Source organism: Oncorhynchus mykiss, chromosome 7 (assembly GCF_057628025.1).
Source record: "Oncorhynchus mykiss isolate SJ-2025 chromosome 7, ASM5762802v1, whole genome shotgun sequence".
Lineage (NCBI taxonomy): Eukaryota > Metazoa > Chordata > Actinopteri > Salmoniformes > Salmonidae > Oncorhynchus > Oncorhynchus mykiss.
In genome coordinates this window covers 38,625,213-38,697,301 of record NC_143028.1, presented here as the reverse complement: position 1 = coordinate 38,697,301, position 72,089 = coordinate 38,625,213, and the positions used below count along the sequence as shown (strand labels likewise).

General features: G+C 42.2%; 3 protein-coding genes across 8 annotated transcripts in view; 1 reads left to right on the top strand and 2 right to left on the bottom strand.

The window, feature by feature from the left end:
* The window catches only part of slc45a1 (solute carrier family 45 member 1), a 13,302-nt gene extending 3,302 nt beyond the window's left edge, over positions 1 to 10,000 (bottom strand). For 2 of the 5 annotated variants that reach the window (XM_090240907.1, XM_090240906.1), the window contains exons 1-6: positions 3,239 to 3,433; positions 2,028 to 2,495; positions 1,764 to 1,856; positions 1,430 to 1,654; positions 327 to 1,198; positions 81 to 234 (exon numbers count right to left, since the gene is read on the bottom strand). In XM_090240907.1, the coding sequence (XP_090097033.1) occupies positions 81 to 234; positions 327 to 1,198; positions 1,430 to 1,654; positions 1,764 to 1,856; positions 2,028 to 2,463 (1,780 nt within the window). In that variant the 5' untranslated portion in view covers positions 2,464 to 2,495; positions 3,239 to 3,433. Of the gene's footprint in view, positions 1 to 80; positions 235 to 326; positions 1,199 to 1,429; positions 1,655 to 1,763; positions 1,857 to 2,027; positions 2,496 to 3,238; positions 3,454 to 9,749; positions 9,839 to 9,914 lie in introns of those variants that run through there. The other 3 variants (XM_021609394.3, XM_021609392.3, XM_090240908.1) reach the window with 3 other exon arrangements.
* Positions 10,001 to 16,473: 6,473 nt separating this feature from the next.
* On the top strand, positions 16,474 to 25,300 carry prxl2b (peroxiredoxin like 2B). The gene is made up of 7 exons (XM_021609388.3): positions 16,474 to 17,851; positions 19,031 to 19,235; positions 19,789 to 19,840; positions 19,955 to 20,018; positions 20,180 to 20,255; positions 21,132 to 21,250; positions 24,766 to 25,300. The coding sequence occupies exons 1-7, from the start codon at positions 17,792 to 17,794 to the stop codon at positions 24,790 to 24,792; spliced, it is 603 nt and encodes a 200-aa protein (XP_021465063.1). The 5' UTR covers positions 16,474 to 17,791; the 3' UTR covers positions 24,793 to 25,300.
* A 354-nt stretch (positions 25,301 to 25,654) lies between these two features.
* mmel1 (membrane metalloendopeptidase like 1) lies at positions 25,655 to 70,123 on the bottom strand. Of its 2 annotated transcripts, none has more exons than XM_090240905.1 (24): positions 69,732 to 70,123; positions 61,769 to 61,993; positions 61,216 to 61,260; positions 57,517 to 57,576; positions 57,193 to 57,354; positions 56,521 to 56,601; positions 56,261 to 56,356; positions 54,151 to 54,269; positions 53,971 to 54,036; positions 53,750 to 53,884; positions 53,399 to 53,488; positions 49,186 to 49,322; positions 48,860 to 48,953; positions 48,624 to 48,752; positions 48,350 to 48,448; positions 48,163 to 48,246; positions 47,950 to 48,053; positions 47,780 to 47,838; positions 31,367 to 31,486; positions 31,087 to 31,220; positions 30,264 to 30,329; positions 30,027 to 30,122; positions 29,033 to 29,109; positions 25,655 to 28,937 (listed from the first exon to the last, which is right to left on the bottom strand). In XM_090240905.1, the coding sequence occupies exons 1-24, from the start codon at positions 70,015 to 70,017 to the stop codon at positions 28,838 to 28,840; spliced, it is 2,664 nt and encodes an 887-aa protein (XP_090097031.1). In that variant the 5' UTR covers positions 70,018 to 70,123; the 3' UTR covers positions 25,655 to 28,837. The 2 variants fall into 2 exon arrangements, with proteins under 2 accessions (XP_090097031.1, XP_021465062.1); XM_021609387.3 differs by having other exon boundaries at positions 61,769 to 62,058; positions 69,732 to 69,912.
* Between the last annotated feature and the right edge of the window lie 1,966 nt (positions 70,124 to 72,089).

Genomic DNA, 72,089 nt, shown 5'->3' with positions numbered 1-72,089 from the left:
ATCATCAGTGATGATGTCACCGCAACCTTAGTGGGCGTACAGACAATAAAACACAAGCACATGAGTGACAAGACTCTCACCCAAGAAATGGTTAGTGCATAGGCTGCGCAGTGACGGAGGCATCCTGTAGATGGCGATACACAGTAGCCTCATTGACATCTGTGAATCTGCTGTCTCCACATTTTCACTCAGGTCACTCTCATAGCGCACCCCATTCAGCAGAATGTTTGCCACCTTTATTACAGGAGGAAGAAGAATCAGAAACATTAATTATCTCAACATGATGATTTGTTAAACTAATCAGAGGAATTAAACTCCAGGCTGACCTGCTGACTGAAGGTCACGGTTCTTCTGCGGCCATTTTCCAGCCCTTCACTCTGGATCACCATTGGCTCCTCCACAAGCGCAAGGCTCTGAGGGCGCTTCAGGATACCAGCGGACGAACCTCGATGGGACCCTGCCTCCATCTGAGCCTCCCCGGCCTGAGCCCCGGCCTGGGATCCTGCCCCAGCCAGGGCTGCTGTCCCAGCCACGGTTAGTGCTCCAGCCTGGGCTACTGCTCCAGACTGTGACCCAGTTCCAGGTTGAGATCCCTGGGGAGGTGGGGTGTCCCCTGGAGGCAGTGGTCGGGCTGCAGTGTCCTGGTCAAGGGGCTGTGGAGATGGCTGTCCGGTGTAGCAGTCGATGAGCACACTGTCTATATAGGAGGTTCCCAGGGATGAGGCGAACTCATTGATGCCAGTGAGAGAGTTATCCCGACTGATAAAGCTGCCATATTTAGGAGTAAGGGGGCTGAGGGGGGAGATGGGGCTGGTGAGGCCGGCACAGAGGCGTGCATTGGCACTACAGGAGTGTGCCATGGGGTTAGGGTTTGAGGGGCAGGGTTCAGAGAACTGGTAGCTATAAAGCCTCTCCTCTGCCTCTTCCTCCTCCAATCCCAGGCTTGCCCCCGGAGGGACGGGGGGAGAGGGAGGCAGAGGGAGGATGGGGCTCTTTAGAGAGTTTTTAGAGTTCTTCTGAGGCTGTGTCTTTGGCAGGGGCCGCTCGGGGATGCTGTTGAGGGTCATGCACGTGGCAATGACTAATGTGACACTGGTGAACATGTAGATGACTCGAAGTTGACCTCCCATTGACCTCCCAAACTCAGTGTGGTCCCAGTTAATTCCACCCACGATGTACCCGAATCCACCACCCAGGCCTGCATAGATTGAGTGGGACATAATCATCATAGAACTGGTCATCATATCAGTGACATTGATTATGCTATCACATCTTAAACTTATTTTATATGTTATGTTTAACTCTACATTGTCAGAAGTGTTTTATATGTACATTTTACTGTCTCACCTACCAGTGGTGAGTGTTATAGCCAGCCAGTAGTGTATAGCGTTCTAGTGACCAGTAGTTAGTGCATACAGTGCTCTCTAACCTGCCAGCAGTGCGTGAATATTGAGGCCACGGTCCTGGTCCTCTGGCAGGCACACGTCCATCATGTAGGCGTGGCTGGGATTATCTGCCGAGTCCGCACAGAAGTCCATCAGAACCACTCCACAAATAGTTAGTATGATGCCCCACTTGTGATTGGTTGCTGTGTCTGCCACCGCAGCTCCAATGTCTCGCCCATTCAGCACCATTGTCAAACCAAGCAGAGCTCCTATAAAGTTAAAACAGAGAACTCCACTTCAGGACTACAATATTAGTTAAAAACAGGAACAGAGTTTCACCAGAGGAGGGAGAGCCTTGCAATACAGAATATTCCTTACCAATAGCCAAGGCTAAAATAAACGGTCTCCGACGGCCAAAGTGGGATGTACAACGATCACTCCAAGCTCCTAGGAGAGGCTGGACCAGGAATCCTAAAAACCATGAGGAGAAATTAGAAGGATTTAGTGGCACTCAAATGGGCAATGCTGATGGGAACAGCAATATAATCTAACTCTACTATTCAAAGCACAGTTATGCATTATCTTTATCTAATCAAACAGGACTTTCTGTATCTACTTCATCTCTCCCTGCCACTTCATTACCCAATATAGGACTGATGAACCACACCAGGCTGTAGAACTCTTCGGGCAGACCCATCTGTAGCAGGACAGGGGTGACATAGGCCGTCTCCATGGCGTAGCTGAACTCAATGCCAAACAGGACACAGCCGTTGAAGAGCAGCTCAGGGAAGGTGCGGCGAGGGGGCATCTCACTGAGGTCCAGCTGATCTAGGGGGCAGGGGGTGTTGGGCGGGGGGGGTGGGGACGGTCTTATAAGCTTCCGCCGCTTCGGGTGTCTCTGGAAGTTGTTGGCACGGTGACTCAGGAGGCGTGTGGTAGACGATGGGAAGCTGACAGTCTTGGGCATGGAGCTCCTCCAGAGGCCATCATTTGTGGCACCCAATGACCTCTCTGATGACCTCCCTCCTGGGCTGGCCAACAGGGGGTCACTGGGGGTGCCCATTCCTGGAGATGACATCACTCTGCTGGGCCCAGTTTACTCTGGACACACTAGGAGATTCTCATTCATAGATCAAAATGCAATCACATTAAAGTCCAAAAGATAAATGTACCATTGTATGAGGAGGAAGACTTTACTGGAAGGATGTAAGGAGGCAAATCAATAACAGAATTGCAGTAATTACATCCATAAAGTATTAGTAGCTTGGCAAGCTACTTTTAGAGGACACTCAAGGTAACATCTGCTCATATGGCTAGTACTGTAAAACAGGAGAGGAATAGTAGACACCAAGGTAACCGGCGGTAAGGCCACTGCCAGCCTATGATGGCACTATACTCCTCATGGGCAAGACGCACTGCAACAAATGTGCATGTTGATGGTGATGTGCACAAAACCCATGTGCTCTAGTACAGCAGTGTGGTATGCGGCATCGTCTCTTTTTCCGTTTAGATTTTTTTTATGGGTGTATTTTGCCCATGTTACAAGCTAATCGGATGCGTAGGTGCTATAAAAAGCCATTGGCACAAATCGTCTCAAATAATACGTTTTAACATGCAAGGCTACACATTATTTATTTGTGAAACACACGTCCTTAAACATTAAACATGTTTGGCATGTGACTACGGCTTGATAGGTCTGGTTTGTCATCATTTATTTTCCAATTGTCATCGACGTTATGCTCGTTGACTTGAAAACATTTTTGTTCTCGAGTCAAGGTGAAGATTATACAATCGAATTAACACATGGTCTTAGACGGGGCAGAGCGTGCAAATTGAAACGTTAAAGAAATTACCTTATCACCGTTTCTCTGTCATTTATTTCAGTTTTCTCTGTTGGTAAACAAGTCAATCATATTTATGATTTAGAATATTTACGTTGGATGAGAGAAATGTGTTTGTTTTTTCCTTAGATGCAGTCATCTCCCTTCTTTATCCTCCGTCCCTTTTCCTTCCCGTCCCTCAACCGTGACGTCACCATCACCCCTCCTGTTCCCTGCGCTTGGTTCTTGGTAGACCTGCAGCCTCAGCACCAATACATATGAAGTTAGCGTCATCCATATTTAAAGGCCCAGTGCAGTCAAAAACATGACTGTGTTAAATATATCCACACTATGAGGTTGGAAGAATGGCACTGGAGGGGATGGATGCCGTTTTATGGCCTACTAAGCAATTGTGCTATTTTGTGTGTTTTTCCGTGTTGTTTGTAGCTTATTTTGTACATCATGTTTATGCTACCGTCTCTTATGACCAAAAAGAGCTTCTGGATAGCAGAAGAGCGATTACTCACCTCGAAAGGGACAAATATTTTTTCTTTAATGAGTCTGACCCAAAGGATATAATGTTGCTCCCGGACAAAGGCCAAATCCTCATCATTCGCATGAAGAAAATAAGTAAATACAGGGGCCTCAGGTCAGGGTGCCTTGTGAGAATTTGTCAGTGAGTGGGTAACCCGCTTCTACCATCATTCTATTGGCCAATGTGCAATCACTGGAGAATAAACTGGATGAGCTCGGTTCGAGACTATCCTACCAACGGGACATTAAAAACTGTAATATCTTGTATTTTACAGAGTGGTTGCTGAACGACAACACGGATAATATACAGTTGTCTGGTTTTTCCGTGCATCTGCAAGACAGAACAGCTACGTTCGGTAAGACAAGGTGTGGGGGTGTGTGTTTATTTGTCAATAACAGCTGGTGCGCGATGTTTAATATTAAGGTAGTCTCGAGGTATTTCTTGCCTGAGGTAGAGTACCTCATGATAAGCTGTAGACCACACAATATACCAAGAGAGTTTTATATTTTTCGTAGCTGTCTATTTACCTCCACAAACCGACGCTTGCACAAAGACCGCACTCAACAAGCTTTTAAAGCCATAAGCAAACAAGAAAATGCTCATCCAGAAGCAGTGCTCCTAGTGACCGGGGACATTATAATGCAGGGAAAATGAAATCCACTTTACCTAATTTCTACCAGAATGTCACATGTGCAACCAGAGGAGGAGAAAAATAAACAAAAAACTCTAGATCACCTTTACTCCACACACAGATGCGTACAACGCTATCCATCACCCCCCATTTGGCAAATCTGACCTTAATTCTATCCTCCTGATTCCTGCTTACAAGCAAAAACTAAAGCAGGTGACTCAGTGACACACTTAATACGGAAGCGGTTAGATGACGCGGATGCTATGCTACAGGACTGTTTTGCTAGCACAGACTGGAATATGTGCCGAGATTCATCCAATGGCATTGAGGAACAGTGGCGTAAAGTTCTTAAGTAAAAATACTTTAAAGTACTACTTAAGTCGGGTTTTTTTGGTATCTGTACTTTGCTATTTATATTTTTGGCAACTTTTACTAAACTACATTCCTAAAGAAATAATGCACTTTCTACTCCATACATTTTCCCTCACACCCAAAAGTACTCATTACATTTTGATAGGAAAGTGGTCCAATTCACACACTTATCAAGAGAACATCCCTGGTCATCCCTACAGCCTCTGATCTGGCGGACTCACTAAACACAAATGCTTCGATTGTAAATTAGTGTTGGAGTGTTCCCCTGGATATCCCTCAATAAAAATTGTGCTCTCTGGTTTGCTTAATATAAGGGGAGTTGAAATGATTTATACTTTTGATACTTAAGTACATTTTAGCAATTTTATTTACTTTGATACTTAAGTATATTTAAAACCCGAATACATAGACTTTTACTCAAGTAATATTTTACTACTTTACTACTATTGCGTGACTTTTACTTGAGTCATTTTCTATTAAGGTATCGTTACTTTTACTCAAGTATGACTATTGAGTACTTTTTCCCACCACAGTTGGAGTATTTTATTTTATCTTTAATTAACTAGGCAGGTCAGTTAAGAACTAATTCTTATTTTCAATGACGGCCTAGGAACATTGCGTTAATTGCCTTGTTCAGGGGCAGAACAACAGATTTTTACCTTGTCAGCTCGGGGATTCGATCTTGCAACCTTTCAGTTACTAGTCCAACACTAACCACTAGGCTACCTGCCGCCCCTTGAGGAGTATACCACCTCAGCTTCATCAATAAGTTAATTGATGACATCGTCCCCACAGTGACCATACGTACATATCCCAACCAGAAGTCATGGATCACAGGCAACACCAACACCGAGCTAAAGGCTAGAGCTGCCTCTTTCAAAGAGCGGGACACTAATCCGGACGCTTATAAGAAGTCCCGCTATGCCCTCAGATGAACCATCAAACAGGAAAAGTGTCAATACAGGACTAACATTGAATCATACTATACTGGCTCTGACACTCGTCGGATATGGCAGAGCTCGCAAACTATTACGGACTACAAAGGAAAATCCAGCCACCTGCTGCCCAGTGATGCGAGTCTACCAGATGGGCTAATTGCCTTTTATGCTCAAGTGAGAGCACCAGCTGTTCCGGATGACTGTGCGATCACGCTGTCTGTAGCCGATGGGAGCAAGGCCTTTAAACAGGTCAACATTCACAAGGCTGCGGAGTCAGACAGATTAACAGGACGTGTACTCAGAGCATGCGCGGACCAATTGGCAAGTGTCTACACTGACATTTTCAACCTCTCGAATGACCGAGTCTGTAATACCTACATGTTTCAAGCAGACCACCATAGTCCCTGTGCCCAAGAAATCGACGGTAACCTGCCTAAATGATTACCGCCCCGTCGCACTCACGTCAGTAGCCATGAAGTGCTTTGAAAGGCTGGTCATGGCTCACAACAGCCTCCTCCCGGACACCCTAGACCCACTCCAATTCGCATACCACCCCAACAGATGACACAATCTCAAATTGCACGACCCTATCCCACCTGGACAAAAGGAACACCTATGTGAGAATGCTGTTCATTGACTACAGCTCAGTGTTCAACACCATAATGCCCACAAAGCTCATCACTACTCCAACAAGCCTGGGACTTAACACCTCCCTCTACAACTGGATCCTGACGGGCCACCCCCAGGTGGTAAGGATAGGCAACAACACATCTGCCACACTGATCCTCAACACGGGGGCCCCCTCCTGTACTCCCTGTTCGCCCACAACTGCGTGGCCACACACAACAACATCATTAAGTTTGCTGACGACAACGGTGGTAGGCCTGATCACCAACAACGATGAGACAGCCTATTGGGATGAGATCAGAGACCTGGCATCGTGGTACAAGGACAACAATCTCTCAATGTGAGCAAGACAAATTAGATGATCGTGGACTACAGGAAAAGGAGGGCCCGAACAAGCCCCCTATTCACATCGACAGGGCTGTTGTGGAGCGGGTCGAGATTTTCAAGTTCCTTGGTGTCCACATCACCAACAAACTATCATGGTCCAAACACACCAAGACAGTTGTGAAGAGGGCACGACAACACCTTATCCCCCTCAGGAGACTGAAAATATTTGGCATTGGTCCCCAGATCCTCAAAAAGTTCTACAGCTGCACCATCGAGAGCACCCTGACCAGTTACATAACCGCCTGTTATGGCAACTGCTCAGCGTCTGACCATAAGGAGCTACAGAGGGTAGTGCGTACAGCCCAGTACATCACTGGGGCCAAGCTTCCTGCCCTCCAGGACCTTTATACTAGGTGATATCAGAGGAAGGCTCCAAAAATGGTCAAGGACTCCAGTCACAGACTCCAGTCATAGACTGTTCTCTCTGCTACTGCACGGCAAGCGGTACCAGAGCACCAAGTCTTGGTCCAAAAGGCTCCTTAACAGCTTCTACCCCCAAGCCATGAGACTGCGGAACAATTAATCAAATGGCCACCTGGACCATTTGCATTGCCCCCCTCCCCCTTTGTTTTTACACTGCTGCTACTTGCAGTTTATTATCTATACATAGCCACTTTACCCCTACCTACACTACTGTTCAAAGGTTTGGGGTCACTTAGAAATGTCCTTGTTTCTGAAAGAAAAAAACTATTTGTTTGTCTATTAAAATAACATCAAATTGATCAGAAATACAGTGTAGACATTGTTAATGTTGTAAATGACTATTGTAGCTGGAAATGGCTGATTTTGAATGGAATATCTACATAGGCGTACAGAGGCCCATTATCAGCAACTATCACTCCTGTGTTCCAATGGCACGTTGTGTTAACTAATCCAAGTTTATCATTTTAAAAAAGGCTAATTGATCATTAGAAAACCCTTTTGCAATTATGTTAGCACAGCTGAAAACTGTTGTCCTGATTAAAGAAGTAATAAAACTGACCTTCTTTAGACTAGTTGAGTATCTGGAGCGATTACAGGCTCAAAATGGCCAGAAACAAAGAACTTTCTTCTGAAACTCGTCACTCTATTCTTGTTCTAAGAAATTAAGGCTATTCCATGCACGAAATTGCCAAGAATCTGAAGATCTCGTAGAACGCTGTGTACTACTCCCTTCACAGAACAGCACAAACTGTCTCTAACCAGAATAGAAAGGTGTGGGAGGTCCCGGTGCACAACTGAGCAAGAGGACAAGTACATTAGAGTGTCTAGTTTGAGAAACAGATGCCTCACAAGTCCTCAACTTGGTGTTTTGCTGGCCAGTCTAGTTCATAGTTCTGTCCTTCACGCTCATACCATTCCCCGACAGTCCTAGCAAAATTATTGCTTGAGAAATTGCTCTTTGCTGTGCTATTGTCGTTTCTTTTGTGTAATATTTCAATTGAAAACAATAGCAGTAAGGTACTTAACTGTTACCCAGAAATTATTTTATATTGAGATAAAAACAGCTGCATTGGACCTTTAAAATTATTGCCAACAATAACTAATAGTTAAAAGCAGTACCGCTATGTCGACCATTTACCATACAAATAAGCCTGGGCTCAGACTACCTAGACAAACCTCTGCATTTGGTTTTTGTGGTGTCCAGACAGTTTTAGCCCAATACGCAAGGGAGTTTCATAGAAATGCTCTCTGGTAGAAGTACAGTAGCCTAGTAGTATAGTAACCATAATGAGCAACATGAAAGCTGATGCCAATACTGTCTCCTCCTGTTAATCTTTGATCTCACCAACATTTCATAATAGAACACTTGCCACACCTTTGTTAACTTATGCAACTTGTAAACCCCAGCCCCTATCGAAGCACAAGGTCTCATAACACCAGGCTCAGAGTTTCTATCTACAAGCCATCAGACTGCTGAACACTTGAACTGGACTGACAACCTGCTCTGATTCTCAGCAAATTAGCACACATGCACTCAACTCACACTACCACCCACCACAGACATGCACTACATCCACGCACACACATCTGCTGCTACCAAACTCTTATTGAGTACCACAGTATGAGTCATAATACCCATAAAACCTAGCGGTAAAACCCAGAAATGGTTCCAATCATTTTTCCACCATTCATTTTTCCATAGGGGATTTTAGAACTACTGCATTTAAGGTCTGTGTTTCGTGTAGGCTTACTCTGGCTTGATGTTTTGATAACCATGCAAACTCTCTCGGGCAAGGAAACTTTTAACAATACATTTGCCTGTAATTGCCCCCCCCCCAAAAAAAGTAATACTAATTAGCCGCTAATGTAGCTATCATACAGAACTACACATCCTGTCCCAAGCTTTGATGTAATCACTCAAGGTGCAGGGTGGGGAAAAAAACTCCACATTTCTCCATGCAAACTCTCATCGACAAGCTTTAAGTAACCTAACAAGTAAATGATAGCCTTTGTTTGTGTAAATAATTGATAGGGATACAGCTAGCTAAATATCGCCTGGTGGGCTAGCAAGTTAGGTACCTTGGTTGGCTAGTTGGCTACATTAGCTAATGTTGTACTCTATCTCACCATGGGGTAGTCGGACTTTCCCAATAGGCATATTCGATAGCATGTTAGCGCTAACGTTAAATATTCCTGCCCTGGTGGACTAGTTAGCATGTCACCATCCGTGGTGTCTGGGGGAAACTTTGACTACACGAATGATGAGCTAATGTAACTACCTAGCTAAACATTACCTAAATATTCCTGCCCTGGTGGGCTAACATTAGCTAGCATGTTACCACATGGCAAAGTTTGACTACACGAAAGGTGAGCAAAAGTTAACTGGCTAGCTCACAAAGGACTTGTGGGCTCAATGGTTTCCCATTCAAAACAAATGCCTTTGTTCCAGGAGTGCATCTGTTGTACATGGCTAATATGTGTGAAGTCAGTTATGCATGTCAGCAGGGATGGAAATCAGGCTAGTACTTTTCAGACTGGAATAGGAGACAATGTGCCAAATTAGCCTGACACAGCAGTGAAATTTTGCATTTCTAAACATTGCATGCCACAGATTTAGGACCTGAATGTTACCGGGGCTGGAGGAAATCGTAGTCTGCTGGCCAGTACATCTCAGGCTTTTTCAGAGGATCCCCTATTGCTGTTGGTCCTTCTCAGTGACCTCATGGTTAAGGGTTGTAACTTTCCTCTTTAGAATCAGAAGTACAACCATATACTGTAGCTAATTGCAATACTTACCCTAGACTGATCATTTTTCCATTCCAGCAGAAATGTCCCAGCCACATAGTTGTCATGTCTACTCCCACTCCTCCTCGTTGTTGCCAGTTGTCTCATCATTGCGTACACCTGACACCATCGTTACGCGCACCTGCGCCTCATGACACTCACCTGGACTCTATCACCTTCCTGATTACCTCCCCTATATCAGACCAGCCTTTGTGATTGAACTTATGTTAACTGCATTACTTCAGTTGGCTGCTTTGAGTGAAACCTCAAGGTAACATAATCTATTCTAGGAGCCTGTTTGTGTATGGTCTTTATTAATTGTTCACTTGTTTTTCAACCATGTCAGCTACAGGCAGGGATGACTGGGGCCTTCAGCAAGTGAAACAGGGGTTAAGAAATAATTGAAACCTCACAGCTACTCTAACTGAAGCCCATGGGGAAAGTTAAGTAAATTACCCTTATTTAGGGTTGCACATTTTGGGGAATATTCAGAGGTGGAAACTTTCCATGGGAATTAATGGAAATATATGGGAATTAATATGAATACCATTTTAAATGTTTATTTTTGCATTGGATATTTTATATGGAGACAGAAACATAGACCTTAACATAAGTAGACATAATTGCAAATGATTAAATCCTTCCAATAGAGAAATTAATGTGGTGTTACAAAATGAACTTTAAATTAGTTGACTCTTCACATGATGATTTCACTGAACAACAAAAGGGAATATTGACTGTCCCGTGTATGCTGTGACGTGCATGGTTCTTCATGCTTCTTTATGTATGTCAGGACTGCAGTTTGTTCTGCTTGAAGCAACAGTGAAGTGGGCAGGGCAGTACGGATTTCTTCTTACACCTGCAAGCAGCATCTGAACATCAGACAGTATGGCATTGTCTCCCTCAAGCTGTGCAATGGCTACTGCTATAGGTTTCAGGCTGCTTACCACTCTCTCCCAAAATGCTTCAACCAGAAGGATCCTCTTGATGGGGCTGTCCATATCGGCAGACTGTGACGTGGCCATTTCTTGGCGAGACTCCTTCCCCTCCAGGTGACTGTCAAACTTGACAACACAACCCCAAAGGGTGTTTATGGACAACTTCAATATGGTGCTCTTATTCTTCTCACTTTGCTTGGTGAGGTAGGTTGCTGCTATAACTTGATGACCCATCACATACCTAACCAATTCCTTGGTTCTCTTGTAGAGTTTCCTTTCAGTGCCATGATGTCCTTGAGGAACAGATTCAATGCATGAGCAGCACAGCCAATGGTTGATGTGAGGGTTGGACTCCACTTTAGACCAAGCAGCCTTCACGTTCGCAGCATTGTCGGTCATCAGTACAAATACCTTCTGTGGTCCTAGGTCATTTGATTGCCTTCAGTTCATCTGCAATGTAGAGACCGGTGTGTCTGTTCTCTTATAGAATACTGGTTGAGGGGTGGCGATGTAGTTAATTATTCCTTTCCCACAAACATTCGATCACCCATCAGATGATTGCAATAGTCTGCTTTCTGATATGCTTGACCTTCACTTGAACTCTATTGAACTCTGCATCCAGCAAATGAGTAGATAAAGCAAGTCTGATTGGAGGGGTGTATGCTGGGCAAAGAACATTCAGAAATCTCTTCCAATACACATTGCCTGTGAGCATCAGAGGTGTATCAGTTATGTACACAGATCGAGCAAAACATTATCAGCATTTCTGACTAGGTTCCTCCATTTGAGTTTTAAAAAATTGGATTCTAGGAGGACCATGAGCTGTTTCTATCGAATAGAAGTAGAGGGACTTTTGTCAGAGGCTGCTTGTTGTGAGCGCTGAGGGAATTTTATGCACTTGGCCAAATTCTGCGTCTTTGTTGCGTTCTTCACATATTTGGCACAGTATTTGCAAATGTACACAGCTTTTCCTTCTATATTAGCTGCAATGAAATGTCTCCACGCATCAGATAGTGCCCGTGGCATTTTCCTGTAAAGATTAGAAAAAAAGGTGTAAAAACACAATTAGTTAAGCAGATAGATTAAACAACTCCTTTGTAAGATAAATGTTTTAAAATGAAACATGTATGTTAACAGGTTTATTAACACGCAGTTAGCAGGCTCAAGCAAACTAAAACCCACATGGTAGCAAAAACAAACTAGAAGAAATTGTTAACAAGTTAGAAATGATTAAAATACACTTTGGTGGAGGCTACTATTTACTAGTTAACAAAAAAATAATGTATGTCATAAAATACATTCACCCCACCCAGTATTGTAATCAAAACTTACCAGAAACCATGCAGTCCTTGGCTCAGACAGTGTAGTAGTATGGGCTCGATAGCATCTCATTAGTGCAAGTTCTTGATAATCAGCTGTATGTGAGGGAAGAATGCACTGTACATGCAGAGGGTTGCAATTGGGGATAGTTTAACCAAAATATGCCCAAAGACCTAGATGTGGCTTGTGTATCCAACAAAGGTCCACTGTCAAGTAACTTTTGTGGCGATTTTTAAGCAAAATTCCCAGTCTTCCCATGGAAATGTTTGCAACCCTACTTGTATGTAATATAACCTTTTCTGGGAAGTGTGTGTGCACGTATGAACTGTGGAATATTTGTGGACCATTGCCTTCCCTGAAAACAGGTCCTGACAGGAGGAGGAGCAAAATGAGTGGCAGAGGTTGTCATGCTGGATGTTGCTGGAGGCTTTGGTTGTCCACACAGCGAAGACGCATGTGCTGACCTTGGTGCCAGTAAAGATGGTTTTCACGGAGGCTATAAAACCCTCTGTCCTTGCTAGAGAAATCCTTCTACTTCACTGCCTCTTCAATGGTAAGGTCCCTTGCACCGTAGGTACACTTGACCTCCAGCACTGCTGTGGTGCCCACCAGACCATCCAGTGAGGCACCCAGGATCCCAGACCTGTGACCCCAAGCCCTGACTCCTGCACATCCATCCCTGTAGCCAGGGATGAATGCCTTGATTCCCTCTTTGTAATCTGTGCCCCAATTTACAGACCACACCCCATCCATTGATTGTGATGAGGACCCTTTTTAGCAGTGAGGGGAGTAACCACTGCTCCATATTTGCTGGCCGTCAACCTCCCTCATGATGTGCCAGTTGGGGTTGGTGCGCTGTCCAACTGTTGCCTGCCGCACAGCCTCCTGCTGCTCCACTGATAGCACCATGCCAGCCAGAATGCCTGCATGCCCCAGGTGCCCCTTTTTTTTTTTTTTTAACAACACCTGGGTACTGATGGAGGATAGCGTTTTTGTTCTGGCGCAGGTTCAAGGAGACACGCCATTCCACTGAACGTGCCCCGGAGATGGTTTCTTAGCCACTGAAGATCCTCCTCTGTGGGCTCTCGGGACAGAGGGCTGTGTACAGGGCCTCTACTGACTGCACCTGCTTGGGCACAGCTGGCTTCCTCCACTTGGATTCCACATCTGCAAGGTCAACATTGTGAACCGCCAAGATAAGCTGCATGGCTACACTTACAAGCTCCACGGAGTCATTCACATGTGGTAGAGGGAATCCCCTGGCAGGATGTTAAGTGCCACATGCCTTTCAATGCAAGAAATGTGCTATATACTGAATTGATGTAAAATATATCACTAGCCACTTTAAACAATGCTACTTAATATAATGTTTACATACCCTACATTACTCATCTCATATGTATATACTGTACTCTATACCATTTACTGCATCTTGCCTATGCTGTTCTGTACCATCACTCATTCATATAGCTTTATGTACATATTCTTTATCCCTTTACACACGTGTGTGTGTGTGTGTATAAGGTAGTAGTTTTGGAATTGTTATTACTCGTTGGTTAGTACTGCATTATCGGAACTAGAGGCACAAGCATTTCGCTACACTCGCATTAACATCTGCTAACCATGTGTATGTGACAAATACATTTGCTTCGGTTTGAATATTTAGCTTTATGACATTGCACCTGTAGAATACTTAAGCTGTCATTTTCACATGCAGTTTTTCCATAAACTTTTAATTGTTAACTTGGGATTTTACCACTTGACATATCAATCATATATTGGGAAGGATCCTATAAATCAAGACTGAATGCATGTACCACTGAATAAATACTGTGCTTTTCAATATTTGTCTCTGGTCATGAAACTACAATACAGGCTGGATGTCTAAACAAAGTCAATTCTGAATGTCAATAGACTTTGATTAATTCTCATTAATGACAACATTCTAGAACTGAGTTCTTGCAATATAATCTGGTTAGTGATTATATAATTAAGTGGTTCTTTCCCTGAATGTTAGCAGCTATACAGAACACATTGTATTGCTAAGATGCTTTAACTTAACTGCTACACAACTCAATGGCATTGTGATTAGTTTTGGCCCTGAGAATGGAAGGTTGTGAGTTCAATCCCTGGCTGAGTCATCCCAAAGACTAAAAATGGGACATGATGCATCTCTGCTTGGCACTCCGCATTAAGGAGACAGATTGGAGATAAGGCTCTGCGATAGACGACGGTCATATCCAGTGGGTGTACTTGTACATCAAGCTACAGAAACAGGAGATGGGCTCCTGCCCTATGAGCCAATGCTACTTCACTCACCAACCCAAATGTTATCCCTCACAATTCTCCACATGGACAGATTTAGGGGTCCTCTCCCCTTTCAATGCTCTTATGCTCATCCTTAAATTCCATAAGGTCTGAAATGGACATAAGTCGACATACTGTACAATTATCTAGGCTAAGTAACACAATCTACTATAACTAGTTACTAGTTAAAGTGTACTTAGTAGCTAGCTGATACGGAAGAAGTAAAACCCTTTAATTTCCCTGGGACGGAACACCTCCCTCTGCAACTGGATCCTGGATGTCCTGACAGGCCGCCCCCAAGTGGTAAGGGTCGGTAACAACACATCCGCCACGGGGGCCCCTCAGGGGTGCGTGTTCAGTCGCCTCCTGTACTCCCTGTTCACTCATGACTGCAAAGCAAGACTCCAACACCAAGTTTGCTGACGACAACAGTGGTAGGCATGACCAACGACAACGATGAGACATCCTATAGGGAAGAGGTCAGAGACCTGACCGTGTGGTGCAAAGACAACAACCTCTCCCTCAACGTGAGCAAGACACAGGAGATTGTGGACTACAGGAAAAGGAGGACCGAGCACGCCCCCATTCTCATCGACAGGGCTGTAGTGGAGCAGGTTGAGAGCTTCAAGTTCCTTGACGTCCACATCACCAACAGACTATCATGGTCCAAACACACCAAGATAGTCGTGAAGAGGGCACGACAACACCTTTTCCCCCTCAGGAGACTGAAAAGATTTGGCATGGGTCCTCAGATCCTGTACATAGTCCATCTGTAAATAGCCCACCCAATCTACCTACCTCATCCCCATACTGTTTTTATTTACTTTTCTGCTCTTTTGCACACCAGTATCTCTACTTGCACATAATCTGCTCATTTATCACTCCAGTGTTAATCTGCTAAATTGTAATTCTTTGCTACTATGGCCTATTTATTTCCTACCTCCTCGTGCCTTTTGCACACACTGTATATATACTTTTTTCCCCTACTGTGTCATTGACTTGTTTATTGTGTTATTGGCTTGTTTATTGTTTATTCCATGTTACTTCATGTGTAACTCTGTGTTGTCTGTATCACACTGCTTTGCTTTATCTTGGCCAGGTCGCAGTGGTAAATGAGAACTTGTTCTCAACTAGGCTACCTGGTGAAATAAAAAAAAATAAAAAAAATCCTTAAAAGGTTCTACAGCTGCACCATCGGGAGCATCCTGACGGGTTGCATCACTGCCTGGTATGGCAACTGCTTGGCCTCCGACCGCAAGGCACTACAGAGGGTAGTGCGTACGGCCCAGTACATCACCGGGCCAAGCTTCTGCCAATCCAGGACCTCTATACCAGGCGGTGTCAGAGGAAGGCCTTAAAAATGGTAAAATACTCCCGCCACCCTAGCCATACTGTTTTCTCTGCTACTGCACTGCAAGCGGTACTGGAGCGCCAAGTCTACCCGCTTCTAAACAGCGTCTACCCGCCAAGCCATAAGACTCCTGAACAGCTAATCAAATGGCTACTCAGACTATTTGTATTGCCCCCCCCCCCCCCCCACGCTGCTGCTACTCTGTTATTATCTATGCATAGCCACTTTAATAACTCCACCTACATGTACATAATTACCTCGACAACAGTGCCCCCTGCACATTGACACATTGACTCTGTACCGGTACCCCCTGTATATTTACTGCTGCTCTTTAATTGTTTGTTATTCTTATCTCTTACTTTTGTAAGGATTTTCTTAAAACTGCATTGTTGGTTAAGGGCTTGTAAGTAAGAATGTCACTGTTATTTCACTGTTTTGTATTCGGTGCATGTAACAAATACATTTGATTTGATTTTCATTTGGCACATGGATTAGTCATGAATTGGGCACAGGTCTCTGATCGCGCTGGTGAACGGTAGCTGACAATGTTGACTGATAATGACAAGCAGGAGCTTCCTGCAGGAATTTGTAGTCTTGCTGAGTGAGCTCTTCTCTGTAGCTAATTAGCGTTTCAATTTTTTTTTGTAAATTCGAGGTGAATATATCGAGAATACTCACCGTGTCCATGAGAAAATTACATGGTAATCAAAACATCACGCTGAGGTAGGCCTACACCAAACACATACTTATTTTGAAGTGTTTGTAAAATTCACAAAGTGAAACATTAATGCTGAAAAAACGATTGGAACCATTTCGGTGTTTGACCGCTAGGTTCTATGGGTGTTATGACCTGTCTACTGTGCAGGACTATTACGATTGCTAAATATTGCACAATTTGAATACTTGCCCACCAATCCCACCTTCCCCAAATACGTGTAAATATTGGACAAAAAATGGTGGCTCCTGTATTAGATTTATGCTAAAATATGTATTATATTCTACAGGGCCATTTACTTTTTGTTCGTATTCTTATCTTTTATTATTTCTAGTTGTTGCATTGTTCGAGAAGGAAACCTGCATTCTACCTGTATGCAACCTGGACTCAGGGGTAGACATAACATAATACATGTAAACACGTGATATTTTAATTAGTATGATATGTTTAATTTCATATGGTATGTATTATTTTGTGGATGTCCATCATCCATTTCATATGAACTACTACCAATTACAATGTGTATGGTATGCTACGAATTAGAATTACTACTATATGTTACAAATTCCAATTTGTTGTAGCTAACGTAAACCTTAGCTAGATGGCTAAAATTAGCTAGGCTAGTGGTTAGGTGTTAGGGTTGACTAACATGCTAAGTAGTTGCAAAGTAGCAAGTACCTAAAGTTGTCTGTAATGAGATTCAAACACGCAAACATTGGGTTGCTAGACGTTCACATTATACACCTACCTACTGTCTGCCTTAAGTAACCTTCTGTCTTACGTAACCAAAGATCATATCATACTAATTTGAGAGTTCCGGATTTAAATTGACTGTGTTACGTCTAGTTTATGAGACCAGGCTGGTGTAAACCCGTACATATAGTAATAATACTTGAAACTTGAAAATATGTCTGTTTTGTGCTTCAAAAGCTGCGTGAAATTATACCATCTTTGAATACATAGCTATATATAATCCCAGCTATTCACTTTACTCAACAATACTGGAAATTAGAATATAGGCGACTTTGTATCTGCTCATAAAAATGTATACTTTATGTTATCAAACCCGCCCACGTGCGTTCATCGCGCCAGGGTGCTGTTCTCGATTGTGATTGGATATCAATATGGAAATAGGCGTGGTCGTTGTACATTCGCTTAGCCGGCTCGTTGTGCAACTAGCGTGTCTACTATAGTCTGTTGTGTAAGTCGTTTTTACTCACGTATTTTGTCTCTAGCCAATTCAATACATTCTGTGGAAATGGCCAAGATTGAACTAAAGCCAGTTGGAACGAACTTGTTGAAGAGTGTTTCTGGAGAGGTACGTATGTGTTGAAACGTCAATTGTGTGTGTGAGATAATGGTGGGTTTAGGCTCCTAGCTAGTGTAAGCTAGCTGATTTGGAAGATGTAACGATCCTGGGTTTATAAGCGAGGATATCGACTCTGCCGCACCAGCATGGTTTTGCGACACAGTCGATAGCGCGCTGGACTTTGGGATAGAAGGTAGAGGGTTCGAGACCTACTCCCTCCTTGTGTAATTTACAATAATAAGTAGATATAGACCCAGGTTTTTACTGGTTTGAACAGATCTGTTTTCTCTTTATCAGGTTGTGCCAGGGTTAGAAAGGTCGTGAACGGCTTTCCTAGCCAGCTAACTTGCTACTTTGCGAGACACAAGCAGCACTTTAATGATTGATATAATCCCTCCATTGCTGAAATCACAACCTTATCATTACCTCTTCATCCATATTATTATTGCAGCAAATTGTAAATGGCATCCCCTAGGTATGGGTCAAAATGATCAATACAATTCAGTAGAGGGAGCATAAACATTGATCTTCCCCATCTCAACCACTCCCTATCTATCACCTCCCTCAACGTTTCATACCTCCCGCTCTCCCTTGCTGACTTCTATCCTGCCTCCCTCCTCACTCTCTCAATGTTTCATACCTCCCACTCTCCCTTGCTGACTTCTATCCTGCCTCCCTCCTCACTCCTTCAATGTTTCATACCTCCCGCTCTCCCTTGCTGACTTCTATCCTGCCTCCCTCCTCACTCCTTCAATGTTTCATACCTCCCGCTCTCCCTTGCTGACTTCTATCCTGCCTCCCTCCTCATGCTCTCAATGTTCATATCTCCCGCTCTCCCTTGCTGACTTCTATCCTGCCTCCCTCCCCACTCCGTCAATGTTTCATACCTCCCACTCTCCCTTGCTGACTTCTATCCTGCCTCCCTCCTCACTCTCTCAATGTTTCATACCTCCCACTCCCTTGCTGACTTCTATCCTGCCTCCCTCCTCACTCCTTCAATGTTTCATAACATGAAAGTGTTACTTTGTTCTGACTGACTTTTTTACATTGATTATTCACTCAGCCATTGTTTGTGAGCCACTAAATGTACTTCATTCAATTTAAACAGATACAGATAACTATTCAGGGAGGTAACCTCCCTCCCTCAATATTTCATAACATGTCATTTTTCTCTGTCATTTGTTGCAGAGTGTGGAGCTCCAGTCTTTATGGAGTGACAAGCCTGTGGTGCTGTTCTTCCTGCGCAGGTTTGGCTGCCAGGTGTGCCGCTGGACAGCTGCAGAGATCAGTAAACTGGAACCAGACCTGACAGCCCACGGCATCGCCCTGGTGGGCATTGGACCTGAGGAGACAGGCCTGGAGGAGTTTAAGGAGGGGGGATTCTTCAAAGGAGGTTAGAAAAACCATTGCTGCTTTGCAAAAAAACACATTCTCGATTGGGGGCACAGAGTCAGTTGTCCAAAGTCACATTACAGTTGGCTGTAAGTGTCAATACACTAATGATGTCTACAACCCAGCCTTTTTGAATTCTCATGCAACCACAAATGTATTCAAGCACAAATGACTTGAAAAAAAAAAGTTAAATACACTTTTTTTTTTAAGCAAATAAAATATTTACTTAAATAGTATATATATATATATATTTTTTAAGTATATAAAAATATATTGATCTTTGAATACCATTTTACATTTTAATGACAGTTTGTCATTTAGAATCAATAGAAGCTTTGTCACCCTTACACAACATATGTAGCTTCCTTTTGTAACACTCAGTGCAAGCGGGAGTGTCCTAAGTAGCCATCGTTACATAGTTATGGCCATTTACTAGGAAAGCAATAAACTTGCCTCCTGATGGATTCCACAGCCGACCATAAAGGCCCTGCCATAGTAAGACTTTTGAGAATTTGTTGATCGTATCATTATCCTCCTGTTGTCTTCTGTGGCAGACCTTTACATTGACGAGAAAAAGCAATGCTACAAGGACCTGGGCTTCAAAAGGTAAGCTGGGTCGTCTGAGTACTATTTACTTCCCTAGGTGTACTACTTGGAGTGCCAAGATGAAAAATAGCTCTTGAAAATAACTTACATTTGTAATTTTACATTTGTTAACAGGTACACGGCTCTGAGTGTGGTTCCTGCAGCACTGGGGAAGAAAGTACGAGAGGTTACGACAAAGGTAACGCTTGTGATTTCACTTTGTCCAATAGCATTTCTGTATTCATGGTTGACACGGGAGGGGGGTTGTTCAGTTGATACTGCATGTATATGTCCTCGTCTGTCTGTCTGAGTGGAATTGGAAGGTGTTTTACATGATTTGACCTCTGCTCTGTCCTCCAGGCCAAAGCTCAAGGGATCCAGGGGAACTTCACTGGGGACCTCCTACAGAGTGGAGGCATGCTCATCGTGGCCAAAGGTAGGTCCATACACAGACATGGGGAGAAAAGGTTGAAGTACATTCCAGATAATCGCCATACGGAACCATATATAGGTCAGAAATACAGCTTTCAGGGGTTGACCTGTCTGGAAAAACCTATCAAAGCTGTTGTGATTAGAATTGATTGCTGGAAAGATACGTTTTTCAAATATTAGTTAAATACATAAAAAATAACCATGTGTGATAAAAAGTTTCATAAGTTAAGATCCTCATGGGATTTTTTTCATAAATAGATGTAATGCTGTGGCCACTTTTTGTGTACTGTACCAAAGATTTTTTAGAACTAACCGAAGATGCACTATAGCATGCCGTTGCCAATGGAGCAAATGAAGCATAGTAGGCAGAACAAGCAAGGAGGTGGGCAAAACCAAGCACGCGCTAGCGAGATCCAATTGGTTCGTTCTACCATGCGTTTGCATATTTCCAATAGTGAATGCCTATGAAGTACGCGTGTGCAATGACTCAATTCGCCCTTGCAGTCTTTCTAAACAACGCAATTATTAGGGTAAAGTCTATAACACATAATCATTTTTTGGTCATCAGAAAATTGTATTGAGATCAAATGTTTCATAGATGAGAAAATTAGCAGAATGTCGGCCCAGTCTCGCTCCATTTTCTCCCACTCCTGGCCACTGGGCTTCCTCTCATCACAATATTTGGTGGTGAGTGGAAATTCCAACCACATGCTTCAGATTTATACTTCTGCCTAAACATCCTTCTCCTTGTTCTATCTGTGACTGTACTATACTCTCCACCAGAGGGCAGTGTGATAACATCAGTTCACACTAGACTGGTATTTGAGGTTGTTGGTATGCATCTCAGGCCTGTCCATGCTGTGTTTTGTGTACTATAAAGGTGGAGAAAAAGTACTGCTACACTTTGTCCAGGATTCACCCGGAGACTATGTACCATTGGAGGACATTTCCAAGGCTCTTGACATCTCAGCCAATGTACAAGCAGGGGAGAGACCACAGGTAATTTGGCAACCAACCAATGACTGGCAAGACAAGAACATTCTTGAGAGAGACCATGTTCTGGAATAATTTATATTATCATGATTTAGTGATTACTGCTGTTGTGAATGAGCTCAGAGTAGAACATTTTTAGATCTGATCATGTCACTCTGAGATAAAGAGCTGAGTTTTTCCAGGCTGCGGACAAGTTCCTTATGGTGATTTTCCCACTGATGCTGTGTGCAGACACAGCCACACATATATCAGAGAATACTCCTTATTGACAATGCCACACACATTCTGCCTGCACTCCATGATCCAGATCTCTTCTTCAATTTTAGATAGGCAGCCTGTATTATCACTCTTAATTCTCCAAAGTCCTTTGAACCTTGACAATGGTCTTTTTGGCTGGTGTAATAGTTTTTCAGCATATCCCTACAGTGTGAGATTTTGAAATAGCTCCCATGAGAACCTGATGATTTCTCAGTGCTCCTATGGAATCAGGAAGAGAACAGATAGACCAAGAATACCATAGCTGCTGTTTCATCTCCTGAGGATGTTCCCGTGAATAGGTTGAGCTGTTGATAATTTGTTGTAGGGAGAGGTCAGACTGGCAGGGTTTATATTTTTAACCTGTAGAAAATCTTCAGACTCTCCATTTACCCTTTCTTGGTGATTTAATAGATAATGTGTTATAATCTGTCTAAATCATGCGTTATCTTAAACCACCATTCAGATAAACACAAATTGGAGCTTTAACGATGAGTGCCCGGTCTGGCCACCTTGAACCTATGTGGACGTGAATAGATTACATAGGAAACGACAGACATCTTGAACGCATTCTCCAGTTCTTATTTTACCTCCGTGGTCAGTGTGTGAATGGGCGCAGTTTGACTATGCTACTGATATTCCCTGGGGTTGACTTGTAAATTACTTGTAGATCTATGAATGTCAACACAGTTATATGCTTAGTTCGACACTGAAGGATAAGTTGTCACAAAAGATGAGGTATTTTTGGAAGGTAGAACTTAGTATGAGCAAAACATTTGAGGAAATCGACAATTCGGAATGTTTTAAATGGATTTTCTGACTGACGCATGCTACATTTGGATCAGTTTGGGGAATGTGGATTGATGCAGTCGTATCTTCAACATTTTGAATCAGGGACCGATGCGTGTCGGTGAATCATTACATCCCTAATAGTCACGTTTACGTCCACCCACCCATCGTTTGTCATTCAACAACACAATAGGGGTTTTGTAAGCACATGCCTCGAGAAATAAACAGAGTCATACTTCCAGACGACTGAGTGGCTGGTGACCCGGTGATTGTTAGTGATGTCTGCAGGCCTAAGAGGCTCAGCATGTGGGACACAACTGCAGGCTGCCCTCAGGCAGGCCGATGTTCTGCTAACACTTCAGTGCCAGGCCTAGAGCCAGCAAGGCATGGGTGTTTCCCCGTGACTGCTAAGGACAAGCAGATGTCCTCTCACCAGCTCGGGAACACAGCAACCTTTATGCTTTCTTTATAAGGGTGAAGAGGTGGGTGAAATAAGCCTTTAGGCTCCAACGCCTATATTGCAGTGCCGCGGTCTGTAAGCCCGGAAGGCGATGCATTTCATGGATAGCCATTTTATCACGGTTATCATGAGCTAAACATGACAGCATTAGTTAAAAAGGCATGTGGCTGTTTGATAATCACAGGAGAACAAGTTTCAACTTAATCTGTCCATGGTGAGAAATGACCCCAGCTCACCCAGTGTGGGTGGGTTAATATGCCCACATAGGTCCTCTGGCCTGTCTGGTAGTAAACACAGTGTCACTCACAGGCTGCTATCTGTGTCTGAATCAGAGCTGGAAATGCTCCATTTCTCCCAGGGGAATCACTTCAGTCCCCTGCATTTTATTTTACCTTTACTTAACTAGGCAAGTCAGTTAAGAACAAAAATCTTATTTACCATGGCAGCCTACACTGGCCAAACCCGGATGATGCTGGGCCAATTGTGCGCCACCCTATGGGACTCCCAATCACAGCCAGATGTGATGCAGCCTGGATTCGAACCAGGTACTATAGTGATGCCTCTTGCACTGGGATGCAGTGCCGTAGACCACTGCACCACCCAGGAGCCCCTGTGCCCTACCGCATCTCCAGCTCTGCCCCTGGCCAGGGGCACCAGGGACATTACTCCACCCTCTCCCTCAGGAGGCCAGGCGATTTCCCCTGGACAGGGCTTGGTGCGCAGGGCATTGCGAGGTGGATCCTAAATTCTACACTACAGGCCAGCTTCTGTGAGGTGTGCTGCACGGCAAATAAGCTATGTTTTGTTATTGGTGGACTGAATTAAGTTAATGTCATTGAACCTTTTATGAGACCTAATGTCAGTTGTACGTCTATGGCAGGAGAGTGTTCCTGTGGCTGAAGGCCAAGTCCTGTTCTCAATGACGATTTAAAATGTATGTTTGAGCCAACACTTAGCTGTCCTAGTTGGCTGTAAATCCAGCCATTGTAGCATTTCATTTGACAGCAAAATGGATTAAATCTCATCCCTTCTCTAGAATGGACTAAAAGCTCTCCATTCCTGACTTACCACATCTCTGAGAGAGTGGCAGTCCGAAAGAAGGAAAATATTTGGGTCGCATAAATCAAACTACAGAACCTTTATCTACAGCATAAATTAATCAAGCCCAAGGACCAGTAACTCCTCATCAATGCAGCCCACATAACTCAAAAGGCACAAAGTAAAAGCAAATGAAAATACTGTCTTTAAAACAAAACAGTAGCTACGACGAAGTCCAAAACATATGGTGTATATATAGTAGTACTAGCTATGGAAAAACGTGACGTGTCTTCCCCTGGCTTTGCACCTACAGGCACGCAGACTGCCTACAGTGTGGGCCGCAATAACATCTCCAATTTCCTCTCGACGACTACTGTAGGCAGCAGAATATCCGAGAAATCTTACTACTGTAACCTTGGAGCAGTGTGCTTATTATGTCACTCACAGTTGACTTACCTGTCTGAGTACATGTACAGCAGGGGTAGGACACCCCGATCTTTGAGAGCTGTAGTCACTTCATGTTTTGGATTTAACTGACGGGGAAGACCAGATGTGTTGAATTTAGGCAATCACTGAACTGATCAATTAGCTCAGGTGTGGTGCCTAGTTGGAACAAAATCCTGCAGTACCTCCGGCACTCCAGGAACAGGGTTTCCTACCCCATGTATTTCCATTATCCTCATCCCCCTGAGTTGTTTTTGAACTATTGTTTTGGCTTTATGAGTATATCTATGAAAGAGTACCCATTTTTCGGCCTTTCACCATGTAATAACATGCAGAATCTACTGCACACACAGCTGATTAGTGAAGGTGCTGGAGGCAAAAGTCTTTGCCACACTTCCAGTCATGTGCAAATGTATTTAATTGTGGCTGAGCTTTCAGTCAGTCAGCCTTTATCAGAGCACTATGTAAAATTCCCTTGTTGAATGTTAACCAATATAGTAGTATAACCTCGGTATCTCACTGCATCTCCTCCCAGTGCAACGATGATGTTTGTACCAGATGAAGCCTGAACACACCCTGGACTGGTGACAACTCAAGTGCACTTTGGGGAGGAGAGCTGAACCCCGACCACCAATCAAGCGGGGGCAAATCTGGACTGTGAAGCAGGATGATTATAACCTTTTGAATCTGCGTCAATGTTTATTATAATGGATACCCCAACTCGGTACAACCAAATCCATTTTGATTCTCGATTATAGTAGAGTACTAGATGTTTTCCAGTTTGTAAATCCTTATTTATAAATGATTGTGGATAATGTTATTAAATAGTACCAAGTTGCTTGTTTACTGGTGAGTGGCCAGTCACTCCACTCTGACTTACGCACGCCTCGCTAGACATTCCCATAAATTATCCTGATACTTTTTCCTTAATCAGATACATAACATTTAACATTGAAGATTTTATTGTATAGTAATTTCTCAATGGTCTGTGACATTCTACGACGTACTGTGTTTGAAATACTTTTTTGTATGTATGTGTCGTGCCCAATTAAAATGAAAACTTGCTGTTTCGTGGCTTACGGGATTGAATACAATGACTTCACCCTGATGTTGGTGAGTGTTTTGCAGAGATCTGTGAACATTTTCCACACTCGTGAAATACAAACATGGAGTTCAGTCATCTGATCTGGACAGAGCTGCCAGGTGTTGGTTGTAAGACCTTACAGTAACCATATTCTTTTTGACATAGAGAGCTGGAACACACACAATCAACATCTTATTAATCAAATATTTGTACCTGGTCTGAAATAGCACCATTAGATCGACTTGGGTTTACCTAGGTTAAAATGTATATACCTTATGTAAGGTCATATAAACTGTTAAAATATCCAACTTGCATTCCACAAACTCAGGCCAAACACTTGTTATGCTTAGATAAAAGTGAATTTAATCAATTTACGTAATATCTTCAATAAGCATAGCATTTGTTTTTACACCAAGACATACAGTAACATCATTTGCATATTACTAATGCAATGCGATATGCATTTTTATCACAAAACGGCACAAATTCAGAACATTGTGATGTACACAAACATTTAACACAAGCTTGAATGACTCACTAGTTTGATAAGTGAGGATTTAGCTCCATAGCTCTTTAAAATGATCACAATAAAACATTGGAAAAAAGAGACTTGAAACGTCTCAGGTAAACAACCAATTGATAGCACTAATAACAGATTGAGTCGCAAAAATAGCTGTTTATATATATAATTATATAGCAGCATGAGCTTTCACCTGTAAATACCGGAGAAGCACACAGCACTGATAAGGTATCTTATTGTTGCTTCAGAAATATATTTGATTTGTGTTCCATTTAGGTTTATAGTTATATCAGCTAGTTATGCACGAAAAGTACAAATCCAATTGCAGATAGCTGTAGTTTGGGTATTTGATTCTAATGGTCTAAGGAATACAGGTGGCAGAATGTATATCTATCACAGGTTGGAGAGGCTATTTTGTGTGTGTGTGTCAATGTGTAAGAGGTATGTACAATTCTCAAACTGATTTTGTGCGAATGGTATTGTTTAAATCTTATGTGCATGAGGAAACCATTATAACAGATTGTTTAAATGGACAACCAAACAACAAATCCCAAAGTAGTGTACTATATAGGGAATAGGGTGCTATTTGAGAAGCAACCCAAGTAGCTTATCTAGATGTTATCTTTATATTGTCACTGTTGGTTATTTTAATTCCTTGTCAAGTTGCTTTGATTGGCAAACTACTTCACCACTCACATCCCAAGTGAAACAGGCACCAGTAACACAGCTATTGGAATCCCCTGCACTGCACTGTACAACATCCAAGCCATTACAAGAAGTAAACAGGCAAAGTGATTGTAAATAAAGCTTCAAAGGCAAGATACATGTACCATGAACATTCACTAAATCAGCCTCTGATCAGACATAACAGTCATGTTCAATTGACAAAGGCATCCTGAATTTTCTCTGACAATGTTGAGCTTTTAACAATGTGTGTTTTCTTTCCTCAGCAGTGCTTCAAACCCCTCTGTTCCACCACCATGGCAATCTGTTTGATCATGTTGTCAGTTTCTCAGTCGCTCTCTCCTGTTCTGCCCTTTAGTTCTGCTGTCATTAGTTGTTAATCAAGGTAGAAAATAACACTCCTGGCCTTGACTGGGAACTCTCTAATGAGAAGCTATTTCCCCAGTGTCAATCTGTCAAGTCTGTCCAAGAGGCCCCTATAGCGGCTAGTTACCAGGCTCCCAACTGTCCCCACACACGCACCAGCACAGTCTTTCTCTGGGCCACTAGTCAATGGCAGAGATCAAGACGTGCCCCTTCACCTGGCCTTCACCTGCTTCTCTATTCAAACCTACGTTCCACTTCTGTGTGGATATGCCAATGGGATTTTGCCTCAAAGGTTGCATACAATAATGAAGTTCTAGCTTTTAGATGTTCTCAGAAGAGCATGTGTTCAATCATGGCAAGATACACAACAACGGGTAAGGAATTATGAACAATGGACATTTCTAAAAAAACGTCTTTGTCAAATTGTGAACATGTGTTGCCTGTCCTGGAAACTATTGTGGAAACACCTCGTAGTGATATCTGAAATATTGGCATTTTAGACATCCAAGCCACACCATAAAAAATGTCACACCTAGTATCCCTTTTTGGGGGGGAATATAATATTTTATTTCATTTCTCTATTTCTTGCACGCCCAATATGGAAAGGGGTATCCGGATCCAAAAGTAAAGAGTGTATTTGTCTCTGTATATATTTTTTTAAACGGAGGAAGGAGACATGGCTGCACATTCCTCATTATATGAAGTATCAACCCCAGGACTATTGGTAGGCGAAGCCAGGACTATTGGTAGGCGCTAACCCCATGACTATTACGGGATGCTGGGAACAGTTTTCTGTTCTGTTTTTTATTTTATGCCGTAAACACAAAGCAACAACAATAAGTCAGTCAAGTCATTCAAATCACTTTCAGTTGTGATCGAGTATAGAGTATCTAATATAAATAAGACACTGATCACTCCATGGCAGATCATTATCACTATAAATGAATCTCAAACAAAACCGTGCTAGCCTAGCAAGTATTTCAACTTATTTCCAAGCATTTATCTTCGTAGATCTCACATTTATATATGCTATATCAAAAACATTTTAAGCAATTCTTTTTATTTTTTTAAATGTTCATATAAGGTTAAAGCTGCAAAGGTTTAACAGTCTGATGTCTTCAGGTAAATGGTTTCATTTCAAAGAGTGACGCAGCCAAGCCTTAGCCTAGGAGTGAGACGAATTATGTCCATCTCTAGGTCACCGCTGCTCTTCATTTTCACAGAGCCTTTATTCATTTCATAGTCACACTGTAATGTCAGACTTATTATTCACTCTTGCCCTGTGGCAAAATGTCTTAAAAAACAAATGTTCCATATCAGACAGGATCATACCAGGCAACTCAGTACCAAAATATACTTTTTGCACATAAATGAAAGCCACTAAATATGTGGGCTTAAAAGCGCTGTGGATTTGCCATCTGAATGACTTGGCAAAAAGAACAAAGAGTTTAGGAAATTCTTTAAAAAGTCAGTTAAAGCGTATTAAGCCAGCTTGGCTCAAACATATTCTACAAGGTCTTAGGAATGTCCTACTTTTGCCCGACTATGCATGTATCCACTGACCACCCACATTGGTCCATAGGAGCTTCAGATGTATGCATGTATACAACAAAACCACTTGTAAACAAGAACAAGCTAAACTGTTCAACCACAGACAACATCTTTAGGTTGAGTAGCCATATAAGTATATATGCATTCCAAGTGTTTTTCCTGTCTCATCATAGTTTACGTCTGCTTCAAGTGGTGATACTAGGGTGTAGTTTGGTCAGTCATCCAATCTGTAACACTTATGTAAATGTCTTATCTTCTGCCATGTAAATCAATCGGACATACTCCAAAGCGGGATGCCTCTTTGGTGTCAGTATAACACAAGGTGGTTGTTAAGCATGTTCTTTTGTTTAGCTGCCCCAAGTCAAGAAATAAATAACAAGAGTAGAGAAAAGCCCAAACTGGCTACCACACCCGACATTTCATCTCAGGATTCATGGGAGTACCCGGTTTGCACTGGAATGCATCAGAGAATGCTCCAAAATTCTGTAGGGAGCCGAGTACCCTGTGAGAGAAGATAGGTAAAGAGTGTTAACCGATTGACAGAAAATACTGTATGATGGAATAGCCAAGTGCTACATTTTTACTGTTGGTCGTTACCTGTATTCCAGGGGACTGTGGGAGTCAGTCTTGATGCACTGGCTGGCATATTCAGGCCGATAGGCACCACACCATACCTGGAGGAGAAAGATGTATCACTAATTAAATCAATTCAAGTTCGAAACAGTAAAAGCACATTTCTTTTCTCAGCTACATGTGTTCGCATTTTACCAGTGCTGATATTTTTTGCCTGAATATACAGTAAGTGTAAACCATAAAATGATCATGAAATTGATATGCCTGAGAAAAGTATTTTTTCCAAAGTGCCTTTCGACAGCCCAACTGAATAATCCCAGCAGGGATTTTGTTTGGCTGTTATGCAGACTTTGGCTTTTGACCTGGTTTTGGATAAGGACTATAAAACACTAGTCTGGCTTTGCTCTTGCCTTGTTTTCCCTGGCACTGCGGTGGTCTTTAAAAACATTCTGTACCCCTAGGTAGGTCGCTTGATATAGTCATGATCTGGTGTAGTTTTAAACTCCTTGGTCCAATTGTTTATCTCTTGAAAACCAAGTATTTAGGAAAATATAATCTCTTTGTGTTTTTGTTCTCAATGGTCTGTGGACAGCAGTGGAGGAGGGACGCTAATATAGCTTTTAGGTCCCATGGTGTAATAAAGGTTGAGAAACAGTGGCCTACTTTAGACCAGGGTTTCCCAACCTCGGTTAGCACTACACAGCTGATTCAAATAACCAACTCATCATCAAGCTTTGATTATTTTAATCAGCTGTGTAGTGCTAGGCGCAGGGGTGGGCAACTCCAGTCCTCGAGGGCCTGATTGGTGTCACACTGTTTCTCCATCGCTAGCAAACACAGCTGATTAATCAAATTGCATTCTAAACTGAAGATCATGATTAGGTGATTATTGGAGTCAGGTGAGTTAGCTGGGGCAAAACTGTGACACCAATCAGGCCCTTGAGGACTGGAGTTGCCCACCCCTGTAGGGGAATCCTGCTTTAGACTACTCAATTTATTAAAATGGGAGCTTACTCACTTGGGCAAAGTTAAGGAAAAAAAGTTGCTTGTGGTCCATGTCCAGACCAGGTAAACGAAGCTCTTCTCCTTCTCTCTCCACCCACTTCATATAGGCCTGACCACAAACATAAAAAACATACAAATATAAAATATAATTAGTATTTAGTCAGAGATTTTTTGTTGTTGTTATGAAGTGGTTCATTGTGTTTTATGGGGGTTGAATGCGTTTTGTCAGGGTGCTATGATTGTGTCGCACCTTGTAAGCTTGCCGAACTCCTCCGTTGTCTGCGATGTTCTCCCCCAAAGTACTAATTCCACTGACCTGAGGTAACACAGAGACAGTCATTAAAGTCCTACTCCAGTCTCCTTTTCACCTCATTTAACACCTGATTTAGGTTGTCTTAAGTGTTTGTACATAAAATATTGGAAAAAGTTCCAAAAATCATCGTAGGACGTATTTAACACACACACATTTTAATCAAATCTATTTATATAGCTGATATCTCAAAGTGCTGTACAGAAACCCAACCTAAAACCCCAAACAGCAAGCAATGCAGGTGTAGAAGCACGGTGGCTAGGAAAAACTCCCTAGAAAGGCCGGAACCTAGGAAGAAACCTAGAGAGGAACAAGGCTCTGAGGGGTGGCCGGCCCACTTCTGGCCGTGCCGGGTGGAGATTATAACAGAACATGGCCAAGATGTTCAAATGTTCCTAAATGACCAGCATGGTCAAATAATAATAGTAGTTGTCGAGGGTGCAGCAAGTCAGCACCTCAGGAGTAAATGTCAGTTGGCTTTTCATAGCTGATCATTAAGAGTATCTCTACCGCTCCTGCTGTCTCTAGGGAGTTGAAAACAGCAGGTCTGGGACAGGTAGCACGTCCGGTGAACAGGTCAGGGTTCCATAGCCGCAGGCAGAACAGTTGAAACTGGGGCAGCAGCACGGCAGCTAAATGGTAAACACTCAATCGAGGTTCTTTCAAAAAGAAATCTAGCATCTTCTATAATCTTTAGTTTTAGTCATTAAACCAAAATACATATAACATTTTGCCCATGCTTCTGCTACATTGGGAAACTCACATTTTGTCCTCCTGCAAGCTTCCAGTTGAAGTTGCCATATTGTTGCACCATGCACTGTGACTGGTCCTTAAAGTGCTCAGCAGAATAATTACTCCACCAGTTAAGCATGTTACCATCCTTGTCAAAATTACGGCCTGTTTTTGAAAGATATAATGTGGAATTAATTGTGATGCAATCTCTTTGACATTTTCCCATTAATTAATGCTCTATACTAAAAATGATTTTGCAACACATTGGACACAGACATGGACAGTGACTGTAAATATGAGGACTGCCTCACCATTGTCATCAAACCCGTGGGTGATCTCATGTCCAATAACCATCCCTATTCCACCAAAGTTCAGGGCCTGGAGCTGCTGCTTACTGAAGAAAGGAGGCTGCAGGATACCGGCAGGGAATACTAGGAAAAGGGACAGAGAGAATCGTACAAGGAACAGATTGGGCCAAATGAACTAAGACCGTCTATGATCGTTATGATGGAAACTAATGTTGGTGCTTTTCTTTTTACCAATTTTTGTGTTCTATGTTTGTGCTTTTCTAATAACCGTTTTCATGCAAGTGACTGATAGAATGAACCTTCATGATCAGTATCTGCAATTTGGCAGTACGCCCAGACCCTTATTTTGAGAACGAAAGATACAGTGCCTTGCAAAAGTATTCACCCCCCTTGGCGTTTTTCCTATTTTGTTGCATTACAACCTGTCATTTCAATGTATTTTTATTTGGATTTCATGTAATGGACATACACAAAATAGTCCGAATTGGTGAAGTGAAATTTAAAAAATAACTTATAAATAAATAAATAAAACATGGAAAAGTGGTGCGTGCATATGTATTCACCCCCTTTGACATGAAGCCCCTAAATAAGATCTGGTGCAACCAATTACCTTCAGAAGTCACATAATTAGTTAGATTGCACACAGGTGGACTTTAAGTGTCACATGATCTGTCACATGATCTCAGTGTGTATATATATATATATATATATATATATATATATATATAAATATAATCTGTTCTGAAAGGCCCCAGAGTCTGCAACACCACTATGCAAGGGGCACCACCAAGCAAGCGACACCATGAAGATCAAGGAGCTCTCCAAACAGGTCAAGGATGAAGTTGTGAAGAAGTACAGATCAGGGTTGGGTTTAAAAAATATATCTGCAACTTTGAACATCCCACAGAGCACCATTAAATCCATTATTAAAAAATGGAAAGAATATTGCACCCCAATAAACCTGCCAAGAGAGGGCCGCCCACCAAAACTCATAGACCAGGCAAGGAGGGAATTAATCAGAGAGGCAACAAAGAGACCAAAGATAACCCTGAAGTAGCGGCAAAGCTCCACAGCGGACATTGGAGTATCTGTCCATAGGACCACTTTAAGCTGTACACTCCACAGAGCTGGGCTTTACGGAAGAGTGGCCAGAAAAAAGCCATCTCTTAAAGAAATAAAATTGTTGTTTGCCAAAAGGCATGTGGGAGACTCCCCAAACATATGGAAGAAGGTACTCTGGTCAGATGAGACTAAAATTGAGCTTTTTGTACATCAAGGAAAACACTATGTCTGGCGCAAACCCAACACCTCACATCACCCCGAGAACACCATCCCCACAGTGAAGCATGGTGGTGGCAGCATCATGCTGTGGGGATGTTTTTCATCGGCAGGGACTGTGAAACTGGTCAGAATTGAAGGAATGATGGATTGCACTAAATACAGAGAAATTCTTGAGGGAAACCTGTTTCAGTCTTCCAGAGACTGGGGCGGAGGTTCACCTTCCAGCAGGACAATGACCTTAAGCATACTGCTAAAGCAACACTCGACTGGTTTAAGGGGAAACATTTAAGCGTCTTGGAATGGCCTATCCATTTTAATTCCAGGTTGTAAGGCAACAAAATAGGAAAAATGCCAAGGGGGTGAATACTTTCGTAAGCCACTGTATCTGAGTTTCAAGGTCTCAGCTTAGAGAAGAAGCCTCGTGAGGTATTGATCTGTCACATGCATGACCCAATATTGGTCGGATGAATTAATTATAGATAAGCTAAATCATGCAAATATGACTTGTCTGCATCATATAAGAGAATTAATGACTGCCCCGTGAGAGCTCCTGACAGACGTTCACTATGGTGCATCAAGTTTGTTGGAACCTCTTCAGCACGCTGATAATAAACAATGATTCATTTATGATTGCCTTTGAGTGTCCCTGTGTAAAGATTTCCACAAAATATTGACGTCACAAACTGGATTATTCATTCTGCCTGCCGAGCTTTCCAGTGGGGGGGAGGCATTGTATGACGCATGAGGGAAATTCCTGTCTGACCAAAAGAGGACAAGACCCGCCCAAACCAGAGCCTTACTATGAGCTGCCCAGGAGGAGATGTATCATCCGCGAACAACTGATTTCAGTAAGCCAATTATAAATTAATCAGTATAAAAAATAAATTATACAAAATAAAATGAAGGCGACCAATGCATAAAAAGGTACTCATATTCTTATAGAGAGAAGGCTATTCACTAGTCTAACGAGAAGACTAGAGCGAGGACGTAACGATACCATGGAAAGCCTCGCTGACAGCTGTCTACAGGCATTTATAATAAATATCTACAGTTGAAGTCGGAAGTTTACATACACTTAGGTTGGAGTCATTAAAACTTGTTTTTCAACCACTCCACAAATTTCTTGTTAACAAACTATAGTTTTGGCAAGTCGGTTAGGACATCTACTTTGTGCATGACACAAGTAATTTTTCCAACAATTATTTACAGACAGATTATTTCACTTATAATTCACTGTATCACAATTCCAGAGGGTCAGAAGTTTACATACACTAAGTTGACTGTGCCTTTAAACAGCTTGGAAAATTCCCAAAAATTGTCATGCTTTAGAAGCTTCTGATAGGCTAATTGACATAATTTGAGTCAATTGGAGGTGTACCTGTGGCTGTAATTCAAGGCCTACCTTGAAACGCAGTGCCTCTTTGCTTGACATCATGGGAAAATCAAAAGAAATCAGCCAAGACGTCAGAAAAAAATTGACTATGGTTTGCAACTGCACATGGGGACAAAGATCGTACTTTTTGGAGAAATATCCTCTGGTCTGATGAAACAAAAATAGAACTGTTTGGACATAATGACCATCATTATGTTTGGAGGAAAAAGGGGGAGGCTTGCAAGCCGAAGAGCACAATCGCAACCGTGAAGCACGGGGGTGGCAGCATCATGTTGTGGGGGTGCTTTGCTGCAGGAGGGACTGGTGCACTTCACAAAATAGATGGCAGCATGAGGCAGGAAAATTATGTGGATATATTGAAGCAACATCTCAAGATATCAGTCAGAAAGTTCAAGCTTGGTCGCAAATGGGTCTTCCAAATGGACAATGACCCCAAGCATACTTCCAAAGTTGTGGCAAAATGGCTTAAGGACAACAAAGTCAAGGATTTGGAGTGGCCATCACAAAGCCCTGACCTCAATCCTATAGAAAATGTGTGGGCAGAACTGAAAAAGCGTGTGCGAGCAAGGAGGCCTACAAAACTGACTGTTACACCAGCTCTGTCAGTAGGAATGGGCCAAAATTCACCCAACTTATTGTGGGAAGGCTACCCATAACGTTTGACCCAAGTTAAACAATTTAAAGTCAATGCTACCAAATACTAATTGAGTATACTTCTAACCCACTGGGAATGTGATGAAATAAATAAAAGCTGAAATAAATAATTCTCTAGTATTATATTCACATTCTTAAAATAAAGTGATGATCCTAACTGACCTAAAACGGGGAAGTTTTTCTCAGATTAAATGTCAGGAATTGTGAAAAACTGAGTTTAAATGTATTTGGCTAAGGTGTACAGTATGTAAACTTCTGACTTCCACTGTATGTACAGGATATACATATTGTGCATAGAAAGTAATGACAAGAGAATTGTTGAAGATGCACATGGGTAATAAGGGAGATTATAGAGTGTGTTTGGGAATAGTACTAAGTGGATCTGAAAGTTGTGTGATTGTGAGAAATGTCTTATTAAACTGATTGAAATTTGTATGATTGAAATTTGGATAATAAATCGATTGACATGATTACTATTACGTTTGAAATTTGGATATTAAGAGTGATTGAAATATGATAATAAACTGATTTGAAAATTGGATTATAAGAGATTGAAATTTAGCTGTAAATTACTGAGTGAATGAGAGCTGTCAGGGGACTAGCTCACGTGTGAAAGAGGTGAATGAATGCCCCAACCAGTTCTGTGAATTGAGTTTTTCAGTCTGTAACGTTATCTAGGGTTTTGTCCACCACCACCCGTTGGATCTACAGGTGGAGGATAACATGATAAGTAACGAGGATTACATGATAACATGTCTCAGAGGATAACGTGATTACACGTCTCATTAGTAACAAGGATAACATGTCTCTGATGGTAACATGCCTTTAGAATACATGAGGATAACATGACTCATCAGTGGAGTTTGATGGTACAACGTTATTATATATGTGGAGATATGAAAGGAGAAAGTACTATTCCCAAATATTCTGTTAAATAGAGCACTAGAGTGAATATTCAAACCCCTGTATGAATAGAACACTGGTGTAGAGGAGGAATTTGTGATGTAAAACATGTGTGTAATGGGTTACTAGAGAAAAGTAACATAATATTGAGTATAATGGGTTACTAGAGATAAAGTAACATAATATTGAGTATAATGGGTTACTAGAGATAAGGTAACATAATATTGAGTATAATGGGTTACTAGAGATAAAGTAACATAATATTGAGTATAATGGGTTACTAGAGATAAAGTAACATAATATTGAGTATAATGGGTTACTAGAGATAAAGTAACATAATATTGAGTATAATGGGTTACTAGAGATAAAGTAACATAATATTGAGTATAATGGGTTACTAGAGATAAAGTAACATAATATTGAGTATAATGGGTTACTAGAGATAAAGTAACATAATATTGAGTATAATGGGTTACTAGAGATAAGGTAACATAATATTGAGTATAATGGGTTACTAGAGAAAAGTAACATAATATTGAGTATAATGGGTTACTAGAGATAAAGTAACATAATATTGAGTATAATGGGTTACTAGAGATAAAGTAACATAATATTGAGTATAATGGGTTACTAGAGATAAAGTAACATAATATTGAGTATACTGGGTTACTAGAGATAAGGTAACATAATATTGAGTATAATGGGTTACTAGAGATAAAGTAACATAATATTGAGTATAATGGGTTACTAGAGATAAAGTAACATAATATTGAGTATAATGGGTTACTAGAGATAAGGTAACATAATATTGAGTATAATGGGTTACTAGAGATAAAGTAACATAATATTGAGTATACTGGGTTACTAGAGATAAAGTAACATAATATTGAGTATAATGGGTTACTAGAGATAAAGTAACATAATATTGAGTATAATGGGTTACTAGAGATAAAGTAACATCATATTGAGTATAATGGGTTACTAGAGATAAAGTAACATAATATTGAGTATAATGGGTTACTAGAGAAAAGTAACATCATATTGAGTATAATGGGTTACTAGAGATAAAGTAACATAATATTGAGTATAATGGGTTACTAGAGAAAAGTAACATCATATTGAGTATAATGGGTTACTAGAGATAAAGTAACATAATATTGAGTATAATGGGTTACTAGAGAAAAGTAACATAATATTGAGTATAATGGGTTACTAGAGATAAAGTAACATAATATTGAGTATAATGGGTTACTAGAGATAAAGTAACATAATATTGAGTATAATGAGTTACTAGAGATAAAGTAACATAATATTGAGTATAATGGGTTACTAGAGAAAAGTAACATAATATTGAGTATAATGGGTTACTAGAGATAAAGTAACATAATATTGAGTATAATGGGTTACTAGAGATAAGGTAACATAATATTGAGTATAATGGGTTACTAGAGAAAAGTAACATCATATTGAGTATAATGGGTTACTAGAGATAAAGTAACATAATATTGAGTATAATGGGTTACTAGAGAAAAGTAACATCATATTGAGTATAATGGGTTACTAGAAATCTGATGAAGTATCAATAGAAATAATAATAATATATAACTTGCACACCCACACATCAATGTGCTTAAGTGGTGTAAAAAATTTGGAGTAATCTTCAATGGTCCCTTTATGGATCATTTGATAAAGATACGGTTAAAGCATTGTACGGGACTTGAATTAAACCTAACCAATAACACTATAAATGCTTATGAGACTTCCTCCACCTTGGTAATACATTTTGAAATAAATCCCATACCCTGTTAAATAGACCCAATGATTTTCTGTATTCACCTACTCAACCATTTAACTTGCTAGCTAGAGACTTATTATGGACAGAGCACCATGCCATCTACAGGGGACTGATAGACCATGCCAGCTCAGTTAATACGTATTGATCCCTCCAAAGCATTACATGTTAATCTTAAAATAATAGACATTTAATAAGTGTGAAGCAGAAAGTGAATATCCAACAGAAATTTGAAATAAATATATAGAGTAACATTGTTAGGGTCGACTAAAATGAAAACAATGCCTTCCAATATGGATAAAGTTATCATATTTGTTTTGTTTTAAACCTTGCAATGGGGGAAAAGCAGAATGTTGTTTGAGAGTGATCCATGTGTATTAGTAATAGTAGATTAATGCAACCGCTGTGTCAGATTTTTTTTAAACTTGACGGAAAAAGCATAATCTGAGAACGGTGCTCAGAGTCCAATCCAGCAAAGAAATATCCGCCATGTTGGAGTCAACAGAAGTTAGAAATAACACTATAAATATTCACTTACCTTTGATGATCTTCATCAGAAGGCACTCCCAGGAATCCCAGTTCGACAATAAATGACTGATTTGTTCCATAAAGTCCATCATTTATGTCCAAATATCCACTTGTTGTTAGCGTTTTCAGCCCAGTAATCCATCTTCATGAGGCGCGAGCACTTCATCCAGACAAAAACTCGAAAAGTTCTGTTACAGGTCGTAGAAACAAGTCAAACGATGTATGGAATCAATCTTTAGGATGTTTTTAACATAAAACATCAATAATGTTCCAACCGGAGAATTCCTATGTCTGAAGAAAAGCACTGGAACGAGAGCTAACTCTGTCGGGAGCGCGCGTCACGAGCCTGAGACACTCTGCCAGACTACTGACTCATTCAGCTCCCATTCCCCCCTCCTTTATAGCAGAAGCCTGAAACAGTTTCTAAAGACGGTTGACATCTAGTGGAAGCCGTAGGAAGTGCAACTTGACTCCATAGACACTATGTATTCGGTAGGCCAAGCTTTGAAAAACTACAAACCTCAGATTTCCCACTTCCTGGTTGGATTTTTCTCAGGTTTTCGCCTGCCATATGAGTTCTGTTATACTCACAGACATCATTCAAACAGTTTTAGAAACTTCAGAGTGTTTTCTATCCAATACTAATAATAATATGCATATATTAGCATCTGGGACAGAGTACGAGGCAGTTCACTCTGGGCATGCTATTCATCCAAAAGTGAAAATGCTGCCCCCTATCCCAAAAAGGTTTAGAGTTCTTCCTATTGGGAAGGGAGTCCTAGTTGAAGGAAACTGATATGGAGACTCGTGAAAATAACAAAGTGAATGGTAAATAGGCTTTCAAATTGCACTCCAATAATGCAATATCTTAGTAATTTGAAGAAGTAAGAGGGATCGAGCATTGGGAATGATATTAAATTAGAGGCTGCTAGTCATCTAAAACAATATTATGTTTCCATTACATGGAACTGTGTCCAGTGACTTGCCTCTTTAAATAAAAATGTTAAAATGTAAGTAAGGAATATAATCTAAAACAATTTAAAAAATCCATTACGTGGAACTGTATCCAGAATGAAGTAGATCTTAGTAAATGTTTTAGTACCGAATATTGAGTTGATAAGCCAGCATTAACTTTTTGAAGGTCCTAGTAGATTTCATTTTTTGACTAGTTTTATGTCCCAGGGACAGTTTGTACAGAATTGTATGTTAATGCAACAGGTCAAAATGACAAGGTTACAAGAGAGGGGCTCTGGGATTGTTTACTTTAGAAAGTGCCTATTCAGCTTGACGGGACACTGCATCATCATCATCAAGTCTGAAGTATAATTATGTATACGACTGATGGAATGTCCACTACCAAGTTTTTTTTAACATATTTATCAATTATTGTTTTCTTTTGTTTTTTTCACCAACCAGGTAGGCTAGTTGAGAAAAAAGTTCTCATTTACAACTGCAACCTGGCCAAGACAAAGCAAAGCAGTGTGACACAGACAACAACACAGAGTTACACATGGAGTAAACAATAAACAAGCCAATAACACAAACAAGTCAATGACACAGTAGAGAAAAGAAAGTCTATATACAGTGTGTGCAAAAAAGCATGAGGAGGTAGGCAATAAATAGGCCATAGGAGCGAATAATTACAATTTAGCAGATTAACACTGGAGTGATAAATGAGCAGATGATGATGTGCAAGTAGAGATACTGGTGTGCAAAAGAGCAGAAAAGTAAATCAAATAAAAACAGTATGGGGATGAGGTAGATAGATTAGGTGGGCTATTTACAGATGGACTATGTACAGCTGCAGTGATCGGTTAGCTGCTCAGATAGTTTATGTTTAAAGTTGGTGAGGGAAATAAAAGTCTCCAACTTCAGCGATTTTTGCAATTCGTTCCAGTCACTGGCAGCAGGGAATTGGAAGGAAAGGCGGCCAAATGAGGTGTTGGCTTTGGGGATGATCAGTGAGATATACCTGCTGGAATGTGTGCTCCAATCTTTAGGGATCTCGGACGATACAAAAGAGAGGTTGAACAGGCTGGTAATAGGGGTTGCAACAATGGCGGCGGATAGTTTTAGAAAGAGAGGGTCCAGATTGTCTAGCCCCGCTGATTTGTACTGGTCCAGGTTCTGTATCTCTCCCTTTGAAAGCCTTCCTAAGGCAAGTGCCTTGGGAGAGCAGTTAAAGCTACCCGGATCCAGCTGTTAAGGGAGCTCCCAAATTAAGTTAGGCCTGGCCATTTTAGTTTGTTTTTACCCTATGATTTTTTCCACACACGCCAGCACCCACACACAACCCACCTACTCACAGGTTAGAAAGGATGCTGTACACAAATGACATTTTCTGAAGTTTCTATTGTCAGCGTTTTGGTTGCACACATGTAAATTATCTTGATAAGAAATGTACTGAATAACCCAATGTAAGCCTGATACACAAAATGTTTGAAATATATTTAAATAATGTCTAAGGTACAGGAAAACAAACACTCACTGAATTGGGCTGACTGACCTTGGACCTCTGTTCTGACTTCCTGGGGAGGCCTGATCACCTGCACTAGAAATACTAGAGAATTGAGTGAGATTTAAATGGGCTATGTAAACTCTAATAATTAAGAAAAAGTTTATCATTTATCAATCGTCCTATGTGTGATTCGGACCACGAGAAAGACAGAGGGAGAGAGCACTGCCCCTGAATCAGGAACACCTGTCTCTAGTCTATTTTACCATTACCTTTTGGGATACAATTATTTCCTGATGGAGTTATCAAGAGTTTTAATTCTAATTTGATTTGTTATTCTAATTAGTTTATTTTTTATTTAACAGGCAGTATTGTTGTTTTCTTGGACGCATGAATCACGATGTGAGTCATGTCCAAAGGGGAATTACCAGTCCCCTGGGCCTTTGGTAAATATGCAAATCGTTTTTCTACACATGCCTGCCAGTAAAAGGAAAAAGATGGTGGGAATGGTTGACAGTTACTCCAAATGGACTGAAGTTTTCTCCAACTCGAGTGATATATTTGTATTGCTGTTGTTGTTTTGTTTTCTTTGTTTTTGTCTTGCTTCAATAACAAATCTCACCAGATTGGGTCTGCTGGATGGTCGTGATTTCTCCCTAAGGATTCTCCCTTAGCCCTCTAACTCCCTGACCCTGTAACTCTGCGATGAGATCGCCAAGATGATAGGGGAGTATAAGCCAATTTGATAAAAAAAATATTTTCAACTGTGTGTCAAGAGTATTGGTAGTCGTAATAAATTGTCATAAATGATTTACTGTATCTGGATTTCCTAAATCAGAAATGCCCTAAACTAAACTGTTGTTCTGGTCTGTCCTCTCTCGAGGTTATGGCGAAGGTGACCACAGATGGTATCTAGATGCATGGAAGGGATCATTTTACCAAGAACAGTGTGAACCTCAAACGCCCCCTAACCGGCTGAAGCAATGGCTACAATGGCGTTCAGTACGGTCCTTCACCACATCTACCGTGAGACCTGATCCGAGCCAGCACCCTGCACAAAGCATCCAGTCGAAGCTATCAACTGCCTTTTCTCTCGGGAGTGCGACATAGTTCATGTCATACTGTTGGTGTACTGGTTGAAAAATGGACAAAGACATAATGGACTGTAAAGGATTGTGGAGGCTCAGGTAAGAGACATTATCAAGGGCCATCCACTTTGAACATGTGCCATTAAGAGGACAAAATTAAACACTATCTGAAGAAGAACATGAAGAAAACGGCAGAAGGATGAGTGCCGGGAGGGTTGAGGGGGGTCAACCGTGCACGTAATTGATTTAGGCTTATCCAAAATTGTTTATTTGGGATATCAGGTTGATTGTGGAGGTCTGCAGACTGCGAAATTGAGTGTAATTTAGACTAAGAATGCATTGAGATACCAATCTGTCATTACCACAAATTGGGGCCGTGATGAGAAACGTTAATGTTAGAAAAATAAGAGAAATATACTGTATGTCAATGTAAATTTACATTCCGCCAGTATTGGTGTGTGCTAAGTTGAGGGTCTTAAATGAAAGTGATAGAAACAACGTGAAGCACTAAGGACTGTCATTCTAAAATTGGGGTATAATAAATCAATAGTTATAATTCGAATTTGGAAAGGCGAGGCTTCTATAGACAGAGCAATGCCCCTAAATTGTGAGGAGAGCCACTAGATTGTAGCTTGGGCAAACCTTGCCCCAATCTCATTCTTTTAAAGGTTGGTGTGAAACTGTTATAACATGTATTCTCTCTTCCCTGTGAAAGTCACTATGCGTGTGCCCTAGAAGAGATTCAGGAGATCTCTAGAGACGTAGAGAAAATTGGAAATGCTAAAAGAATTGCTTAAATTGGTTTTGCAAAACAGAGAGACTATCTTTTGGCAGGTCAAGGGGGCACTTGTGCAATCATTGGCGATGAATGTTGTACTTTTGTCCCAGATCACTCTTCTAATATGACTGATCTCGCCGAATACATTGCCACTGTTGCTAAGAATAATTCCCCACAACCAGAGTGGACATCTGCAACTTGGTTGGAATCCCTGTTTGGAAGTTGGGGATCCCAAATTGCCCAATGGGCTGCAACATGTTTTTTATTTTTTATTTTGTCTAAATTGTGTTATTTAACATGCTGTGTATGTGTATTCTTGATAAATTCACTCCTGCTAATAAAAGTATAACCTTTATTATGATGATAGTATTACCCTACTAATAAGAATGTATAACCCAAAATGAAGGGTTTGAAATGATCTGTGTTTTCTGTGTTGATTTCCCTTACTTTAATAGGAGTATAGAATATTTTGATATTGAAGCTAAAATCGAAATGCTTACATTAAAATGTAATGATTATTATCACACGAGATAAGAGAATGGAATGTGATGGAACATTTTATGTTGGTGCTTTTCTATTTAACAATTTCTGTGTTCATGCAAGTGACTGATTGAATGAACCCTCAATATCAGTATCTGCAATTTGGCAGAATGCCCAGACCCTTGTTTTGAGAATGAAAGTCATCTCAGTTTCAAGGTCTCAGCTTAGAGAAGAAGCCTTGTGAGGTATTGATCGGTCACATGAATGAAGTAAACGTTAATGATGAATTAATTATGAATAAGCTAAATCACTGCCCCGTGGGAGCTCCTGACAGACGTTCATTATGGTACTTCAAGTTTGTTGGAACCTCTCCATTTAAGATTGACTTTGAGTGCCCCGTGGTAGAATTTCCACATCATGCAACCTTTTATATCAAGTGAATGAAACAAAATTCTTCACATCTGACTAATCATTGCAGCATTGTCTGAGTTACATTCATTGTTGCTGGCGCCCCAAGCCAAGTCCATATTTTTTAACCACAAAGTTTGTGTGCACTGGAGCCTGAAACTATCAACAGCAGAACGGATTACCGCCAGTCATTGTTCTCAATGAGGTGAGAGTGGAGGTGAGCCAGTCCTTATGGAAAAACCACATGATTTCACATGTGGAAAATCACGTTTTGCACATGTGAAATCATGTGAAACCACGTGTTTTTGGAACAATTCACATGATGAATCTATATCCACAGTAAAACAAGTCCCATATCGACACAACCTGAAAGGCCGCTCAGCAAGGAAGAAGCCACTACTCCAAAACCACCATAAAAAAAAGCCAGACTACGGTTTGCAACTGCACATGGGGACAAATAACGTCCTTTTCGAGAAATGGCCTATAGACAAAAAGTCAATGTATTGGAGTGGCCATCACAAAGCCCTGACCTCAATCCTATAGAAAATGTGTGGGCAGAACTGAAAAAGCGTGTGCGAGCAAGGAGGCCTACAAACCTGACTCAGTTACATCAGCTCTGTCAGGAGGAATGGGCCAAAATTCACCCAACTTATTTTGGGAAGCTTGTGGAAGGCTACCCAAAACGTTTGAACCAAGTTAAATCATTTAAAAGGCAATGCTACCAAATACTAATTGAGTGTATGTAAACTTCTGACTCACTGGGAATGTGATGAAAGAAATAAAAGCTGAAATAAATCATTCTCTCTACTATTATTCTGACATTTCACATTCTTAAAATAAAGTGGTGATCCTAACTGACCTAAGACATGGAATTGTTACTAGGATTAAAGGTCAGGAATTGTGAAAAACAGAGTTTAAATGTACTTGGCTAAGGTGTATGTAAACATCCGACTTCAACTGTATTCACATCACCAAATAATTGATTAATACACAGTATTACAATGAACGTCTACAGTAGCCTCAACAGCACTCTGTAGGGTAGCGCCATGGTATAGCCAGAGGACAGCTAGTTTCCATCCTCCTCCGGGTACATTGACTACAATTTGAAACCTAGGAGGCTCATGGTTTTCACCCCCTTCCATGGACTTACACAGTAATTATGACAACTTCCGGAGGATGTCCTCCAACCTATCAGAGCTCTTGCAGCATGAATTGACATGTTGTCCACCCAATCAAAGGATCAGAGAATTAATTTAGTACTGAAAGCATAAGCTACAGCTAGCAAGATCTACAGTGCTTAACATGTGGTGAGTAGTTGACTCAAAGAGAGAAAGACAATAGTTGTACAGTTTTGAACAAATTCAATTCTTTAAAAATTAAGAAGCAAGAGAGAGACAGAGAGAGAGCTTTATTTTGTTGTATTTTTTGTTCACTTTCACTTTTACTTAGCTAACGAATGCAGCTATCTAGTTTAGCCTACTCAAACACCTGGCTCAAAAAGATATGACGCTATGTTTGCTAGCTGGCTATGGCTGTCCAACACTGGAACTCTTCCAAGTCAAGGTAAGCTTTTGGTTTTTATTGATTTATTGACACCGGACCCGCCAGTTTAACTGCTAAACTACGTGCTGACTGTACACTACTGTATGATTGTTGCGGGGTTTACTAACGCGTTAGTTCTAGTAGCTACGGCACTGTAGGTAGGCTGCGTGTAGCAGTTAGTGGTTATGATATGAAGGTTTGGGTTGGAAAGGTTTTTTCACCTGGTCACAGATAGCTGATGTGTTGTGCACTGATGTCCCCAAGTGAATATAAAAGGTGAGAGGAGGAGAGGGCGTAGATGAGAGAAAGAATTCTACAATGAGCAAAATGATCATGCTGTTTGTATGTGGCGGCTGTGAAAGTGAACTATGTTTGGGTGTGCTTCTACACCTGCATTGCTTGCTGTTTGGGGTTTTAGGCTGGGTTTCTGTACAGCACTTTGAGATATCAGCTGATGTACAAAGGGCTATATAAATACATTTGATTTGGATTTGATTTGTGATCAGGGGTGTATTCGTTCTGCCGATTCTGTTAAAAAACGTTTCTTAAACAGAAACAAACGGGTATAAACATGTCTAAATTTGTCCAATAGAAACTTTGTTTGCAACTGTTGGGACTAATGATTACACCCTAAATCAGCTAGATGCAGGCAAGGCTAGGTTGTAGCAGCCTCATGACGTGTACAGGGAAAGTTTGAGTATCATGTAGCAACCTAAACCTATCAATGTTACATTGAGCTGGGTGAATGGAATATGAATGACAGTCATCCAGTATGCTATAATAGAAATAAGGCCATGCTCATAAAAACGCTCCTCCTTCCTCTGCAAGGTCACCAACCGCAGCTGATATAGCATCATACTGTCCTTTCACATTAACACCTTAAATTAGCTGTAACAGTATGATATTCATGTTATCACGTTGATATTTTGACTCCCCATGTTGTCACATTTATGCTTCACCAAAGGGTGAGGTTTCCTCCAGATGTGACGAGTTCAATCTTGGTTTCATCAGACTAGAGAATCTTGTTTATTATGGTCTGAGTCTTCTGGACTCAGGTGCCTTCTGGAAAACTCAGGTGCCTTCTGGAAAACTCCAAGCGGGCTGTCATGTGCCTTTTACTGAAAAGTGGCTTCCGTCTGGCTGCTCTACGATAAAGGCCTGATTGGTGGAGTGCTGCAGAGATGGTTGTCCTTCTAGAAGGTTCTCGCATCTCCACAGAGGAACTCTGGAGTTCTGTCAGAGTGATCATCGGGTTCTTGGTCACCTCCCTGGCCAAGGCCCTTCTTCTCCAATTGCTCAGTTTGGCCAGATGGCCAGCTCTAGGAAGAGTCTTAGGGGTTCCAAACTTCTTCCTTTAAAGAATGATGGAGGCCACTGTAATCTGGAGAACTTCAATGCTGCAGAATTGTTTTTTGGTATCCCCAGATCTGTGCCTCGACACAATCTTGTCTCGGAGCTCTACGGACAATTCCTACAACCTCATGGTTTGGTTTTTGCTCTGACATGCACTGTCAACTGTGGGTACTTTATGTAGACAGGTGTGTGTGTGCCCTTCCAAATCATGTCCAATCAATTGAATTTACCACAGTTGGACTCCAATCAAGTTGTAGAAACATCTCAAGGATGATCAATGGAAACAGGATGCACCTGAGCTCAATTTCGAGTCTCATAGAAAATGGCCCTTAACCAACAATGCAGTTTTAAGAAAATAGAGTTAAGAAAATATTTTGTAAATATATTTCTAAAGTTAAATTTGTTTTTTAAAGAACACAATTAAATATCAATAACCAGGCTATTTAAAGGGGGTATCAGTACCGAGTCAATGTGCAAGGTACAGGTTAGTCAAGGTCATTTGTACATGAAGGTAGGGGTAAAGTGATAATAAACAGCTACTGGCAGCAGTGTAAAAACATAGGAGGGGTGGCCATTAGTACGGGTGGCCATTTCATTAATTGTTCAGCAGTCTTATGGCTTGGGGGTAGAAGCTGCTAACGAGCCTTTTAGACCTAGACTTGGCACTCTGGTAACACTTGCCGTGCGGTAGCAGAGAGAACAGTCAATGACTTGGGTGACTGGAGTCTTTGACAATTTTTTGGGCCTTCCTCTGACATGCCTAGTATATAGGTCCTGGATGGCAGGATTATTGGCCCCAGTGATGTACTGGGCCGTGTGCACTACCTTCTGTAGCACCTTACGGTCAGATGCTGGGAAGTTGCCATAGCTGCCGGTGATGTAACCGGTCAGGATGCTCTTAATGGTGCAGCTGTAGAACTTTTTGAAGATCTGAGGAACCATGCCAAATCTTTTTAGTTTATTGAGGGGCAATAGGCATTGTCGTGCCCTCTTCATGACTTTCTTGGTGTGTTTGGACCATGATAGTTTGTTGGTGATGTGGACACCAAGGATCTTGAAACTCTCAACCCACTCCACTACTCTCGACCCACTCCACTACTACCCGCCAGGAAGTCCAGGATCCAGTTGCAGAAGGATGTATTTAGTCCCAGGGTCCTTAGCTTAGTGATGAGCTTTGTTGGCAGTATGGTGTTGCACGCTGAGCTGTAGTCAATTAACAGCATTTTCACATAGGTGTTCTTTTTGTCCAGGTGAGAAAAGGCAGTATGGAGTGCGATAGAGATTGCGTCATTGGTGGATCTCTTGGGGCGTTATGCAAATTTGAGTGGGTGCTGTTGATGTGAACCATGACAAGCCTTTCAAAGCACTTCATGGCTACTGATGTGAGTGATATGGGGCGGTAATCATTTAGACAGGTTACCATCGCTTTCTTGGGCACAGGGACTATGGTGGTCTGTTTGAAACATGTAGGTATTACAGACTCGGTCAGGGAGAGGTTGAAAATGTCAGTGAAGACACTTGCCATTTGGTCCGCACATGCTCTGAGTACACGTCCTGGTAATCTGTCTGGCCCCACAGCCTTGTGAATGTTGATATATTTAAAGGTCTTGCTTACATTGGCTACGGAGAGTGTGATCACACGGTCATTTAGAACAGCTGGTGCTCTCATGCATGCTTCAGTGATGATAGCCTTGCAGACGATAGCTAACTGTGGATGGGTGACAAAAGTTGCAGCTATTGTGTTGGCTGTTGTCATCTTACCTATCTGGTTTCTGTTTGGCGAGTAGAAAGCATTGACAACAGCAGCGCCAATGATCCACCTAGAAAAACCCCAATTAGAATAAAGATCCCATCATTTGAGAGGGAATGTGTGCTCAGTGTTCAGTTGGGGGTGCGTCTACAGTATGTGAGGCTAAATGGATGTATCTTACATGTCCGGGTCGACTGGCTCTCTCAGCTTCTTCAAAGTCTTGTGTGCTTCAGCCTGCAGGTTCTCAAGGACGTTCTCAAAGTAGTTCTCCTCACTAAAGTTCAGCTGCAGAAAGAGACCAGATCATCAGAAACAATCTAGACAACAAATTCTACATCCATTTCTCTTTCAAATTGGAAGATGTATCACAGTACTTTGGCCAGGTCACACATACATGGGCATACTCCTGGTCAAGCTTCAGATTGCTCTCTTCCAGAATGTGGTCAGGATAGCCAATATGCTCCTTAATGGCCATGGCCTGTAACATAGAGCAGTAGAACAGTCAGCTGGTAAGTTCTTTGAATTACACTTTCAAAATGCTGAGGTACATGGTATGTTTGTTTGCACTGCTTTGTTTGTACCTTCTCTCTTGCCTTCTCCTTAGACTGGTCATCCATCCAGTTCAGCTCCTCAAGTGTCTCCACGTACGCTTCCTGGATCTTACTGATGAGGTCACTGACCTGTCCACACAAAGAGTTAATAAATCAACATATACACACCCGTAACAACTCACATGGACACAAATGGGCACGCATGTTAAAAGTGCAGCCTAAACTGCTTTAGTGACAGTGATATAATATGCCGGAGAGGGATTATCCCTGTTTTGCCTGCATCTCGTCAACAGGAGTGACTCACCATGCGTTTACTCTCACCAGCAAAGGTCTCTCGCACATACAGAGCACCCACTGCGTTCTCCATGCTGCCCTGGACGTAACGCACACAGTCTCTCCACCGTGCCTCTTCCACGGTGGTCCCGTACAGTGCCTAACACACACAGACAGTCTAATTTGCCACACGTTTACACATGAGTTTGCTTTTCAATGTGCTTGATTTGACGTGTGCTCCTAAGGGTGCTCAAATATCTGTCTCACCTTTCTGTAGTGTGCCCTGGCATCTTTGAAGCGGCGACTCAGGCTGCTGACTCTCTCCATGACGAGCTGCCAGGTAAGGTAGTTCTGCAACGTTCTGGAGGAGAAAAACATGGACATATTTCACCAACTATGTCCCTCAATCGCTCAAGCAATGTATCTACATGACACACACAGCCCAAGACGGTGTGACCACAATCCACCCTCCTGCATGACTCGCGTGATAATTCACAGTAGATACTATACTGATAGAAGCACGTTTGAACCATGGGCTTCTCATGATCCTACCATTGTTCTACATGAACAGCTGCCATTGGGCAGAGTCTGACCTGACAGTGTGTTTGGAAAGCACGTCGTTCATCTTCTCCAAGTAAGGAGAGCTGTAGACCACCACCTCCTCCTCTCGCTGTAGGTCCACAGCCACGCTGGACAACACTCCACGCACAAACCTTGTCCAGTTAAAACCCTGTCAAAAATATATATGTGCTGCTATTACTATCAGGCTGAGCCTTCTTCTGCAAGCTACAAATACATACAGTGAATTCGGAAAGTATTCAGACCCCTTGACTTGTTGGTTACGCTACAGTCTTATTCTAAAATGGATTGAATTGTTTTTTCCCCCCTCATAAATCTACACACAATACCCAATAATGACAAAGCAAATATATATTTTTTTTAATTGTGCAGATGTATAAAAAAAAACTGAAATATCACATTTACATACAGTTGAAGTCGGAAGTTTACATACACCTAAGCCAAATACATGGGGGGGCAGCAGGGTAGCCAAGTGGTTAGAGCGTTGGACAAGTAACCGGAAGGTTGCGAGTTCAAACCCCTGAGTTGTTGTTCTGCCCCTGAACAGGCAGTTAACCCACTGTTCCTAGGCCGTCATTGAAAATAAGAATTTGTTCTTAACTGACTTGCCTAGTTAAATAAAAAATAACATAAAAAAACATTTAAAGTCAGTTTTTCACAATTCCTGACATTTAATCCTAGTAAAAATTCCCTGTTTTAGGTCAGCTAGGATCACCACTTTATTTTAAGAATGTGAAATGTCAGAATAATAGTACAGAGAATTATTTATTTCAGCTTTTATTTCTTTCATCACATTCCCAGTGGGTCAGAAGTATACATTCCCTCAATTAGTATTTGGTAGCATTGCCTTAAATTGTTTAACTTGGGTCAAATTGTTTCAGGTAGCCTTCCACAAGCTTCCCACAATAAGTTGGGTGAATTTTGGGCCATTCCTCCTGACAGACCTGGTGTACCTGAGTCAGGTTTGTAGGCCTCCTTGCTCCACACACTTTTTCAGTTCTGTCCACAAATTTTCTATAGGATTGAGGTCAGGGCTTTGTGATGGCCACTCCAATACCTTGACTTTGTTGTCCTTAAGCCATTTTGCCACAACTTTGGAAGTATGCTGAGGGTCATTGTCCATTTGGAAGACCCATTTGCAACCAAGCTTTAACTTCCTGACTGATGTCTTGAGATGTTGCATCAATATATCCAAGTAATTTTACATCCACATTTTGTTTTTATTTAACTAGGCATGACAGTTAAGAACAAATTCTTATTTTCAATGACGGCCTAGGAACAGGGGCAGAATGACAGATTTGTACCTTGTCAGCTCTGGGATTCGATCTTTTGGTTACTAGTCCAACGATCTAACCACTAGGCTACCTGCCACCCCGGTGCACAATTGGCCCAGCATCTTCCAGGTTAGGGGAGGGTTAGGCCAGGGTAGGCCGTCACTGTAAAATTATACAAAGGAGGAGGCTTGCTATCCTCATGATGCCATCTATTTTGTGAAGTGCACCAGTCCCTCCTGCAGCAAAGCACCCCCACAACATGATGCTGCCACCCCAATGCTTCACTGTTGGGATGATGTTCTTCGGCTTGCAAGCCTCCCCCTTTTTTCTCCAAACACAACGATGGTCATTATGGCCAAACAGTTATATTTTTGTTTCATCAGACCAGAGGACATTTCTCCAAAAAGTACGATCTTTGTCCCCATGTGCAGTTGCAAACCATAGTCTGGCTTTTTATGGCAGTTTTGGAGCAGTGGCTTCTTCCTTGCTGAGCGGCCATTCAGGTTATGTCGATAGAGGACTCGTTTTACTGTGGATATAGATACCTTTGTACCCGTTTCCTCCAGCATCTTCACAAAGTCCTTTGCTGTTGTTCTGGGATTGATTTGCACTTTTTGCACCAAAGTACATTCATCTCTAGGAGACAGAACACGTCTCCTTCCTGAGTGGTATGACGGGTGCGTGGTCACATGGTGTTTATACTTGCATACTATTGTTTGTACAGATGAACGTGGTACCTTCAGGCATTCGGAAATTGCTCCAAAGGATCAACCAGACTTGTGGAGGTCTTTTTCTGAGGTCTAGGATGATTTCTTTTGATTTTCCCATGATGTCAAGCAAAGAGGCACCGAGTTTGACGGTAGGCCTTGAAATACATCCATAGGTACACCTCCAATTGACTGAAATGATGTCAATTAGCCTATCAGAAGCTTCTAAAGCCATGACATCGTTTCTGGAATTTCCCAAGCTGTTTAAAGGCACAGTCAACTTAGTGTATGTAAACTTCTGACCCACTGGAATTGTGATACAGTGAATTACAAGTGAAATAATCGGTCTGTAAACAATTGTTGGAAAAATGATTTGTGTCATGCACACAGTAGATGTCCTAACCGACTTGCCAAAACTATAGTTTGTTAACAAGAAATTTGTGTAGTGGTTGAAAAACGAGTTTTAATGACTCCCCCCTAGGTGTATGTAAACTTCCAACTTAAACTGTAAGTATTCAGACCCTTTACTTTTTTATTTATTATTTAACCTATAACTATGCAAGTCAGTTAGGGAAACTGAAATGTTTCTGCAGTTAAGAACAAATTCTTATTTAACAGTGATGGCCTACCCCGGCAAAACTCTCCCCTAACCTGGAAGACTCTGGGCCAATTGTGTACCACCCTATGGGACTCCAGATCATGGTCTGTTGTTATACAGCCTGGGATTGAACCAGGGTCTGTAGTGATGCCTCTAGGACTGAGATGCAGTGGCTGAGACCGCTGCACCACTCAGGAGTATGCAGTAATTTGTTGAAATAGCTTTGGCAGCAATTACAGCCTCGAGTCTTCTTACAAGCTTGGCACATGTGTATTTGGAAAGTTTCTCCCATTATTCTTTGAAGATCCTCTCAAGCTCTGTCAGGTTGGATGGGGAACGTCGCTGCACAGTTATTTTCAGGTCTCTCCAAAGATGTTTGATCGGGTTCAAGACCGGGCTCCCCCTGGGCCACTCAAGGACATTCAGAGACTTGTCCCAAAGCTACTCCTGCGTTGTCTTTGCTGTGTGCTTAGGGTCGTTGTCCTGTTGGAAGGTGACCCTTCGCCCCAGTCTGATGTCCTGTGCGCTCTGGAACAGGTTTTCATAAAGGATCTGTCTGTACTTTGCCCCGTTCACCTTTCCCACAATCCTGACTAGTCTCCCAGTCCCTGCTGCTGCAAAACATCCCAACAGCATGATGCTGTCACCACCATGCTTCACCGTAGGGATGGTGCCAGGTTTTCTCCAGATGTGAGGCTTGGCTTCCAGGCCACAGAGTTCAATCAAGGTTTCATCAGACTAGAGAATCTTGTTTCTCATGGTCTGAGTCCTTTAGGTGCCTTCTGGCAAACTCAAAGCTAAGGGGTGGCTTCCTTCTGGCCACTCTACCATAAATGCCTGATTGGTGGAGTGCTGCAGAGATGGTTGTCCTTCTAGAAGGTTCTCGCATCTCCACAGAGGAACTCTGGAGCTCTGTCAGAGTGATCATCGGGTTCTTGGTCACCTCCCTGACCAAGGCCCTTCTTCTCCGATTGCTCAGGTTGGCCAGATGGCCAGCTCTAGGAAGAGTCTTGGTGGTTCCAAACTTCTTCCATTTTAGAATGATGGAGGCCACTGTAATCTTGGGGACCTTGGAATGCTGCAGAATTTCTTTGGTACCCTTCCCCAGATCTGTGCCTCGACACAATCCGATCACAGAGCTCTACAGACAATTCCTTCGGCCTCATGGCTTGGTTTTTGCTCTGACATGCACTGTCAACTGTGGGACTGTGGGATGTATGTGCCTTTCCAAATCATGTGCAATAGATTGAATTTACCACAGGCTGACTACAATCAAGTTGTCGAAACATCTCAAGGTTGATCAATGGAAACATGATGCACCTGAGCTCAATTTTCGAGTCTCATAGCAAAGGGTCTGAATACTTATGTAAATAAGGTATTTCTGTTTTTTATTTTGTATAAATTTGCAAACATTTCTAAAAACCTGTTTTTGCTTTGTCATTATGGGGTATTGTGTGTAGATTGATGCGGGAAATCAATAATTTAATCAAATTTAGAATAAGGCTGTAACGTAACAAAATGTGGAAAAATGGAATGGGTCTGAATACTTTCAGAATGCCCTGTACATATAGTACAGTGTACTATAAATAGACAACGCCATCCGACTCAAGTCTCATCCACTTGAAATCACTGGAGTGGAAGCACTTACGTTGAGATTGAAGGACTCCTGCAGTTTACTAAGGGTCATCTTATTGTAGAGAATCGTGACATCCTGACGTTCCTCTGCAGGGGATGTGGCCTATGACACGACAGCACAGAAAGTATAGGTGTACAGTAATGTCTGATGTATTATAATTTGAGGTGACAAACTGTATTTAGCAGTAATATTGATCTATTCATGATATTCATCAAGTTTATAACATGCGGACAACATAAAGTAGAGTGTAGTTGATTTCATGAGTCTCTATTAGATTAGTTTCTTGCTGTAGACTAATTCATTGAAGTCTATTTTTCATTTCTGTCCCAGTTCTGGTTCCCATTGTGGCAGGTTGGCACTCACATTGGCTATATCTGTCTCTAGATCCAGCACCTGCACCATTTCCTCCACCACACGGTCATCATCCTGGGTCAAGTTCCTGTCCTCGCGGGCAATCCTCGCCATGGAAACCATGAACTGCAAGTAGGCCTCTCGCACCTAAAGAGCCATACGACACATAACTGCAAAGTTGACCTGCAATGACATCAATATAACGTTATTAAACACGCTGTTGATGAAAGTACCCTTTTGTAGTTTCCATCGTTGAAGTAATAATCTCTGGATGGCATTCCCAGTCCTGGCTGGTCAATCTGTAAAATATAAACAGACATGTCAGTTTTCTATCACCAAATCACTATTGGTGAAGATTGACAAATAAAACACTGAACTTTGCGAACATTGTGTATTCAAGACACTGTCCTTACGTAGATAATGTGGCGACGGGAGTCGCGGTCATCCGTCCACACATACATGTCCAGAATAACCTTTTTGTGGTAATGAGAGTTGAGGGTGGCTAGAGTATCTTCCAGGCTCCAAGCCTGTTCTGGTATAATAACATTAAACAATTATATACAAGGCCATTTAATATAACATTAATCATCTGGCTTGCAGAGAGTACACTGACTACCTCTCACACAGCCAAGCATACAGTGCCTTCAGAAAGTATTCATATCCCTTGATTTATTCCACATTTTGTTGCGTTACAGCATGAATTCAAAATTGATAAAATAAATACAAATTCTCACCCATCTACACACAATGCCCCATAATGCCAAAGTGAAAACGTGTTTTTAGAAATGTTTCCATAAGTATTCACACCCCTGAGTCAATACTATGCATAAGCACCTTTGGCAGTGATAACAGCTGTAAGTCTTTCTGGGTAAGTCTCTAAGAGCTTTCCACACCTGGATTGTGCAACATTTGCTCATTATTCTTTTCAAAATCATTGCTAGACAACCATTTTCAAGTCTTGTCATAGATTTTCAAGTAGATTTAAGTCAAAACTGTAACTCGGCCACTCAGGAACATTCACTGTCTTCTTGGTAAGTAACTCCAGTGTAGATTTGGCCTGGTGTTTCAGGTTATTGTCCTGTAGAAAGGTGAATTCCTCTCCCAGTGTCTGGTGGAAAGCAGACTGAACCAGGTTTTCACTTGGATTTTAACCTGTGCTTAGCTCCATTCCGTTTACTTTTTATCATGAAAAACTCCCCAGTGCTTAACGATTTCAAGCACACCCATAAAATGATGCAGACTCCACTATGCTTGAAAATATGGAGAGTGGTTCTCAATTTTGTGTTGTATTGGACTTGCCCCAAACATAACACTTTGTATTCAGGACCAAAAGTTAATTGCATTGCCACATTTTTGTTGACTTGTTGCAAACAGGATGCATGTTTTGTAATGTTTAAATCTTTACAGGCTTCCTTTTCACTCTGTCAATTAGGTTAGTATTGTGGAGTAACTACAATGTTGTTGATCCATCCTTTGTTTTCTCCTATCACAGCCATTAAACTATGTAACTGTTTTACACTCACCATTGGCCTCATGGTGAAATCCCTGAGCGGTTTCCTTCCTCTCCGGCAACTTAGGAAGTTAGGAGTTAGGAAGGCCACCTGTAACTTTGTAGTGACTAGGTGTATTGATACACCATCCAAAGTGTAATTAATAATTTGACCATACTCAAAGGGATATTCAATGTCTGCTTTTTTTTTTTTACCCATCTACCAATAGGTGCCCTTCTTTCCAAGGCATTGGAAAACCTCCCTGGGCTTTGTGGTTGAATCTGTGTTTGAAATTCACTGCTCAACTGAGGGACCTGAGGGACATATCATTGTATGTGTGGGTTACAGAGATGAGGTAGCCATTCAAAAATCAAGTTAAACACTATTGTTGCACACAGAGTAAGTCCATGCAACTTATTATCTGACTTGTTAAGCTAATTTTTACTCCTGAACTTATGTAGGCTTGTCATAACAAAGGGATTAAAGACTTATTAACTCAAGACATTTCAGCTTTTCATATTTTATTAATTTGTTCAATTCCATTTATGGGGTACTGTTTGTAGATCAGTGACACAAAGTCTACATTTAATCAATGTTAAATTCAGGCTGTAACACAGCAAAATGTTCAGAAAGTCAAGGAGTGTGAATACTTTCTGAAGGCACAGCACTGTAGATGGCCACTGCCGCACAATTTACAGTCATATATCTGCTTGTGAAAATGCACCAGATGCACTTACGTGTGTTCAATTTTGTTTGATCCGCCGTCCTTGACTACATTTAATTATACTGGCGGCAGTCAGGAGGTTTGGCGCAGAGCACAGTGGTCTATTTTAAGAATCAGTCACAGTCCTGATTGAGGGCTGTTCTGCTGCCCACTCAACCCCCCCCCCCCCCCCCCCTCACAACACCTGAGAGCTGGGAGGAGGGGCAGGTTGGACGAGCACGTCACACGTCACTCTCACTCATATCACTCATCATTTCAGCTGGTGTGTGTGTGTGTGTGTGTGTGTGTGTGTGTGTGTGTGGTAGGTACCTGTAGCGCTGTTCCAGTCCTCTGAGGCAACAGGCCAATCTCCTATGCTGTCGATGAGATGCATGAGAGGCTTGGAGTCGAGCTGCTCTATCAAAGCTACAGCAGACAACACAGTAACACCTTTATGAGTCAATCTTACATACTTACTGTTGATTAATATTACAGAGTATGCAACTAATTCTGATGAGACCAAAGTGCTGTGTAACAGTGTTAACTGCTGTTGAGTTAGTATGAGTTTAGACGTGAGAAATCCTACTCACTCTCATTCATGCAGGAGCTGTAGAGAGTTTTGGCCTTCTTGAAGGCATCACGGTCCTGATCACTCTCAGTCTCAAAAACTCCTGTGAGAAGATAACCGACAGCATTGCAAAGATTGACCTAATTTTATTCATTGATTTTATCTAACACAGCAAGTTGATGATAACACCGTGTAATCCTGCATACAAGACAGTAGCTCACCATGGGTCACTTTTATCACATAATGGCTGACCCTGAGGTTACTATGGAAACATGTTGCTGACTGACCTTTAAAGGCCCATTGATTTTCCTGTGTTTTATATATATTTCCACACTATGAGGTTATGATCATTCTGTTTTGGTGTAAGAACTGTTTGAAAAGACCACCTGAAATTTCAGCCTGTCTTGGTGGGATGGAGTTTTGGCCTTCCATGGTGACATCCCCATGCGGTAAATTTGTTAGTGGACCAATAAGAAAGAGAGTTTCAAACCCCTCTGCCAATAACACCTCATTTTCAGTTTTCCCCTCCCCACTCAGACCACTCCTGGCAAAATTCTTGCTTGAGATATCGCCTTTTGCTATTTTTGTTTCTTTTTGACCATTTTAATTGAAAACAATCACAGTAAGATACTTCAGTGTTACCCAGAAATGATTTGACATTGAGATAAAAAAATAAAAAATGGCTGCATTGGACCTTTAAGCACGATCTCCAGCTTGTCTCTGAGGATGTCGAAGACGCTGTGGCGGGAGCTGGTCTCTGGGATGACATGGCGCTCCAGCCATCCCCCACAGGCATACTGGTAGAAGTTCTGACAAGCCTCTACCGTTGCATCCATGTTCTGCAGAAGACGAGCAGCTGTGGGGCCACAGTCAGATGAGGAGTCAAGAGAGGGGAATATGGGATTACATAGCAGTTAAGGGAAACTTGTGATGTAGTTATCTGTGATGTTGATGTAATATTGAGTGATGAGTTTGTTTTGGGAGGAAGAACAACCCCATATGAAGGCAGAATGCTCACCTGCAGTAACACACTCAGGAGTTGTGCAAACATTGCTGGGGGCAGAACGATACTGCTGCCCTGAAAACATGACACAGGGAATGGATATAAGAGGAACTTTTAATAGAAAACAACTGTCGTCATTCCTGGCAAAGAGTATGAATTTATTTTAACAGCAGCATTAAGGACCATTTGGATTTCTCTGTCAATCATGGCTTGATACTGTCTGTCTGTCTGGTCTCTCTGTGTCACGACTTCTACCGATGTCGGTTCCTCTCCTATTTCGGGCGGTGTTCGGCGGTCGACGTCACCTGTCTTCTAGCCATCGCCGATCCATTCATCATGTTCCATTTGTTTTGTCTTGTTTTCACACTCACCTGGTTTCAATTCCCTAATTACATGTTGTATTTTTTCCCTCTGTTTCCCCCATGTCCATGTTGGGAATTGTTTATTTTGTAAGTACGTGTTCTATGTGTTACTGGTGCGCTACTGGTTTTATAGCCATGTGTTTGTTGTTTTGCATGCAGTTAGTTTTATATGCTCCAGCTATTCACCACTCCACCACTTGTCTTCCAATCCTTTGTAGATTAGATTTTCAGGGACCTGCACGGGCAGGGTGTAGTGGTGTATATCGATGACATTCTGATATACTCCGCTACACGCGCCGAGCATGTGTCTTTGGTGCGCAAGGTACTTGGACGACTGTTGGAGCAAGCCGTCTTTCAGCAAGCCGTCTTTCAGCAAGCCGTCTCCTTCCTAGGGTATCGTATTTCCACATCGGGTAGAGAAGGAGAGTGAGCGCATTTCAGCCGTGCGTAATTGGCCGACTCCCACCACGGTAAAGGAGGTGCAGCAATTGTTAGGGTTTGCCAATTACTCCTGGAGATTTATCTTGGGTTTTGGTCAGGTGGCTGCTTCCATTACCTCACTGCTGAAGGGTGTCCTGTACTTCTGCAGTGGTCAGTTGAGGCGGACAGGGCTTTTGGGAAACTAAGGGCTCTGTTTACCTAGGCGCCCGTGCTGGCCCATCCGGATCCCTCTTTGGCGTTCATAGGGGAGGTTGACACGTCTGAGGCTGGGATAGGAGCGGTGCTCTCTCAGCGCTCGGGTACGCCACCGAAGCTCCGCCCCTGTGCCTTCTTCTCGAAGAAGTTCAGCCCAGCGGAGCAAAACTATGACGTGGGGGACCGGGAGCTGTTGGCTGTCGTCAAGGCCTTGAAGGCGTGGAGACATTGGCTTGAGGGGGCTAAACACCCTTTTCTCATCTGGACTGACCTCCGCAATCTGGAGTACATCTGGGCAGCGAGGAGACTGAACCCTCGCCAGGCAATGTGTGCCATATTTTTCACCCGTTTTGTTTTCACCCTTTCGTACAGACCAACGTTAAGGCAGACGCACTGTCCCTGTCACACCCTGACCATAGTTTGCTTTGTATGTTCTATGTTTTGTTTGGTCAGGGTGTGATCTGAGTGGGCATTCTATGTTGGATGTCTTGTTTGTCTGTTTCTGTGTTTGGGCCTGATATGGTTCTCAATCAGAGGCAGGTGTTAGTCATTGTCTCTGATTGGGAACCATATTTAGGTAGCCTGTTTGGTTTTGTGGGTGATTGTTCCTGTCTCTGTGTTTGCACCAGATAGGGCTGTTTTGGTTTTTCACATTTCTTGGTTTTGTTAGTTTATTAATGTATAGTTTCTTTATTAAAGAAACATGAATAATAACCATGCTGCGTTTTGGTCCGCCCCTCCTTCAACAGAAGAATCCCGTGACAGTCCCGGCTGTATGACACAGAGGAGCAGCCCATGGATCCCACTCCCATACTCCCTGCCTCTTGCTTGGTGATGCCGGTAGTGTGGGAGCTGGACGTGGACATTGAGCGGGCGTCACGTGCAGAGCCCGCTCCCCCTCAGTGTCCAGCTGGGCGTCTGTACGTTCCGTCTGCTGTCCGCAACCGGCTGATCTATTGGGCCCACACGTCACCCTCCTCTGGTCATCCTGGGATCGGTCGGACGGTGCGCTGTCTTAGTGGGAAATATTGGTGTCCCACTTTGGCTAAGGGTGTGAGGGTTTATGTTTCCTCCTGCTCGGTGTGCGCCCAGTGTAAGGCTCCTAAGCACCTGCCCAGAGGTAAGTTACAACCCTTACCTGTTCCACAACGCCCGTGGTCGCACCTGTCGGTGGATTTCATAACCGATCTTCCACCTTCACAGGGTAACACCATGATCCTGGTCATTGTGTCATCTCCTCCCTTTGCCCGGTCTCTCTACGGCCCTACAGACTGCGGAGGCCCTGTTAACTCACGTCTTCCGGCACTATGGGGTGCCTGAGGATATAGTGTCTGATCGGGGTCCCCAGTTCACGTTGAGGGTCTGGAGGGCGTTCATGGAACATCTGGGGGTCTCGGTCAGCCTTACCTCAGGTTTTCACCCCGAGAGTAACGGGCAGGTGGAGAGAGTTAACCAGGATGTGGGTAAGTTTCTGAGGTCTTATTGCCAGGGCCGGCCGGGGGAGTGGGCAGCGTTCGTGCCCTGGGCAGAGATGGCCCAGAACTCGCTCCGCCACTCCTCCACTAACCTCTCTCCCTTCCAGTGTGTATTGCCGGTTCTGGCGACATGGCATCAGGGTCAGGCCGAGGCTACTGCGGTGGACGACTGGTTCAGGCGTGCAGAAGAGACATGGGAGGTGCAGACCGTCACCGCAGTGAGACCCCGGTGTTCGCACCCGGGGGACCGGGTCTTACTCTCAACCCGAAACCTGCCCCTCCGCCTGCCCTGTCGGAAGCTGGGTCCACGGTTTGTGGGGCCATTTAAAGTCCTCAGGAGAGTAAACGAGGTATGTTATAGGTTACAGCTTCCCCCCGATTACCGCATTAACCCCTCGTTCCATGTGTCTCTCCTCAGGCCGGTGGTGGCTGGCCCGCTTCAGGAATCTGAGGTGCGGGAGGTTCCTCCGCCCCCTCTGGACATTGAGAGGGCCCTGGAGTACTCTGTTCGATCCATCCTGGATTCGAGACGTCAGACGAGGGGCCTTCAGTACCTCGTGGACTGGGAGGGGTACGGTCCAGAGGAGAGATGCTGGGTTCCGGAGGAGGATGTGTTGGACCCTTCTATGCTGCGGGATTTCCACCGTCTCCGTCCGGATCGCCCTGCACCTCACCCTCCGGGTCGTCCCCGAGGACGGTGTTGGTGCGCTGCTGGAGCCGCGTGTCAAGGGAGGGGATACTGTCACGACTTCTGCAGAAGTCGGTTCCTCTCCTTGTTCGGGCGATGTTCGGCGGTCGACGTCACCTGTCTTCTAGCCATCGCCGATCCATTTATCATGTTCCATTTGTTTCGTCTTGTTTTCACACTCAATTCCCTAATTACATGTTGTACATTTTCCCTCTGTTTCATCCATGTTGGGAATTGTTTATTTTGTAAGTACGTGTTCTAAGTGTTACTGTTACGCTACTGGTTTTGTAGCCATGTGTTTGTTGTTTTGCATGCAGTTAGTTTTATATGTTAAACTGCTCCAGCTGTTCACCACGTTCTGCTCTCCTGCGTTTGACTTCCCTGCCAACAGTTACGCACCCCTTAAACTCTGAAATGGCTGTGTCAGCGATGACTATTCTCTCACTTTTGTCAGAGGGAATTACAAGGGGAACATCCTCTGGCCAGTTTACGTCGTAGCGTATCCTATAACATGGATATAATCACATATTTCAACTCAAGTGTCAAGACTCACCCTCGGTGACTGAGCTCCTTGACATACCAGATCTATTAGATTGCTCTGCATTGGAGAGAAAATAAACATGGAAAATGCTTGATCAGAACACTTACTGTTACAATAGGCTGGAGTGCTTTGCCCACCTCAATGGACATTTTATTCTGATTAGAAAATTGGTTGCCTATTTATCCCTCAATATATTTTACAAAACACTCTGGGTTAGTTGTCACAAGATGCTCATAAAGTTTTTCAGATACTGCTTGGCTTTGTGCTTTCCAACTAGGCAAATAACATGAAACCCTGATGAATATCACAGTAAGATGTGAGTGTAATTAGTGGAGGTCAAATTCTATTTGTATTTCTACTGCCCAATGACCATTGCCCAACTATAGCCAAACCATATGACCTCCACAATTTGACATACCTGTTAAAATATAAATTGCATTACTATTAGTGGAGAAAATCAGAGGGTCACAGACCAATTCTGGACATTAAGCACTTTACTTTACAAATGGAATGGCATTTAGCAATTGATTAAGGGAATAGTCCTCAGTCGTTGGGTTGAGCCTACCTCTCAAAGCCGAAGTGTAGAGGACTATCAGTCCAGCTAGGGCACAGCTGACCAGCAACAACAGCACAGATAGCACGATTTCCACAACAGTCCAACGGCGCTTCACTGGTTTGGTTGATTTTTCCATGATATCCATTTGGCTTTCGGATTTTCCCATTCTCACCTCTCCGGGCTCTCTGGGAAATGAGCGTGCAGAGTGAAGGGGACAGGGTACAGGCAGAGAGCCTGCGTACCCGTTTGTGAGTGGGCTGTGTCAAGTGATGCAGTGCAATGCCAGTCGTTCAAGTGACCTAGACCGAGTGAGAGAAAACATTGTTGAACCTTCAACTTATCCCTTCGTAGGAAAGTGTCTCCTTTCTATGCTAAAGCTTATTTATAGGCTAATAGCCTAATGAATCACACCCTTCCATTGGGCCTACTGCGCACCTGGAAATAAATTATTGTAGTGTCCGATGTGACCATGGTGTTCCCTTGACTGCTTCTGTGATATGACCCAGACACAGCTGACAACAATGTGCAGAGCTCAGCTTTGCCAATTTGCTATTTTGAGAAAATTCTTATTTTGGGGCATAATATTTGCTCATTTGACTTTGGATACGTTTTTAGCCTTACAAGTGGTCATATTAGGCTTAATGTTAGATATAACGTGGGTTTCTTCACCCACTCGTATCTTAAAGCATTTTGAATGAAATTATGCATTTGTGCTCTTAGCACAAAAAAAATGTGTAGGCCTAACTCAATAGGGTTAATGTGGCCCTTCATAATTCTACAGCTGGCCGTACACCTCCTGCACAATATTTCCTACTCATCATAATGTTTTATCTGAACACAATATTGCAAATGAGCATTTCTGGGGAACAAATCCCAATGACTCATACCTTTCAGCATCACTTTGAATCTTTTCACTCATCAACACCTGTTCCTCCTCCAATACCAGCCTGTTGCACACGCTCTCTAGCTGCTCTTCTATTAGGAGTGACAGGAGGCAGGGCTCTAAATCAGAGGTTCATGCCGCGGTGCCCCATTAGCTTCTCCTGATGAATACTCATGGGCACGTCTGGCACGGCTGTTGGAGGTTGGAGGAGCTGCAGGTCTTTACTGCCCGTCTCGAATGTATTCGCAAAAGCTGTCTGTCTCAATGTCAGAGCTACATATCTCTGTAGTCAACAAGACCAGGTTGCTGTAGTAGGCCTATATCCAAGCCAAAAATCTGCTTTCACCCCTCAGATAGACGATACAATGAATTCCTTATTTTGATAATTAGATATTGCATATTTGATATCTAATAGTGATATGATTGCACTGTCATCTTCAGTTTTCTTACAAAGGGTTGTGGTCATTTATGTATTAAATTCTGTTGATATATGCTAAACAAAAATATAAACGCAACATGCAACAATTTAATTGATTTTCCTGCGTTACAGTTCATATGAGGAATTCCGTCAATTTAAATAAATTCATTAGGCCCTAATTGATGGATATCACATGACTGGGAATACAGATATGCATCTGTTGGTCACAGATACCTTCAAAAAATGGGCCTCGCACTGAGCCTCAGGATCTCGTCACAGTATTTTTGAGCATTCAAATTTCCATCGATAAAAAGCAATTGTGTTTGTTGTCCGTAGCTTATTCCTGCCTGCCCATACCATAACCCTACCGCCACCATGCGGCACTCTGTTCACAACTTTGAGATCAGCAAATCGCTAGCCCACACGATGCCAAACATGTTCTGCAGTTTGAAGACGGTCAGGACGACTGGACATACTGCCAAATTGTCAAAAACAACATGGGAGGCGGCTTATGGTAGAGAAATTAACATAAAATTCTCTGGCAACAGCTCTGGTGAGCATTCCAATTGCACACCCCCTGAAAACTTTAGACATCTGTGGCATTGTGTTGTGTGACAAAACTACACATTTTATAGTGGCCTTTTATTGTCCCCAGCACAAGATGCCCCTGTGTACTCAAAGCATGCGCGGACCAACTGTCAAGTGTCTTCACTAACATTTTCAACCTCTCCCTGACCGAGTCTGTAATACCTACGTGTTTCAAGCAGACCACCATAGTCCCTGTGCCCAAGGAAGCAAAGGTGACCTGACTAAATGATTACCGCCCCGTGGCACACGTCAGTACTTTGAAAGGCTGGTCATGGCTCACATCAACAGCATCCTCCCAGATATCCTAGCCCCACTCCAATTCGCATACCACCCCAAACAGATCCACAGATGACGCAATCTCAATCACACTCCACACTGCCCTTTCTCAAATAGACAAAAGGAACACCTATGTGAGAATGCTGTTCATTGACTACAGCTCAGCGTTCAACACCATAGTGCCCTCAAATCTCATCAATAAGCTAAGGACTCTAGGACTTAATCTTACGGAGGTGGTCCCTGCACAGGAACAGCTCAGCGGAAATTTCAGAGCGCCACCTATAGTACTCGAGTATAGTACTCGATAAATCTCAAACTTTCATAAAAATACACATGCAAGGTACTGAATTAAAGCTACACTCGTTGTGAATCTAGCCACCAAGTCAGATTTGTAAAATGCTTTTCGGCGAAAGCATGAGAAGCTATTATCTGATAGCATGCACCCCCCCAAAATACCAGCACGACACGTAAACAACAGATTTTGCGGTAGCCGGCGCTACCCAAAACGCAGAAATAAAATATAAAACATTCATTACCTTGGACGAGATTCTTTGTTGGCACTCCTATATGTCCCATAAACATCACAATTGGGTCTTTTTCCCGATTAAATCCGTCATTGTATACCCAAAATGTCATTTGCTGAAGGCCAGTCTGATGCTGCAAAAAGCCCATTTACAAGACGCAACGTCACTTTTTAAAATTACAAAAGTCGCCTATAAACTTTTACAAATCACTTCAAACGACTTTTCTAAACCAACTTTAGGTATTAATAAACGTTAATGATGTATCAAATTGATCACGGGGCGATCTGTATTCGATAGCAGCAAGTCTGGAAATCATCGTCCATTTTTTCAGTTTCACAACATACTGTGGTGCGCCTCAAGAAAGGAGGGGCCTATTCGTGTTGTAACCAAGGATAAATGAGTCAGAAATTGACAGCAATGGCGACATCGTGTGGAAGCTGTAGGCGTTTACAGGGGATCATTTATTTTAGGTCGCCTTAAACAATACATTGAATGGCGGACAAATATTTTTTTTGTGTTTTTGGTAAACAGTTTTACCAGGGATTTTTACTCCTAAACACGTTCTGTTATAGCCACAGACCCGATTTAACCAGTTTTAGAGACTTCAGAGTGTTTTCTATACACACATACTTATCATATGCATATACTATATTCATGGCATGAGTAGTAGGACTTTGAAATGTTGCGCGATGTTTAACAAAAAGCTGCGAAAATTCGCATCATCCATAACAGGTTTTAACACCTCCCTCTGCAAATGGATCCTGGACTTCCTGACTGGCCGCCCCCAGGTGGTAAGAGTAAGCAGCAACACATCTGCCACGCTGATCCTTAAACTTCTTATGGCTGCAATCCCGTTAACGGGATGATATGACAACAGCCATTGAAAGTGCAGGGCGCCAAATTCAAAACAACAGAAATCGAATAATTAAAATTCCTCAAACATACATGTATCTTATACCGTTTTAATGGTAATCTTGTTGTTAATCCCACCACAGTGTATGATTTCAAATAGGCTTTTCAGTGAAAGCACTGAAAGCACAAATAGAGATCAAATTAATCACTAACCTTTGATGATCTTCATCAGATGACACTCATAGGACTTCATGTTACACAATACATGTATGTTTTGTTTGATTAAGTTCATATTTATCAAAATATGAGTTTACATTGGCGCGTTACATTCACTAGTTCCAAAAACATCCAGTGATTTTGCATAGCCACATCATTCAACAGAAATACTCATGATAAATGTCAATGATAATACACATGGAATTATAGATATACTTCTCCTTAATGCAACCGCTGTGTCTGATTTCAAAAACCTTTACGGAATAAGCAAACCATGCAATAAATAGCCAGAATAGCCGCCATGTTGGCGTCAACATAAACAAGAAATTACATGATAAATATTCCCTTACCTTTGATGATCTTCATCAGAAAGCACTCGAGGAATCCCAGGTCCACAATAAATGTTTGTTTTGTTTTATGTTTTATTTATGTCCAAATACCTTCTTTTATTAGCGTGTTTGGTATACATATCCAAACGCTCATTCTGGTCAGCGTTACGTTGGACAAAAATGTAAAAAAGTTATATTACAGGTCGAAGAAACATTTCAAACTAAGTACAGAATCAATCATTAGGATGTTTTTAACATATAGCTTCAATAAAGTTCCAACCGGAATATTCCTTTGTGTCTTGATGAGCAATGGAACGCAAGTGGATACCATGAGGAATGCGTGTGATCAGAAAATGGCTGACTGCCAGTCACCTGATAGATTCTGCTCTCATTCAGTACCACAACACAGTAGAAGTCTCATTCAAATTTCTATAGATGGTTGACATCTAGTGGAACCCCTAGGAAGTGCAGCATCATTAATATCCCAAGGGGATTTCATTGGGAACTGTGGTGAATACATACCAAGATCAGATTTCTCACTCCCTGTTTTGATTTCTCCTCAGGATTTTGCCTGCCATATGAGTTATGTTATACTCACAGACATTATTCAAACAGTTTTAAACTTTAGAGTGTTTTCTATCCAATACTAATAATAATATGCATATATTAGCAACTGAGACTGAGGAGCAGGCCGTTTACTTTGGGCAACTTATTCATCCAAGCTACTCAATACTGCCCCCCAGCCATAAGAAGTTAACACTGGGGCCCCTCAGGGGTGTGTACTTAGTCCCCTCCTGTATTCCTTGTTCACCCACGGCTGCATGGCCAAACACGACTCCAACACAATCATTAAGTTTGCTGACGACACAACAGTGTTAGTAGGCCTGATCACCGACAACGATGAGACGGCCTATAGAGAGGAGGTCAGAGAACTGGCAGTGTGGTGCCAGGACAACAACCTGTCCCTCAATGTGAGCAAGACAAAGGAGCTAATCGTGGACTACAGGAAAAGGCGGGCTGAACAGGCCCCCATTAACATTGACGGGCTGTAGTGGAACGGGTTGAGAGTTTCAAGTTCCTTGGTGTCCCCATCACCAACGAACTATCATGGTCCAAACACCAAGACAGTTATGAAGAGGGCACGATAAAACCTTTTCCCCCTCAGGAGACTGAAAAGATTTGGCATGGGTCCCCAGATCCTCAAAAGGTTCTACAGCTGCACCATCGAGAGCATCCTGACCGGTTGCATCACCGCCTGGTATTGCAACTGCTCGGCATCTGACCGTAAGGCACTACAGAGGGTAGTGCGAACAGCCCAGTACATCACTGGGGCCAAGCTTCCTGCCTTCCAGGACCTATATAATAGGCAGTGTCAGAGGAAAGACCATAAAATTGTCAGAGACTGCAGTCACCCAAGTCATAGACTGTTTTCACTGCTACCGCACGTCAAGCGATACCGGAGCGCCAAGTCTAGGACCAAATGGCTCCTCAGCAGCTTCTATCCCCAAGCCATGAGACTGCTGAACAATTAATAAAATCGCCACAGGACCATTTACATTGACCCCGCCCCCCCTCCCTTTGGTACACTGCTGCTACTCACTGTTTATTATCTATGCATAGTCACTTCACCCCCACCTACATGTACAAATTACCTCAACTAACCTGTACCCCCGCACACTGACTCGGTACCCGTGCCGCCTGTATGTAGCCTCGTTATTGTTATTATTATTGTGTTACTTTTTTATTTTAGTCTACTTGGTAAATATTTTCTTAACTCTTCTTGAACTGCACTGTTGGTTAAGGGCTTGTAAGTAAGCGTTTCAGGGTAAGGTCTACACTTGATGTATTCAGCGCTTGTGACAAATAAAGTTTGGTGGGATTTGATTTGATTTGTAACTATCATGCTGTTTAATCAGCTTCTTGATATGCCACACCTGTTAGGTGGATGGGTTATCTTGGCAAAGGAGAAATGCTCACTAACAGGAATGTAAAGAAATGTAAGCGTTTTGTGCATGTAGAACATTTCTGGGATCTTTTATTGCAGCTCATGAAACATGGGACCAACACTTTACATGTTGCGTTTATATTGTTGTTCAGTGTAGGTTATACCCTCAAATGTCTTGGGGGAATAGATGAGATTTAGTAACCTTTAAAGGTGTATTTGTGAATTAGAGCAATGATGCAATGTTATGGTGCATAACTAGACATCAAAACGAAACCTTTGGGTGGAAAATGTCATGGATTTAGACTTTCTTTGCTCTAAGCACCTTTTCTCGTTAGTTGGGATTACATGTTTGGTGACTGGCACCACAGCCACGTCTCTAAACTTCTCAACTCGGTGCCAGGGATTAGTGCCTGTGCCAGGTCAACAGAATGAACTTACTCAATGTTTCTGAACTCTGAGCCTATGTTTTGTTTATACACTACATGACCAAATATATGTGGACTCCTGCTCGTGGAACATCTCATTCCAAAATCATGGTCATTAACATGGGGTTGGTCCCTCATTTGCTGATATAACAGCCTCCACTCTTCTGGGAAGGCTTTCAACTAGATGTTGGAACATTGCTGGAGGGACATGCTTCCATTCAGCCACAAGAGCATTAGTGAGGTCGGGCACTGATGTTGGGTGATTAGGCCTGGCTCGCAGTCGACGTTCCTCCTGAAAGAGGAAAGGGCCTTCCCCAAACTGTTGCCACAAAGTTGGAAGCACAGAATCGTCTAGAATGTCATTGTATGCTGTAACGTTAAGATTTCCCTTCAGTGGAACTAAAGGGCCTAACCCGAATCATGAAAAACAGCCCCAGACCATTATTCCTCCTACACCAAACGTTACAGTTGGCACTATGCCTTTGGGCAGTTAGTGTTCTCCTGTCATCCGCCAAACCAAAATTTGTCCGTCGGACTGCAAGATGGTGAAGTGTGATTCAACACTCTAGAAAACGCATTTCCACTGCTCCAGAGTCCAATGGCGGCGAGCTTTACACCACTCCAGCCAACGCTTGGCATTGCGCATGATGATCTTAGGCTTGTGCTCCAGCTGTTCGGCCATGGAAACCCATTTCATGAAGCTCCCGACAAACAGTTCTCGTACTGATGTTACTTCCAGAAGCAGTTTGGAACTCGGTAGTGAGTGTTGCAACCGAGGGCAGACAATTTTTACGCACTACCCGCTTCAGCACTGTAAGCTTGTGTGGCCTACCACTTCACGGCTGAGCTGTTGTTGCTCCTAGACTTTTCCACTCCCCAAATAACAGCACTTAAAGTTGAACGGGGCAGCTCTAGCAGGGCAGAAATTTGATGAACTGACTTGTTGGAAAGGTGGCATCCTATGACGGTGCCACGTTGAAAGTCACTGAGCTCTTCAGTAAGGCCATTCTACTGCCAATGTTTGTTTATGGAAATTGCATGGCTGTGTGCTCGATTTTATACACCTGTCAGCAACGGGTGTGGCTGATATAGCCAAATCCACTCATTTGAAGTGGTGTTCATATACCTTTGTATATATAGTGTATCTATATAGTGACAAAGAACATTTTTTTTTTTTTGTTATTGTTCTCTAGTTTGTTAAGACATTTCAGGTGGCTTTGGGGGTATTTTTAGGATGCACACATGTAGTATTTATGCTCAAAACAATCCATAAAGTAGGCAGCATGCATGATAGAGTATTCATGCAGCACAGATAGATAGAAAAGTGTTATCTGACTGGTAGCAAAATTAGTATACATTTTTACATTAAATAAAATGAATAGCAAAGATCATACAAATGAGTTTCAATCCTATGGAAACTTGAAACTATAGCAGCTCTAAATGTATATCTGTTTATGCACCAGTCGTGGTTAAATGTGTGCTAAGGTATGTAGCAATGTGAGGCAGTGCTCCTTACCTGGATTTAGACGGTAGAACTCCCTGAGACGTCTCTCACAGCAAGCTGTTTTCCCAAACACCCCTACTGAGCTGTCACCCAGAGCTGGTGTGTGAAGAAATGACGCTGTGGCGCTGGATGCTTGAGAGATACTATCTGGTCCAGTTTGCAGCTCAGGGAGGGAGTGAGAGAGAGAAAGAGTGAGAGAGAGAAAGAGTGAGAGAGAGAGAGAAAAAGATGGAGAAAGAAAGAGAGAGGGAGCGAGGGAGGGAGGGAGAGGTAGAGAGCATCCCTTACAAAAATACATTATTAAAAGAAAATAAAAAAATATTTCCTTGCAGTATTTTGTTTTGCTGTCAATACTTTTGGGTTTATGTTTTGCTTTCAATATAATAGTTTTTTTTTGCAATACTAAGAATTTTGTTCTCTACTTCAGAAGCGTTGCTTGATATTAATGGCACAAAATTATCTCACTCACTAGAGGATTGCACCATATAATAACACTATTACTCTATTGAAAGTGTTTAAAGCAACAGTCCTTAATTGAAAATTAACAAAGTGAACTCCCTGCCAGAGTTTCCGTAAAAAGCTGAGGGATGGAGCTGGAGGAATGCAACCACTCTCAAATCCATAGACTGCTCTATGGATGCAAGGGCTGACCATCCATGATATCAAACTAACAGTTTTAACAATGTTTTTAGGCTAAACAGTGGTTGTTTAAATGTACTTTGCTTACAAACATTGGGGTAAAAGAAGCTTATATGTGGGGTTCTGATGGGCGACAACAGTTGAACTAAACTTATGAGGCATTTATGTTATCGGGCGCAGTGCGCGCTAACCAAGGTTGCCAGGTGCACAGTGTTTCCTCCGACACATTGGTGCGGCTGGCTTCCGGGTTGGATGCGCGCTGTGTTAAGAAGCAGTGCGGCTTGGTTGGGTTGTGTATCGGAGGACGCATGACTTTCAACCTTCGTCTCTCCCGAGCCTGTACGTGAGTTGTAGCGTTGAGACAAGATAGTAGCTACTACAACAATTTGGATACCACGAAATTGGGGAGAAAAAGGGGTAAAAAAAAAGAAAATAAGAATGCACATTCAAAAGCACATGAATCTTTTGTCTTGCCCATTCACAATCCCTGTCTCAAATTATTTCAAGGCTAAAAAATCCTTCTTTAACCTGTCTCCTCCCCTTCATCTACACAGATTGAAGTGGATTTAACAAGTGACATCAATAAGGGATCATAGCTTTCACCTGGATTCACCTGGTCAGTCTATGCCATGGAAAGAGCGGGTTTTCTTAATTTTTTTGTACACTCAGTGTATGTCGCCATTTGAGTGTAATCCATTAAAACCTTCTATAGTCTAAGCCGGGGGAGGGAGGTTTCTACTAAGCTAATATATGGAATTATTTTAAGAATAACAGATTCATAGATGGAAAAATACATAGTAAAAAAATTCAATCAAAATGAAGTTTGTTTTGAATTCTGTCCGATATCTGAGAGATATAAGAAAGATCAGGACATGTATACATATTTCTTACACATATTTAACCCCTTTGTTTAGGCACAGAACTACATCCATATGTACTTCCCTTGTTTTGTAGGTTAAACTGTTTTTGGACGCTACAGATGTTTTCGTGAGAAGACCGATTTTCAGGGTTGTCTTATGGTCGGACAAACACCGCTGTAGCTTGGTCACCTTCCACCGCAGATACAGAAGGCCGCCATTGGGGGATGCTGTGGATTGAGACGCAGCCCATGCAAAAATAATACGTAGAGGAAATGGACTCAAGATGATTTAACCCCCCACCCCCTTTCAGGAAATGTCCCGCAAAATCGTTCCATTGTCCCACATTTGGGCTTTTTAGATGTGGTCATCCTAATTCCACTGGTGGAAACAGTGCTACTGCAACATATTAACAACATCTTTTCACATGTGAGGAGAATAACATTATTTCAACCCCACATGTGAATCTGCAATTCAGTTTTTTTACATGTGAAACTGCAAATTTGTTTTTCACATGTTATTGTTTTTCACATGTTATTGTTTTTCACATGTTATTGTTTTTCACATGTTATTGTTTTTCACATGTTATTGTTTTTCACATGTTATTGTTTTTCACATGTTATTGTTTTTCACATGTGAACTTGCAATTCCACATGTAAAAGTTAGATTTTATTTTTTATTTTACATGTGAAACGACAACTGGATTATAATTAATGGACATTTTTTATAGGGGCTGATAAAATGTTCAATAGGGGAAAACAAATCTGAAATGTTTTAATGGTAATGACGAGGTATAGAAGATTTTTTAAACCTTGAATGCAATGTCGAATACAAGTTTGCGTGCAGGAAAATTTCTGCAACAATAGGATGATCA

Excerpts from the sequence above, each read along its gene's own strand:
- prxl2b (XM_021609388.3), top strand. The coding sequence starts at position 17,792 with ATGGCCAAGATTGAACTAAAGCCAGTTGGAACGAACTTGTTGAAGAGT. Across the intron at positions 19,841-19,954 it reads AAGGACCTGGGCTTCAAAAG|GTACACGGCTCTGAGTGTGG; the intron begins GTAAGCTGGGTC and ends ATTTGTTAACAG. Across the intron at positions 20,256-21,131 it reads CATGCTCATCGTGGCCAAAG|GTGGAGAAAAAGTACTGCTA; the intron begins GTAGGTCCATAC and ends TGTACTATAAAG.
- mmel1 (XM_090240905.1), bottom strand. The coding sequence starts at position 70,017 with ATGTATTTTTGTAAGGGATGCTCTCTACCTCTCCCTCCCTCCCTCGCT. Across the intron at positions 56,602-57,192 it reads GCTGGAGATCGTGCTTAAAG|GAGTTTTTGAGACTGAGAGT; the intron begins GTCCAATGCAGC and ends ATCTTCTCACAG. Across the intron at positions 53,885-53,970 it reads ACGATGGAAACTACAAAAGG|GTGCGAGAGGCCTACTTGCA; the intron begins GTACTTTCATCA and ends ATGGCTCTTTAG.